The following is a 72,089-nucleotide window of genomic DNA, read 5'->3' as shown; positions in this document are numbered from 1 at the left end:
TTTCCTTTTCCTGGTTTGTCAATAATAGTCAAATCGAACTGTTCTAACAATAAAAACGATCTAATTATCCTAGCATTGACATCAGGCTTATTCATTAAATAATTAATGGTTTCATGATCAATATGAACAAAAGTTTTATACCCAGTGATATAGTGCTTGAATTTTTTAAATAATGTACCACGACTAAGAGTTCTTTTTCAATAACAATTTAATTCAACTCAACTTTAGACAGATTCTCACTAATGAAATAGATAACATAAACTAATTTATCTTCTACTTGTCCTAAGGATGACCCCACATATGTATCTGATGCATCGATGTGGATATGGAAAGGAAATGCCCGGTTGGGACCCCTAAGGATGTGTGCAGTGGTCAATTTTTATTTCAGCACTTCAAGGGCCTCTTCGTAGTTGCTTGTCCAACAAAGATCTGAATCCTTGACTAGTAACCCAAACAAAGGTGAGGTCATTTTACTAAAATATTTGATGAACCTTCTATAATACCCAGCTAATCCAAGGAAACTCCTGACATCTCTTTACTTTTGACGGGTAGGGACCCTTTTGATGATGGAAATATTGTTTGGGTCAACATCTATCCCTTCCTTGGATATGGAATGGCCAAGGACAACCCCTTCATTCATCAAGAATTCACATTTCTTATGGACCAATGAGAGATTCATTTCAATACATTTATTCAAGACTTTGCACAGATTGGCGGGAGCTTCATGGAAGTCACATCCATAAGGAATGAAATCATCCATTTATATTTCAACCTAGTCATGAACAGGCTCAGAAAAATACTCATAACTGCCCTCTGAAAAGTAGCAAGGGCATTGCATAGACTAAATGGAAGAACTCTATAGGCAAAGGTACCCCAAGGACATGTAAATGTGGTCTTATCTTCGTCTTCAAGCCTAATTTGGGTTTGGTTGTATCCAATAAACCCATCGAGGAAGGAGAATAATTTCTTCCTTACAAGGCCATCTTAGACTTGGTCAATGAAGGGCAAAGGAAAGTGGTCCTTCTTTGTAGGCTTGTTAAGTTCCCGATAATCAACATAGATTCTCCACATCCCATTATTCTTTGGAACTAAAACAAGAGTTGACACCCACTCACTATCTAAAATGGGGTATATGAACACCGCATGCAGTAGATTTTGTAATTCTTCTTTAACAATGTCCTTAAGAGTTGGGTTCATACTTCTCTGGGGTTGGCACATAGGATTGCATCCCTCACTGATGTAAATATGGTGAGTACAAATTAAGGGATGCACACCTTTCATTTCCTTATAGTCCCAAACAAAAGCATCCTTTCCTCAGTACATTGCACAATTATTCTTCCTGTTTGGCCGAGAGAGAGGGGTTGATATTTAAAGTTCTATATGGGCCAAACTCTACAATCTTGACAATTTTTGGACTCGATTCAATAGAGCATAAGTTAGTCCAAGGAATACTCCTAGATTATTTCATCAACTCATCAAATGTTGTGGGTGTGGGAGGTTGATTCTAAAGGATATGGTCAATAAGGTCATATTCATCAAGTTGTCCCCCTCCTATAACAATATCTAGAGTGCAGACTAGGTAGGGGGTTGTATGATACAATTCATCCTCTTCCTCATCCTCTAACCATATGGGTAAATCATGTTCAATAGAAGGTTGAGCAGGAGGATACAACACAAGTTGTTTGGATAAATGTCCATTCTTGATAGTCATGTTCCCAACCCTACAACTAATGTAGGCATCAATAGTGGCCAACCAAGGTATTCCTAAGATGAGAGGATAGCCATTAAACTTGGTTTTGGGATGGAGAACCATGAAATTAGTAGGATAATCCAAGGAGTCAATGGAGACCATGACATATTCAAGAATTCCCTCAGGAGCTATTATGGATTTGTCTGCAAGTTGTAACACTGTGGTGGTATTACTCAAAGCCCCTTGGAGATTAGGATTTATCATGGTTTCCCTAGTCTTCACATTGATTGTAGCCTCAAGATCAATCAGGGTATTAGGGACCATAATGCCATCAATGTGCACATCTACTACTGGGTTGTCAGGGTATAGGAATTTTGGGAAGATCACCCTCCCAAGCATGAGATCAGATAGTTTCCCAACAACATTGATGGTTGTAGGTTTTAACCTCGTACAAAAATTACCTGCATACGAATTCTAAAAACAAAAATTAAACAATGGTGAGAGCATAACACACAAAAAAATGTACACAGAGATTTTCTTGTCGATCCCAAAAACGGGATTACTACATTGATTTTTCATTTTGTTCCTTTCAATGTTACAATACATATATATATATATGTCAAAGCATCAATAAACCCCAATCCATTAACCCTGGATTAGAACATAACCATAGTTCCCTTGACCGGATCTGAAAAATTCCATGGACCGAACACCATCGCGCCCAAAACCATGTGCGAAAATCCATGCACAAAACCATAGGTAGGTCTGCCCACCTAATATAGTGTCCAAAAAAAAAAATCCCAGGGCAGTGCCCTGAACCCCATGCAGGGGGGCTACCGCCCCCCTGCATACCCCTGACAATACTCGACACAACGTACATGGGATCCAACCATCCCCCATGCATGGGCTAGTTGTGGAAATAATATAACACAACCCAACATTCTCCCACTTATTGTTTTATTTCCACAAGGGGACCATAGGAGAGCTTAGTCATTGATCGAACCCTGCAATGCCCATTGTTTATCTACACCAAGAGAACTTCTCAGCACTCACAGACTTTGTCAATGCATCTGCAGTATTCTTAATGGATTGGGGTTTATTGATGCTTTGACAGTATTCTTCAAGGTGTCAACCTTTACCGGCTACACCTTTTTGTCTTATACCATATCCCTCACAAAGCAATGCTAAACATCAATGTGTTTTTTCTTTGAATGATAAGCAGGGTTCTTTGCCAATAAAATTGCACTTTGGTTGTCACAATCTATCCTTATAGATTGTTGTACTAACCCCATACTTGAACACAATCTCCGCAACCAAACTGCTTCCTTGCTTGCATGTGTGGTTGTCATGTATTTTTCCTCTGTAGTTGAAAGTGCCACTACAGACTGTCTCTTACTCATCCAACAGACTGAACCTCCAAATAGGTTAAACAAATATCCACTTGTAGATCTTCTCTGATCCATATCTCCAGCCCAGTCTGCATCAACAAAGCCATGGATGTCCAAAACTCTATCCAATACTGTCTTCCTTGGTAACACAAACCATAATCACTAGAGCCACACAAATACCTGAAAACCCACTTCATTGTTGTCCAATGCTCCTTCCCTCATATTGACATAAACCTGCTCAATACTCCCACTACATGTGCAATATCTAGTCTAGTACATACCATCACATACAGTAGGCTACTGACTTCACATGCATATGGAACACAGGACATGTCCTCTTCCTCTTCATGTGCCTTAGAACACTGCTCAGCAGATAACTTTACACCTACAGGAAGAGGAACCTTCACTAGTTTACTATCCTGCATATTAAACCTCTACATTATTGTCTTGACATACTTCCTCTAGTTTAACCATAGCTTCCTCTTTGCTCGATCTCGTTTAATTTCCATTCCCAAAATATATTTTGCAGCACCAAGATATTTCATGTCGAATTTGGAGGACAACTTGGTCTTCAAAGCCTAGATAATTTCTTTGTCATTTCCAACCAACAACATATCATCCACATACAAGACCAGATAAATAACATGGTCACCAATTAATTCAAAGTACAGACAGTGATCTGCTGTACTTCTCGTGAAGCCAAGTCCCCATATAAATGTATCAAATTTCTGATACCACATCCTTGGTGATTGTTTTAACCCATACAGAGACTATTTTAACTTGCATACCAGTTCTTTCTTACCCTTCACTACAAAGCCTTCAGGTTGCTTCATGTAGATCTCTTCTTCTAGATCCCCACAAAGAAATGTTGTCTTCACATCCATCTATTCTACCTCAAAATCAAAATCAGCAACAACAAATAAAAGTAATCTAATAGAAGCTACCTTGGAAACAGGAGAAAAAATATCACAAAAATCAATTCCCAACACCTGGGAATAACCATTTTCTACCAACCGAGCTTTGTACTTCTCCACCCTTCCTTCTGAATTCATCTTCTTCTTGAACACCCATTTGCTACCAATGGGTTTCCTTCCAGCTGACAACTCCACCAAATCCCAAGCCTCATTTTTGTGCAAAGATGCCATTTCATTAACCATGGCCTCTTTCCAGAGTTTTCCATCCTTTGAATCTACTGCTTCCTTCACAGTTTTGAGATCATCATCAATAATAGATAAAGAAAAAATTGAACAGAAAGAAGATGGACTATACCTTTCTGGTTGCCTTCTTTCTTAGACTGACCTTCTCAAACCAAGAGTTTGTGGCTCTTCATCTTCTGATTCCTCTTCTGTTGTAGAGTCTAATTCTTCCGCCTTTAGATCAAACTATATCTTCTCTGGTTCCTTTGGTAGGACTTCATGTTTAATAACATCTTTCACCTTTATAAACACCACATCTCGATTGTACACAACCTTTCTTGTTACTGGATTCCAAAGCTTATAACCTTTTAAACCATCCTTATACCCAATAAAGATACACTTTTAAGATTTACTATCCAATTTCTTTCTTTTCTCCTTTGGAACATGTACATATGCATCACATCCAAATACCCTCAGATGTGAAAGAGAAGGTTTCTTACTAGTCCATACCTCTTGTGGAGTCTTATCCTCCAATGCTAATGAAGGTGATCTATTGACCAAGTAACATGCAGTCTCCACCGCCAATGCCCATAATTCTTGTCCTAACCCAGCACCACTGAGCATGCTTCTTGCCATTTCCATCAACATCTTGTTCATTCTTTCTGCAAATCCATTTTCTCAGGTGTGTGTGGAGTAGTCTTCTTCTGTGCTATACCACACTTCTTACAGAACTCTTCAAATTCCTTCTTATAAAACTCTCCACCACTATCTATCCTTAACACCTTTATCTTCTTCTTTGTCTGGTTTTTCACCAGAGCCTTAAATTCTTTAAACCTGTCAAAGACTTCAAATTTCTTCTTGAGGAAAAATATCCATGTATTCCTTGAAAAGTCATCTATAAATGATACATAGTACACAAACTTACCCAGTGATGGAATTGACACAGGTCCAAACACATCACTGTGCACAAGCTCTAATATATGTTTCTCCCTCTTACCACCAGAGGGGAAACTCACCAGATCGCAGGTCACAGCTTTGCATGGTCGCAAATCGCATATCGCAAGATCGCAAGGTCGCAAGGTTTCTCGCTTTGTCACTTTGTGCTGCTTATGCGACATTGCGACGTGCGACGTCGCATATCGGCCGTCGGCGGTTCTTTAGGTTTTCCCCTTTTGAGCGCTTTTAATGCACGCGGTGCGATGAGTTCTCGCGTCGCTCCTTTCAGTGTATTTATGCGCTTTGGGAGAGCGCCTCTTTTTCCTTTGCGATGCGATATAGCTCTTAGGGAGTTAATACAAAAGTTTTTTCAAACAAAAATATTTTTGGATTTTTTGGTTAAGGGTCCCCCTTTGCTTGATGTTTATTACTAATATCAAACAAAGAGGGGGGTTGTTGGTGACCACAACAATGGCGATTCACTGTGAAGAACCAGTTATCTCTGCATTTCTATTGACCGTTCACTTCCGAAACAGCAAAATTTTTATATGTCTAAATTTTGTTATGGACAGATAGAGTAGATTACCCCTCACCTTGTCGACGATATTTTGTCTCAACCCCTTTTATATCCCAATTTCTTGCTTCCTCAGGTTTTTTCTTGCATTCGCATCAGACATTACTCGGTCTTGATAAAAGATAAAAGAAGGTCTTCTCTGCGTACTGGCTTAAAAGTATGCTCATTTGTCGTAGGTAGAGCCTCTGCTGCCCGCAGGCGTCCATAGCCTCGACAAGGTTACCATGTTATCCAGCAATGATCCTTTTTCCTGTTTGAGGTTACTCACAGCATTCCAAAGAAAAATCCTTTTTGTCACACTTTTTCTTTTTTAATTCTCTAAAGAACAATGTCTTGGTTTGGTGGCCAAATTATGACACAGTCATTCACTTGATTTACACTTTTGCTGAACAAGCCGGCTCGTAATGAGACCTCTTGTCTTTTGATTGCAACAATCTTAAGTCGTTGCCCTGTTTTGATAGACAGTATTGGCAAAGTCAGCAAGTTATAATATATGTGATCATGATAAGCCGACTCGTGATGAGACCTCTTATTCTTTGAGATATAGTGTTTTCCTATAATTTCCTTTTAGCAGGGAGGAAGTCATTGTTTTTCCTTAAGAAAGCTCTGGACGACAATAATAGAGTTTTTGAAAACAACAGTTTTGCAGAGAATGCTTATTTTATTGTTGATGATACCTTTCATGGTGCTGATACAAAACAATTCTTTTACCAGAGGCTGCTTTTGTCAAAGTTTTTTAGAGGTCGAAACGAGTATCGTAATCAAAGTGAAGTTAACTCTATTTGTCAATAATAAAATTCAGATTTTCAAAAATTTTGCTATTTGTACAAGAGAAATCAAAATCTGATAGAGAATTGGCGTGCTCTTTCATGAATCCTTTTTAAATGATCATTTACAATGGGTTTTATTCATAAAAAGAGAAAAACAAAACAAAATAAAAACTAAAAACTAAATCTTTCCTACAAAATTTAGAAGAATTCTCTTCTATGGAAAGTATAATTTAAGAATCAATCCATTGACAGGTAAAGAATCTCTCCTTCCTGCCAGATCCTGCAACACGAATGTAGACGGGCCTACGACTTCTACAATCTGAAAAGGGCCAAGCCACAGCTTTTGAAATTTCGTATGTTTTCCCTTTTCTTCATGAGCCTTATCCCATTTCAAAACTAAATCACCCATCTAAAAGTTTTTTCTGGTTATGATGCTTGAGTCAAAAGAAGATTTTATTAGCGCTTGGTGATGAGCATGGGTTTTCCTAGCTTGTTCTCTTTGTTCTTCTAGTTTGATTATTTCCATGTGTCTTAATTGTAAAGAGGAAGTAGATACTTCGTCGATATACTGCACTAAAGACAAAGAGGGAATAACTAGGTGAGTCGGAAGAACCACTTCTCTCCCATAAACTAAATTAAAGGGAGAAGTGCCGATTGAAGCTTTCTTTGTGATTCTATCAACCCATAAAGCATTTACCAGCGCTTTGTGCCAATTCTTTTGGTTTTGGTCGACTGTTCTTTTGATAATTCTGATTAGGTTCTTGTTTGTTGACTCAGCCAATCCATTACCTTGCGGATAGTAGTTTGCAGAATATTTCAGTTTGAACCCTCTTTTAAGCGCAAACTCAGTCATAGTATTTCCAGAAAAATATGAAGCGTTATCAAACATTAATGTTGTTGGCAATCCAAACCTAGTGATGATAAATTGATCTATGAATTCAATAATATTTTCAAAATGAACTGTCTTGAGAGGAACTGCTTCTACCCATTTGGTAAAATAATCAGTTGTCATAAGGATATACTTATGCTGCTTAGAAGAGTGAGGAACGATCTCACCTATTATGTCCAAGCCCCATTGACTGAATGGTTGGTCGATGATGGCTGGTTGTAGCGGCATGGACGGTTTCCTTTGTTTTCCTGCAGTGGTCTGGCAGACTTGGCATTTCCTTACGTGATTGTATGAGTCTTTGAACAACGTGGGCCAATAATATCCTGCACGCAAGATTTTATGTGCAGTCGTATCTCCGGCATAGTGTCTGCCCGCTGGTCCATCGTGGAGTTCCTGCAAAACCTTTTCAGCTTCAGTTTTCTCAAGACACCTAAGAAGCACAGAATCGTAATTCCTTTTAAACAAGACATCATTTATGAGCTGGTATTGTTTAGCTTTTAATCTCAGAGCTCTTTTCTTGGTATGATCCAGACGTGATAGAGCATACCCGTTCTTAAGAAAATAAATGGTGTTAGCATATGATGATTCTACATCGTTTAGGCTTACCTCATACGCTTGTACCTCTTCAGATGAGTTCTCCGGGATTTGCGATGCTCCGGCTAACATCTTGCAGAAGCCTTGACCTCTTACGATGTTTGCTGGTTTGATCTCAAGATCATATTCTTGTAAAGCGGTAATCCAATTAGCTCTCTTTTCGCCCACGTCTTTCTGCACCAAAAGGTTTCTTACCGCTGGAAACGGTACTACGACTTTAGTGTGGGCTTTAAGCAAGAAAGGTCTGAAATATTTGATCGCTTTGAAAACAGCATATGCTTGTTTCTCCACGTCTGAGTAATTAATTTCAGCACCTTGTAAGTTCGAGCTAAAGAATGCGATTGGAGCTTCCGCTTTCTCTTGATTTGCTTGGGTCAAAATCGCGGCATAGGATTTCTCTGAGGCAAAAGTGTACAAGATAAAAGATTCCGAAAAATTTGGGGTGGCCAAAGATGGAGCATCGATGATAGCTTGTTTGATTAAGTTGAACGCTTCGTGCTCATCTAGACCCCATTTGAAATTTGAATTCTTTTTTATCATATTTTGTAAGGGAGAAATAATATGTGAAAAATCCGGGACAAATCTTTTGACAAAATCGATCTGTCCAAGGAAGGATTGCATGGCTTTCTTGTTATGGGGTATGGATATTTTGGAAATTTCCTTGATTCTGTCGGGTTCTATATGAATACTAGATTTAGACACTATGAATCCGAGCAATTTCCCTTCGCTTAATGCAAAGAAAGATTTCTTTGGGTTGAGCGAAATCCCATACCTCAAGCATCTTTGAAAGATTTGCTTCAAATCCTTGAGATGGTTGTTTCGTTTTTTGGAGTACACTGTTATATCATCCAGGTAAATCACTACTGATTTATTGACTAACCCTTTAAACGCGATGTCCATGGCTCTCTGAAAGGTAGCTCCGGCATTGATCAGACCAAATGGCATCTTCCGATATGCATAAGTGCCCTATTTGGTTCGGAATGTAGTCTTTAACTGATCATCGGGATGCACCAGTACTTGATTGTATCCTGAAAATCCATCCAGGAATGACATTAATTCTGAGCCTGCTACTGCCTGTAATATTTGCTCCATAGGTGGGAGGGGAAAGTTATCTTTCTGACAGGCTTTGTTGAGATTTCGGAAATCGATACAGATTCTAATGTCTCCGTTTTTCTTCCTAACGGGCACAATATTGGATACCCATTTAGAATGCCTTACGGGGAAGATTATTCTGGCTCTCAACAACTTATTAAACTCAGTTTTTATCTGATTTTCTAGGTTAGGGTGTATTTTTCTGAGCTTCTGTTGGACAGGTTTTTCATTGTCAATCATAGGGATAACATGTTGAATGATAGAAGTGTTGTATGTCTTTAGCTCATCGTAATTCCAGGCAAAAACGTTTTTGTATTGTCTGAGAAGACGGATATATGCTGATTTCTCTTCAGGGGCTAGGTCGTGACCTAGGTTAACGTTTTGTGGCTTCTGATCGGTCCCTAGGTTTACTAATTCATAGTTCAGGGTAGAACTACAAAGTTTAGCATTGGCGGACCTTTTAAACCAACTTTTCAAATCATATAAATCTTCTAACTTGACCACCGATTTCGGTATAGCATTGTCAGAGCCATTTTGTTGTATTTGGTGATCATGATGGTCTTCGTCGATTATCTGATTTGAGTAGGATCCTTCAGAAGTAAGGAAATTTATGATGTCAGGATCGTCGTTGAACACTCTCCAATTGGTGATATTGTCAGGGATGGATGGTCTAAATATTAATTCTATTGAAAACCTATCAGGACTAAAATCTTCAGAAGGGATAAGTCTAGAGGCAACGTTAGCTAACAGGTCTGCGCTCGCATTTTGAATTCTTGGAATTGACGAGATGTCGAATGCTACGAAATGTGCAGTGAGATCTTGAACTAATGATTGATAATGCTTTAAATGACTTGACAGGCAATGTATGGTGTTACGTACCTGTTTTACGACGATCTACGAATCTCCAAAGACTTGAAGATACTTAACGTTTAATCTGATTGCTTTGTATTGGCCTTGAACCAAGGCTTCGTACTCCGCTGTGTTGTTCGTGCAATCGAACTCAAGTTTGCATGTGAGCATAATCTTGTTCCCGTCTGGGTTAATCAGAACGCATCCTGCTCTTGCTCCCTCATTGGATTTAGATCCGTCAAAATATAATTTCCAAAATAAAGATGTATTTACAGAATTATCTAAAAAACTAAAACATTTTGAGTCATCAGTTTGGGAGAAATTTTCAACTTGGGATAAAACTGAATTCTCTAAGTATGGTGAAATATGAGCATTGAAATTACCTAGGAAAGAATCTATTGCGTAATTGCCTACAATGCTGCTATTGTATGTTATGGATTCATTTTCTCCTTCCAGTTCTGTCACTATGTATTTTTGGTGCAACTCTCGTTCAACCTTTATCTGATTTGGTTTACCATTGTATGGTAACCACATGTGCGACCAATCGGTTGAAAAATATCCGTGGAGTTTTTCCGACCAATCCCTACTAAGAATTAAACCATAGAACTCAGGGATATCAGCTACTAGAATGTCGATAAACTGACACACTTTTGGGTTAGACGACAGTCTTATGGTCACCTGATTGAGTTCACCAATCACTTCGACTTGGGATCGATCAAGTTGAACTATACGTACCGCGGATTTTTGAGGTTGCACATTCAATTTGGCACATATTGATCTGGGTAAAATATTCGTTGAAGCACCAGAATCGACCAAGCAATTGTGCACGTTTTTATTGAAGATTTCATATGTGAGAAGAAAAGGAGGGGTATGGGATCTCGATCTTCCTCCAATCAAGGCGATGTCATTTGGATCAATTTTATTGATCGTGTTGGTTGGAGGTCTTCCCAAATTATGGGAAGCTACAGCTGTAGGTAAAGATGTAGTAGGCACAGCATGTAATTCTTTCATCATTATTTTCTGCTGGTGTTTCAATTTACTCAATTCATACACAGTGATATTAGCCCTAATCTTCTTCATGTCATCAATGATGTTATATTCCATTTCATCCGACACTATTAGTGTTCTTGATGGAGGCGTTTGATCAGATTGGACTGGGCTAAGCTGGGTCGCTTTAGCAGTTGTCTTTTTTGTTGCGACCTTTTCTTTTGTTGCAGGGTTTGCGCCCTTTTGTTTTGGGGTAGTTAGGGAAGGATCAAGTTGATTTTTGCTTCTCGTGCTAACAGGAAATGCTTCTTGATCCTCTTCTTGTGGGAGGATGAAGTCCCACATTCCTTGTAATTCTACGACCTCTTCCTCGTCGGTATGCCCTTCAGTGGTATTCTCTTCTTCTTCGTCTTCTTCAGATTCAACGTTTGAGACAACACTAAGTTGTCTTACCTCCATGGGAGGATTTATTTTAAAAGTCCTAAAGGGATTTTTCGAAGAGGTCTCTGCTACTTGTTTCTTAATATCAATCATCTCATTGGACATGGCTTTCAACACTTTTTGTAATCCTTCCAAATCGAAAGGGTCTTTCGTTTGATTCTTCTTGGTGTCTTCTTTGAAAGAGATCTTCTTAGATTTTCATTCTTCTATAGCAAATCTCTTTTCTAGGGCCACCACGCGTTTTTCCACTGCTAACGCTTCTGTCAAGTTGTCGACTAAGGTGGTATTGTTTGCCCTATCTACGAAGATAGCCAAGTTTGGAGGTAAAGCCGTGATGTACCATTCACATCTTACTTCCTCGCTGGGTTGTGAGGCAGCGGAGATTTTGTTGAGGATCTTATTGAACCGTAAGTTAAAATCTTTAATGGGTTCTCTAGCCTCAGCCTTAAGATTAGATAGGTCATTGATCAATGTCGCTGTGGATCTGTCATCACCAAACTTGGTGAGGAACTGACTTTGAAAAATGTCCCATCTTGTGATGGATCCGGAAGGTAACGAAAAGTACCATGACCCGGATGTTCCTTGCATTGTATAAGGGAAAAGCCGGACAACAGCGTCTTCATTAGTGACTCCGTTGATATTAACAGAAAGCATGAAATTATTGATATGTTCCTCGGCTAGCATGCCTGCTTCCGGATTGAATTTAGGCAGCCATTTCTCAGGATGGGCCGGTATAGGGCTCAGGGGTGGAGGCATTAAAACTGCCCCAGGATTGTTCCATGGAGACTGGGCCATCGTTGAGCTGCTAGTTAATGGAAGTGCAGAAGATGATCTCTGATGCTGAGAAGATGAAGATATTAAGATCTTTGATTTTTGAAGAGGAAGGTTTGTAGAAGATGGATGAGTGAGTTGGAATGAAAGAGTGGGTGGTTGACTTCACGGTGAGGGAGTTGATATCGACGAAGTGGATGAAGGAGTCTGACTATCAGACTCTGGTGGTGTTTTCCTTGCTCTTTTCTTGGTAGGGAGAGGGAGTTCACTTGGTTGTATGCCAAATTTTTCACTCTTTGATCTGGTAAGGGGATGAGCAGGGTTGTACTACGAAGTCACGCTGCTTTTAGATTTATCAGACTTCTGGTTAAAAATAGAGAATCCCTGGAGTTTACGAATCAAAGTTCGAATTTTAGGGGGTTCAATGATAGATTGGTCTGATATATTCGAATATGTAGCAGTGGTAGATACTCGAGCGACTTCAAATTCCGGGTTTAACCGTGTTGGAGAAGTCGAGGGAGTTGATGAGGGTGTATTACTCTCGGAATGGTATTTAGATGTTGCTTTAGGTGCCATTCATAGTTCGTGCCCTCCTTCTAGCGCCAAATATGTTAAGGGCCCTGAAATCGGGTCAACAATAAGGGGGATACCCACCCGGTCGGGAACTTGGTTGGCGGCTCCATGTCCGTTTGGTGTAGCGGGTCCGACTGGGGATAACGGGACCAGCTTCCCGATCTAAGGGGTGTGTGTGTGTAGAGTTTGGTGATGTGTGTGTGTGTAGAATATGATAATGAAAATCTGGAATTATTTCTAAGCTAATTTAATTCTAAACTCTAAGACTGAATTTTATACTACTTTAATCTATCAAGAACAACGCATCTAATCTACGCTAACCCGGGATAGAACTTTTTCCATTATGCGATCTAGAAAGATTTCACACAATAACTGGTAATGAAGATTATTCAGCTATTATGAGAATATAAATCAATTAAGATGAACCATCCTGCATAAAAAGTTAAGCAAAACGGTTGTGAACAACATATCGCATAATCAGTTATTCATGTATTAAGCACAAATCAATGACTCCACCGTACAAAAGTGCCAAATGGTAGTCCACTCATTCATACATTAACATATAAACAACATCAGCTGTATATTACTCTAAGAATGCAAGCAGAAACTCGTCAAGAGATAAAAGTACCATTTATGACTGATTTTATACTCACAGACCTTAAGCAATAATGATCTATTTCTACTTACTTCTAATGCCTACTAAGAGTACAGAAGTGCAACATCAGTAGCAGGTATTAAAATGCAAACATAAATAAATCTTGATCCGTCCATTCATCAAAAACCCCCTCCGAGGGTGCAAAAGTGCATGTTCTGAGGACAAGTTTTTTGACAAATTTCCGGACCCTTCTCTAATGCAACGCGAAGGGTTAAATACTACTAACCGGCTAATTTTAATTACACAAATTTAGGGAACGGCTTCAAATGACCGCCCTTTTACTAAAACAAATTTATTTCTAAAAACTGAATCTAATTTCTAACCATTTCTGTATCTGCTCCTTAGTGCTGTAAGCGATGCGTTGTTCGCCGTGAAAGAGTCGGCTACTTGTCCTTTCCTTTAGTTCGAGCTTGAAAATTAGAAATAACAAGAGCTGGCACCTCTTTCTGACAAACTAGAAGATATTTTTGAAAGTGTTCTTCTGGAGGAGTGTCTTCACGGCGTGTATACTTAGTACTACTCAGATTTCTTTCAAACTGATTGTGTTGTTGCTATTTCGGTTTCCGGCCGTGCGAATGACTCAATGAGCTGGGGATTTTGTTGCCTGAACGATTTTCTCAATTGAAACTTGTTTCCATTCTTTGTTCCAGGCTTTTTTGAGACGTCTTTCCCCTTAAGCGTTTTTATTTTTGCTTTACCCAATTTGGGACTCGGGATCTTTCATAAACGCTTTGCTTTTGTGCGCCTTTGACTCTGAGTCCTAGATAGCCTATTTCCATCAGCATTTGTTGAGTGATACTCTGGAATCCGTGGTCCTGCTGTATGCGGTATCCATTTGCGAAGTCATCTCCTCTCTGTTCTTCTAGCTCTGGCGCTTTTCCTTAGATGTTTCTTGCATATAGATTTATATCAGTTGCTGACTTATAGTTCACGCAAATGAAAAGAGACAGAAGAAAAGATTGACATGAAAGCAATTAAGTTCTAATGAATGCATAATCATGTCACCCATTATGACTTGACTCTTCAAAAAACGCAACATAATCATCTTAGGATACACAGGCGTACAATCATTAATTTCCCGTAAGGTGCGCGCCTAATTTTCGGCTCACAGATTATGCCGAGGAATGCCTGCGACGAATGGCTTCTGTGATTTGCATCGCAGCATCGACGATTGCGATGTAAATAAGTGGTATCGCAGCAATTGATGGTCTCATTCATCGTAAACCATAGATCGCAGGTCGCAGCTTTGCATGGTCGCAAATCGCATATCGCAAGATCGCAAGGTCGTAAGGTTTTTCGCTTTGTCACTTTGTGTTGCTTATGCAACATTGCGACGTGCGACGTCGCATATCGGCCGTCGGTGGTTCTTTAGGTTTTCCCCTTTTGAGCGCTTTTAATGCACGCGGTGCGATGAGTTCTCGCGTCGCTCCTTTCAGTGTATTTATGCGCTTTGGGAGAGCGCCTCTTTTTCCTTTGCGATGCGATATAGCTCTTAGGGAGTTAATACAAAAGTTTTTTCAAAAAAAAATATTTTTGGATTTTTTGGTTAAGGGTCCCCCTTTGCTTGATGTTTATTACTAATATCAAACAAAGAGGGGGGTTGTTGGTGACCACAACAGAACCATAGAATTGTTTCACCCATCAATAATAGTGTTACCTTGCAAATTGTACAGAGTTTCAATCCAAACTCCCCGCATCAATACCAGTGCTCCCTGAACCATCTTGGAAGTATCTTTCTCGAACACTGTTTTTATACCTACATCATCCAACTTTCTTACAGAAATCAAATTTATGGCTAATGCAGGAATATGCAGAACACCCAAAACTGTTCTAATCCTTCCACCTTGCAACTTCAACTTGATTTTTCCATGGCCAATGATTCTATCCTTCCTATCATTCCCTAAGAAGACATCACCACCATCATATTTCTCATACTCGCAGAACCACTCTCTATGGGGAGTGAAGTGAAAGGATGCACCTAAGTTAATCAACCATGCCTCATGATCTACATGTGTACTTGAAGAAGAAGCCAAGTACACATCCCCACCTTCATCTGAGGTGGTTTTCGCCTCTGCAGAAGGAGCATCATCAAATCCCTTTGCTTTCTTAGGAGCTTTAGATTTACAATCCCTTTTGTAGTGCCCTTCCTTTCCGCATTTCTAGCACACCTTTACAGGTTTTCATGGAGAATTAGATCTCCCACTCGAGGACTTATTTTTGTTTCTGTTCTGGTACCATCCTCGTACAGGCAAGGCATCACCATTCTAACTCTCCATATTTTTCTGTCTCATATCCTACGTCAGCAAGGATGAGACTATTTCATCAAACTGCAAGGTAGTTGCATTGCTATTGATTGCAACAACCAGAGTTTCCCACGAATTTGGTAGAGAACACAACAAACTGATTCACTTATCTTCATCTAAAATTTTAATAACAGATAATAACTGGCTTACCACAATATTAAATGCATTCAGATGCTCTGTCACTGAGTCTCCATCTTTCATCCTCGGGTTATACATCTTTTTCCATAGGAACAGTTTATTCACCAGAGACTTATATTGGTACAAAGTCCCTAACTTGTCCCACAAAGCCTTCATCATAGCTTCCCCTAATACGTTCAATAATATTAAATCTAAGACACACAATCGTATTATGCTTTTTACCTTTCGATCCAACTTCTTCCATTATTCATCGAAAATTGTTGTTGGTTTAGTACCTGGATCTACCGTGATCCACTAATATTTATCCACCAACAGGTCCTCCATCTTGAGTTTCCACAACTCAAAACTCTGACCATTAAATTTCTCGATCTCTATCTTTCTAATGCTCGCCATATTCTTTCACCACAAGAATCGATCCTACAGATCTCCCACTGAGTAGGTCTACCATAGGCCCGAGCAAAACCCCTCAGTAGTAAAGGCATCCCCTTGAAGACAAAATAGCTCTGATACCAAAAGTAGGTTTTAACCCCGTACAAAAACTACCTGCATACGAATTCTGAAAACAGAAAATAAACAATGGCGAGAGCATAACACACAAAACAAATATATATAGAGATTTTCCCCTGGATCCCAAAACCGGGACTACCAGATTGATTTTTCATTTTGTTCCTTTCAATGTTACAATACATATCTATACATACTGAAGCATCCATAAACCAAAATCCATTAAACCTAGATTAGAACATAAACGTAGTCCCCTTGACCGAATCTACAAAATACCATGGAATGAAAACCATCGCGCCCAAAACCATGTGCAAAAATCCATGCACAAAACCATAGGTAGGTCCGCCCACCTAATATAGGGTCCAAAAAAAAAAAATAGGGACGCTGCCCCAGATCCCATGCAGGGGGCTACCGCCCCCCTGCATACCCCCCAGCGCAATGTACAGGGGATGCTACCACCCCCCCACACATGGGCTAGTCATGGAAAGAATATAACACAACCCAACAATGGTGGGGGCGTCTTTTTTTCTTCTCCTAGTATTTTTGAAACATTTTTCCTTGATAATCTTATTATATATTGGAACATATTTAATGGCCTGGAGAAGGGGTATCTTAACACTCAAATTCTTCTATTCTCCTATAATTTCAACCTCTTCTAGGGTGTGCTAGATAAGGTGGATCAACCTTTTAGGGAAGGAAGGTGAATTGACTTGAGGAGCACTCCCTTCCTTCTCTTCTTCAAGCTCTTCAAGTGGAGAAGGTGAATGATTATCTGGGAGAATTTTCCCAGACCGAAGGTTAATCTCCTAGATTTCCATTGCATAAGAAGGATGGGATGTCTCTCCACTGTAGACCTATTGTGTCTTCATGTTGTTCAGGTTCATATTAGGTTGAGAAGGAATTTGAGTTTTCTTAGGTGGAGTAGGATGAGAGATTTGTGTTTAAGGTTGGGGTGGAGGTAGTAAAGTAGGAGATTGGTTGGCTTGAAGCCTCCACCCTTGTCATGGGTTTCCCCATTGAGAAGATTGGAGTGGATGTGGCTGAAAAGGATGGTTGACGGGCTGAGGAGGATATGGAGGAGCATAAGGAAAATAAGTAGGTGTGGACCATGATGGATGAGTGGAAGGGTACCAAGGCTTGAAAAGGTAAATTTTAATTTGGATTGTAATAAGAGTAATGTGCACCTTTCATGCCCTATTGATATGGCCAAGGTCCTTAATGCCTTCTTTGATTAATGAAGCAAAGTTGCTTTGAATCTCCTGCTTCCCCTTTGTATACATCTTTTAGGACTAGAAAAGAGGGGAATTTTTTTGTTGCATGATTTTCTTCACAAACTAGGCAAACTTCTATGACATTCAATGGGCATTCATTCCTAGGATGTCTTCTAGTGCATCTAGGGAAAAAATGGCTATATCCCACTCTTCTTCCTCTTGCTTTATTTTGATTTGCATGGTATCCATTTTCAATGCAAAGGTATGCAACATTTCACTCTTGAAATCCTCCAACATGTTCCCTATCTCATTCTTGATGGATGTTGTGGAGGGAGAGGAACTGACCAAGCCTTGACTAGCCCTACCCTTTTTACTAGTATCCCTAGAGTGATTCTTGAATACATTTTTTATGTTTTCATAGGGTAATTGATAGATATATCCTCTAGACAACATGTTGAGGTTTTCCAAAATATCCTCCCTTAACCCTCAAACAAGAAATATCTTGAGTGACTCGGGATTAAGGGTACAATTGGCCCTCCTATAATTGAGTTAAAATCTCTCCTCATAGTCCTCTAGGGATTCATCAAGTCGAAGAGTCATCCTAAAGATTTTTTACTTGGTTTCTTTGGACCTACAATAGTTCCTATACTTGTTATTGAAGGTCTATTTCATCTTGGCCTAGGTAGTGATGTTCCCCCAGGCATACCCATAAACCAACCCAAGGTTGTATCTTTAAGGGTAGAGGGGAACAACTTCATCTTCTTCTCATCAGAGGCATAGTCATAGGTCCTACAAAAATTAACAAATTCAAACATGAAGGTGCAAGGATCCTCAAAGGTTAAGCAATGGAAGTGTGGAAGGGCAACATGGATTATATTCTTCATTCTAGCCTCTCCATTTGTTTCTCTGATGGGGAAAAACTCATTGTTCTCGTTTTCAGCCATAGTTTGGGTAGGTGAAGTCAGCTCTCCTTCTTCCCCAATAGGTTCTTCAAAATTTTATGGTTTCTAACCTAGAGGGTCTTCTGACTCCCCTACATTCAGAAAGGGAAGTTCACAGTCATCGAAGAAGAGTGAATTTTTATTTCTTTAGGGTGTGGGGGTTTTTAGTAAGAATTTTCCTTGGTTATCCCTACTCCTACAAGGCATGAAATGATTTTTATTTTTTTCACTTTTTCAAAATTGATTGCACAACAGAAAACAATGCTTAATAAGAAACAACATCTACTTAGACACCTCCCTAGAAACAACACCAAAAAGTGGTCAGCCCTAGTATTGCACCAAGAATGTTATAACTCCCAAGGGCTCCTCAACTCAAATTATCAACCCGGTGTTCGTACCAACTTAGAGGTGATAGTGTTATATGCACAGTAGGTTAGATTCTACTCATGCCACCTACATTCATGACATTATATCAAGGTGTTCAGAGACCATTACTCCTACTGGACGATAGTGAAAGCTTGTTGATGAAAGCACAATTGAGAATTGACTCTAGCTATGGAAGTGAAAATTTCATTTGCTCAACTTGTAGATGCTAATTAATCATTTCAGGAAAGGAAAAGGGATAATATAATTGTAGAAGGAAATCTATTTTATATTGCATAATTCATAAAACCAACAACATAATTTCATGTATCACTAATATATTTCACACATGCTTGAAAATCATAAATATAACTTGCATCATGCTTGTGATGGAAAAGCACTAATTATACCTTGTTTTGCAGTGAGGAAAAGGAATGGTTGTGGTGGTCTAGGAACCTCTCTTGATCATCAAATCACAACTTGGGGTCATTATTCATCTTGACTGAGCTAAGTTTGAAGTGGGGAGAAAAGAAGGTGAAGAAAAGTGGTGCTACAAGCCTGCTACAGGTGCTGCTACAGGAGGTCATGTATTGCTACAAGAGGACCTATAATGCTATAGGAGGTCATGTATTGCTACAAGACGACCTGTAATGCTACAGGAGGGGTTCTGAGAACATTTTTAGGGTGGATATTATGTCTTGAGGGCATGAAGAGGTATATTAAGGTTGGAGGGAGTGAAGGAAGGTTAGAAGCCTCCTAGCCAAGCCTAGGACCTATTAGAGGTTTGTCTTGCAACAGGATGAATCCCCATGATGTCCTAAATTTCCTAGGCAAAGTGACTATGGAAACAAAGTTTTGGGGGTAGAATTGAGGGATGGAAATAGAATATGGAGAATCCAAAAATGGAGGTGAAATAGGTTCCCTCCCCTGAAAATCTACACAACCCTGCAACCAACCACATACATACATCCATTTATCATTAACACAATGATATAAACTATGATGGAAAAGATGAGTTGAATTTGAATAGCATTTATTTCATGCCATCACACTACTCTAGTCACTCAACTCACTCCTAAGTTACAAAATGTAAATATGAAGAAGGAAAACTAACATATATCTATTTCCAAGAATTCATAAACACAATGTTTTTGGGTTGAGATTTTGAATCCTTCCAACCATTCTCTCACAAGAGAGGTGATGTAGAAGCTTGAAATCACAGGTTTTATAGCTTAACCTCTATTGTAATGAAATAAAGATATGAAATGCTTGGAACTAAGAAAAAAAAAGTACAAAATAGGGACCAAAGCCTCTGGGTTGGGCCCAAACCCAAGGGTCTCAGCCCTCTAAAACTAACTCATATGCAACTGAATAACCAACTTCTCATTATCATAAAGTAAAAGTCTCATACATCACATGAAAGTAAAAATAACAATGTCAAGCTCTGAGATCAATAGCTACACCTAGATGAATCAAAACTTTGAATCCTAATGAGCTTTTCATATTGTTTATTTATACAAAAGGGTAGTTGATAGCATCTCCCTTGAAAATAGGATTGATTCCCTCCTTGATCTCGGAAATGGTGGATCTGGTCCCTCTTGAGATTCACTTGTATTATGACTTACTCAGTTGTCAATGAATTCAAACTAGTGAGAGAGGATTTTGTTATCCCAAGCCGAGTTAGGGAGTTAAGGAGTTGGACAAACCCCATATATTCTCTCCTTCTTGTCTCCATTAAGCCCCTGCATAGTAAATTCCTAAAAAATGCTTATGTTTCCTGCACTTAAACCACATTAGGCCACATGCTATGAAAAACACCTTATACTCTTCTTACTAAGCATATTATAACCAAAAAAATGAATTTATGTGAGAAAAGTATAGTTTTAAGGTTATAGGATGGCATAATGATCTTCAAGATATACCTATTGATCGGAATCATTAGAGATATAGACAAAAAAATACATAGAGAGGGAGCGAGAACTAGCATTGTAGTCATGTATGTCTCATTAATGCAAATCCCAACCATTTCTAGTGTCATACATTCCTACTTATTAGCTTGTGTGTTGTGTAGTGTACCAACCATTGCTAGGAAGGAAGGGCTCTCCATCTTAGTAGGGATCACCAGTTTGGAAGGTATTGTAGAGATTTGATTTATTTCCTCTCAGTTATGATTCATGTATGATTTTACTACTATTACTATTAGTCTTGTTCATGCTTTAGTGATTGCAGAATTCTAACTTATGTATTATGTAACAACATAGGTCCCAGACCGATCCCTTTGTCAGTGTAACAATTATTTATTTCTCGTTATCGTTTGATGGTGTGTTTATTTCATTTGAATGTGTGCTTCAACATTTTCTTGAGTGAATGGTTTCCAGGAGTGATGTTTCTTTCTGAATAAGAATGACTATGTGACAGAGTGGTTTATTCTGCAATGTGTGTTTATTTCCTGAAAGTGTGAGTGAGATTTGAGAGTGTAACAGCCAGAGTGGTGGATTGTTGAGAATGCTATTAAAATGATTGGATTTGAGATTCATTAGCACTAGTCTCCATTTTTCGTTGCATATACTTTGTGTGATATCCTTGAAGAAAAAGGGAAACCTGAATCGAAAATTAATGTGAGATTTGAATCTGTTGCTTTTAATTAAAAGAACAATTGTTCCACCCAACACAATTATCTTCTTCAACTGATAATACATCAACCGCTACAAAATTTTCATGTGTATTTGTAATATCTCAGTCAAAGTCATCATAACAAGCATGGGACATGCTTGTCTCTTATATACACTTTAATATAAACATTTATTCTGAGCATGGTTTTATTTGGGTTATGAGTAAAGGATTTTCCCTAATCATCTCCACAGCAATTTTCTCTCTCTCAAGAAGTCGACATAACTCATCATCAGGAACAACATAATGTGATGTATTTTGGCTATACATTTTCTCCTAACCTCATACATTAGGGGGCAACTGTTATTATGAAAAAAATGGTACACCCATTTGTATACAATATAATGCACTCATATTTAATAAGAAACATGTACAGATGACACATTTCCTACTGAAAACATTATGAAAGGAAAAAATTTAAAGTTTTTTCATAAAGCTTATTTAAAAAATCGACCCTCACAAGTGCTCCAAACACAGTTTAACACACCCTCGCGACATTTTCGTTTAGAGCTATGAGGGTCACAAAATCACAATTAGCACCTCGGGAGCCAAATTACATGAATTAAAAAAACATCTCCTAAAATGGCAGAGATGATAATTTGATCCTTGAGGATCAAGAAGCCTTAATTGAAGGAGGATTGCAGCTCCCATTGCATTTATGAGTGAAAATTCCTCATTGATGAGCCAAAGGAGGGAGAGAGTGTTTCAAAAATTCTATAAATGCAAGAGGATGGAGAGACAAAATCAAGGAGAAGTTGTGCATTGTTATGCTTGTTGGCATTATGGCATAGGTTTGGCGCTATGGCACAAGTGTTGTCCTTGATGGCAACTCACTATGGTGACAGATCTTAGTTCAGGCTCTCAGAATGAAGGAAAAATATATATACACAGGTTCATCGTGACCAAGCCGCGTATACACGCGGGTTAGACATTCCAAAGACGCGTATGCGTATACACACACTTTCACGCAAGGAAAAGCGCGTACATGTGGGATAACTTATGTTTGGTCCGTGGTATTTATTCCCTGGTATTTGAACCTATGGTTTTGGACAATGGTATCTCGTCTGAAGTGTTGATCCCAAGTATTAGGTCCATGGTATTGATTTGTTATGGTTTTGGACCATGGTTTGTGTAAGCCTAAGACTATAAAAAGGGAAGGAGATCATTTGGCAAGGGAATCGATCCAAGTATTGAATATCTTAAGAGGAGCACGATCTGGAACACTGGTGATTGGTTTATGGTGCATTGCTGAATCTGATCCAAGGAGGAACCTGAGCGCTAAAAGATGGATAAGTTCTATTGATCAAGACCTTAAGGCTTAAATAGTAGTATCACTGTATGATTTTTGATCTGTTGTATTTGGCGCATGAGTAGATCTATAAATCTGATAAATTGGGTATAATTGATGTCTGAATACTTGAAAAGAGAAAATTGTTTGTTATAGATCTGTACGCAGGTTCCGCACATCAGAGGCGCGTATACACGCAAGTTCAGTGAAATAAGATAGCGTATACGCTGGTTGGCATTGATACAACTGCGTATGTACATAGGTTTATGCTTAGTGAAGTAGCATACATTTCATGAAATATGCTTTAGCTGCTTCTGTTTATTGCTGCAGTGTTCTCGGGTTCAAATTTGGTGTCTGGTTACTGTTACTATTTTCTGGTTACAGCATTCTGAGAAGTGTTTTGGTTGATCCTATATTGGGCTATACAAAGCAGATTGATTATTGTAGATATACTTGATGTCTGATTGATGTTATTCATGGATCTAGTCTGAAAATTTATGAAACGTGGTCCCTAGAAGAAAAGAGAAGGTTGTAGCCTTCTGCAGGTAGCAGCCTGCGTACTAGTACCTCAGCTAGTACAAGAGCTAAGGGGGTTGTAGCTCCCTTCCAGGTGAAGCTGGAGAACAAGAGAAGGTTGTAGCCTTCTGCAGGTAGCAGCCTGCATACTGGTATAAGACTGCACCAGTACAGAATCATTGTAAAAAGAAGTTTCTAATTGAAAGAAGATAGAGACATATTGCAGCAGGTGGTTTTCACCCACATTGGGTTTCCACCTTATATCCTGTGTTCTTATGTGTGATTGTCTACTCTATTTTTCTATTCCTGGTTGATGTCTATATGGTTCTGACACATAGATTTATGAAGAAATTTCTAAACTCAAAATTTGTTTAGAAGAAAAGAACATGATTATAGACACTTTGACATTCCAACTTGTTGAAAGAGATAAACACAATGAAGAGTTAGAATGTGAAATTGTGGGACTTAGAAAAGAAATTGAGAAAATAAAAGCTCTTAATCTTACATTTGCTAAAGGATCTGAAACTTTAGATGAGATTATCAAAGTGTAGCGTTCTCCTCTAATCAAGACAGGTCTCGGATATTCTGAATATCTCAAGCACAGAAGCAAGCATAGAAGCCATCCACCTCCAAAAGTTATCTTGATGCAGCAAGGAGAAGTGAACAGGTTGACAATCGACAGCAAAAGCATAATGCAAACTACCAGGTAAATCAGGGACCATTTGCTTCAAGAATGAACAAAGATTACCAAGTAAGTCGGGGGCAATCTACTTCAAGGATGAACAGAAGTTTCAATCAACCTCAGGTAAATCATTCTCAATTTGGCTCAAGAATGGAAGTCAATAGAAACTACAATCAATTGGTTGGTAGGTTTGATAATCGCAAGAATTTCTTCAATGGCCAATGTTTTTCTTGTCATAACTTTGGTCATAAAGCTGCTCAATGTGTTGCCTACAAGACCATCATGACTAGGGAAGCTCAAAAACAAAGGAGTATGACTGGGATCATGAAAAGGACCTACAATAACTTTTCTGCTCTTGAAAATGAAATAGAATGTTCTATTTGTAACAACTTCGGTCATGAAGAGTCTGAATGCAAGAGTAGGTTTCAGCAACCAACTTAGAATGAGCAAGCCTCATTGAACCCCAAAACATGGAGAAAGAAAGAACCACAACCAGAAAGCTTTGGGATAGCCTTATATGCAGAAGGACAGGAAAATCAATGGTACATTGACAGTGGATGCTCGAAACATATGACAGGTGATAAAGAAAAACTTCAGTCATATACTGCCTTAGAAAAGGAAAAGAAGGTTTCTTTTGGAAATGACACCCCTGCATTCATAAAAATTAAAGGTTCTGTTCATTTGAAAGAGAAGGTCAAAGTTGGAAATGTCATGTATGTTGATGGCTTAAAGCATAATCTATTGAGTGTCAGTCAAATGTGCGATCAAGGAACTGAGGTAATATTTCGATCAAATGGATGTTTTTTTCGTGAGCTTGACACAGGAAAAATAGTGATCAAAGGCATAAGAACTCCAAATAATTTATACATATTCAAAGAAGGACAACAACAATGCTATCTAAGAAAGAATGATGAACACTGGCTATGGCACAGAAGATTGGGGCATCTTAGCTTCTCTCAGATAAGGAAAGCATGCAAATATCAGGCGGTTCGTGATCTTCCTGACATTAGAATTCCAGACAATACAATATGCAAGTCATGTCAGTTTGGTAAACAAACCAGAACTAATTTCCCTGAAAAGGAAGGATCAGCTAGCAGGCCACTTGAACTTGTCCATACTGATATATGTGGTCCAACTAGGAAGAGGTCACCTAGAGGTGAAGAGTACTTCATATTGTTCATTGACGAATTTTCAAGGATGTGTTGGATAGGACTCATGAAGTATAAAGATGAAGCTTTCAAAAATTTCAAATCATTCAAAGCCTTGGTTGAAAACGAATCAGATCGCAGAATCAAATGCCTCAGGTCTGATCGAGGAGGAGAATTTACCTCAGATGAATTTTTTGATTTTTGTGAAGAACATGGAATAAGAAGGGAATTTTCTACTGCAAGGACTCCTCAACAAAATGGGGTAGTGGAAAGGATGAACAAAACGGTTCAACAAATGGCTCGCGCTATGCTTGATGAGTCTGGAACTCCCGCAACCTTTTGGGGTGAAGCTGCATTTGCTGCAGTTACTATTCTTAACAAGACAAACGTCCGGGTAAACAGCACTCAGAATCCTCATGAACTTTGGTATGGTAAGACTCCCACTGTAAAATACTTCAAAATTTTTGGAAGCAAATGCTACATTAAAAGGACTGATGAAAATCTTGGCAAGTTTGAACCTAGAGCAGATGAAGGCATTCTCCTTGGATACTCTCCCCACAGCAAAGAATATAAGTGTTACAATGAAAGACTTGGAAAAATTATTGAAAGTATTGATGTAGTGATTGATGAAGAAGGAAATACCCCTAGGCAGGAAAGATCTGAAGTTTTCGAAGATGATGAGGACTATCCTTCAACATCAAATCAGATTCATGATGAAGAAGAAACCCATGAGGCACCAGAAGAACAAATAAGAATAGAAGAAAAGACTCCATCTAGATACGTTCAAAAGAATCATCCAGAATCTCAAATTTTGGGGCAGAAAGAGGTAGGTGTACAAACAAGGAGAACCATTTCAGAAGCTTCAAGCTATCTAGCATTGCTCTCCTCCACCGAACCTCAAAATGTAAAAGAGGCATGCAAAGATGAATGCTGGGTCAAGGCCATGGAGGAAGAGCTTGAACAGATTGAAAGGAATAACACTTGGGAATTGGTTCCTAGACCAAAAGATAAGAATGTCATAGGGACAAAATGGATTTTCAAAAATAAGTTGAATAAAAATGGAGATGTGGTTAGAAGCAAGGCAAGACTTTTTTGTAAAGGGTATGCACAACAAGAAGGCATAGACTTTGAAGAAACCTTTGCACCAGTTGCTAGACTTGAGGCTATAAGAATGTTCCTTGCTCTCTCTAGCTTTCAGAAGTTCAAAGTATTTCAGATGGATGTAAAATCTTCCTTTCTGAATGGAGATTTTAATGAAGAAGTGTACATTGAGAAACCAGATGGGTTTATCCTTGGAAATGATCCAAATCTTGTATCCAGACTAAAAAAGGCTCTCTATGGCCTTAAACAGGCTCCAAGGGCTTGGTATTTTTGGTTGGATGAGTACCTTCATCAACAAGGTTTTGCAAAAGGATCAACAGACAGCAATCTATATATAAAAATGGACAATGATAAATTGCTAATACTTGTTGTATATGTTGATGATATCATCTTTGGTAGCAATGAAGAAGCCATGAGTCAAAACTTTGCTTTGGTGATGCAGAAAGAATTTGAAATGTCCCTGCTTGGTGAGCTCACATATTTTCTTGGTTTACAAGTTCAACAAAACAAAGACGGTATCTTTCTATCACAAACCAAGTATCTCAAGCAGATCTTGAAGAAATATGGGATGGAGGATTCGAAACCAGTATGTACTCCTATGGTAACAGGATGCAGCCTCAGCGCAAATGATGAATCAGCAGTTGTACATCAACCAACCTATAGATCCATGGTTGGTAGTCTACTCTATCTAACAGGTACCCGACCAGACATTATGCATGCAGTAGGGATAGTTGGAAGGTTTCAGGCAAATCCAAAGGAAACTCATCTTCAGGCAGTCAAGAGAATTTTCAAGTATCTTCAAGGGACTCAAAACTATGGTTTATGGTATCCTAGAGATACAGATCTCACACTTCATGCATATACAGATGCAGATTGGGCAGGTAGCATGGATGACAGGAAAAGCACTAGTGGTGGTGCATTCTTCATGGGTCCTAGATTAGTATCATGGTTTAGCAAGAAACAAAGTTCCATTGCATTATCTACAGCTAAAGCAGAGTATGTAGCTGTTGCATCTTGCTACACACAACTCCTTTGGATGATGCAAACATTGCAAGATCTTCAAATCACTTGTACTCCACCTATTTCCATTTTTTGTGATAATACAAGTGCAATCAGTATTTCAAAGAATCCTGTCATGCATTCAAAGACCAAGCACATACCTATCAAATATCATTTTCTTTGGGAACAAGTGCTTGAACAAAAGGTCAAGTTGGAGTATGTTCCCTCTAAGGAACAAGTTGCTGATATACTCACCAAACCACTGCCCAGGGAAACATTTGAATACCTCAGACAGAAGTTGGGAGTAGTTGATGCATCATCTTGCTGGTGAAACCTGTCTGTTTCATAGAAATGTGATTGTATGCAAGTTGCATGAGGAGGATCTGCGTACAAACGCTGATTTATGCAGATACAGTTTCGTATATGGTGGTTTGGAGGAAATCAGTGGGGACATAATCTTGTTGAAGAGAGTCCGATATGGATCTGACAGAGACCATCTGGCATAGGTTCAAAGGGAGAAGATAAACTTCTAATAATGCATTGTTGGCATTACATTAGAAGCTCTTGGTTTGAGTACACAAGTTGTTATGGGTTCAAGTGGATCAGCTGCAGAAGGAGAACAAAATATTTGAATAGTGCTGCTGATATTAGTTATTGGTGACTTTCATAGTCTTGCTCTAGATATTTCATCTCTATGTCATGTATATCTTTTATTATAATCAAGGTCATGTAACGGCCTATTTTGGTTTCCCCACTATGCGTGGGATGAATGATGTAATGTACTTGGTTATCATATGTAAATTTCTGATGTATCCCCACTTGGTTGGGTGGATGATCCCCACTTGGTTGGGTGATAGATGTATGTATAGAGTATTTGATGATAGGAAGGTCAGTTATGATGTATGAGTCATGGTTCTTCTTGAAGAACATCATTTTGCAGATCTTGCCTACAGTCAGAGGGAGCATGGCCAGCACAATAGAGCAGAGATTTCAGCATGTACTCAGGGGGAGCATAACCCTTTGCCCTTGATGACAAAGGGGGAGAATGACTTTGAGGATCTTGGGGTTGCCATCAAGTCCAAAGGGGGAGATTTTTGGCATTATGACACAGGTTTGGCGCTATGGCACAGGTGTTGTCCTTGATGGCAACTCACTCTGGTGACAGATCTCAGTTTAGGCTCTCAGAATGAAGGAAAAATATATATACGCAAGTTCATCGTGACCAAGCCGCGTATACACGCGGGTTAGACATTCCAAAGATGCGTATGCGTATACACGCACTTTCACGCAAGGAAAAGCGCGTACATGTGGGAGAACTTATGTTTGGTCCGTGGTATTTAGTCCTTGGTATTTGAACCTATGGTTTTGGACCATGGTATCTCGTCCGAAGTGTTGATCCCAAGTATTGGGTCCATGGTATTGATTTGTTATGGTTTTGGACCATGGTTTGTGTAAGCCTAAGACTATAAAAAGGGAAGGAGATCATTTGGCAAGGGTATCGATTCAAGTATTGAATATCTTAAGAGGAGCACGATCTGGAATACTGGTGATTGGTTTATGGTGCATTGCTGAATCTGATCCAAGGAGGACCTTGAGCGCTAAAAGATGGATAAGTTCTATTGATCAAGACCTTAAGGCTTGAATAGTAGTATCACTGTATGGTTTTTGATCTGTTGTATTTGGTGCATGAGTAGATCTATAAATCTGATAAACTAGGTATAATTGATGTTTGAATACTTGAAAAGAGAAAATTGTCTGTTATAGATCTGTACACAGGTTCCGCACATCAGAGGCATGTATACACGCAGGTTCAGCGAAATAAGACAGCGTATATGCTGGTTGGCATTGATACAGCTGCGTATGTACACAAGTTTATGCTTAGTGAAGTAGCGTACATTTCATGAAATATGCTTTAGCTGCTTCTGTTTATTGCTGCAGTGTTCTGGGTTCAGAATTGGTGTCTGGTTACTGTTACTGTTTTCTAGTTACAGCATTCTGAGAAGTGTTTTGGTTGATCCTATATTGGGTTGTTCAAAGGAGATTGATTATTGCAGATATACTTGATGTATGATTGATGTTATTCATGGATCCAGTCTGAAAATTTATGAAACGTGGTCCCTAGAAGAAAAGAGAAGGTTGTAGCCTTCTACAGGTAGCAGCCTGCGTACTAGTACCTCAGCTAGTACAAGAGCTAAGGGGGTTGTAGCTCCCTTCTAGGTGAAGCTGGAGAATGAGAGAAGGTTGTAGCCTTCTGTAAGTAGCAGCCTGCGTACTGGTATAAGACTGCACCAGTACAGAATCATTGTAAAAAGAAGTTTCTAATTGAAAGAAGATAGAGACATATTGCAGCAGGTGGTTTTCAGCCACATTGGGTTTCCACCTTATATCTTGTGTTCTTATGTGTGACTATCTACTCTATTTTTCTATTCCTGGTTGATGTCTATATGGTTTTGACACACAGATTTAAGATTAACATCTGAAGAATAATTAAATTACAAGTCGGTGAGTTATACGATGTTTTCCTTAACTAAAGTTGCGTATATACGTTGGTTTCTCTAACTAAAGTAGCGTATACAAATCTGTGGTTGAATTGAAAATTAATTAACTTGATAATACTAATTCACCCCCCCCCCCCAGTATTATTTCCAACAATGCTACCAAAGTTTCTCTAAGAAATTAAGCATTTCAACGCTAAGAGGATTCCACCATTGAGAGAGGTTCTCATTTGCTTCTTTGAGAGAGCAAGGGCTTGCAAAAGAGATTAAGAAGGGAAAATCCTTGTTGAGAGCCATTGAGCTCCATTTCCCAAAAAAATACCTTCAAGTGTCTTTAAATTCTATTTGCAACTCTTCCACTACCAACAATTAATAAAGAGGGCCCTTTTCTTGTTACATTGTTGATTTGTTTTGCCTCAATTGCTTATTTCAAGTTATTTAGTTTAATATTATTTCATTCATCGTTTCCATCTATGTCAATGCTTTGTTTGGTCCATATTTTATCACCAATATCATTCACTATTTTTGTTTCTTATTGTAATATTCAACCAGTTGTAAGATAAGAGGAATTGGGACCCTTGTGCTACCAAATTCAACACACTGTAGCCTTTTAGGATCCTAGAACACTCCCTTATATGCCTATAGAAAACCTTCCATTTCTAATCTCTATTTCTTAGTGCACCCCTATAGGGATTCCTTTGCTCTCACATTAGAGAAAAATTTAGCCTAAAATTTCCCATGAAATTTGTGTGTACATAATATGTAAACCAATCAAAATCATTTAAATTTAAAAATAAGTACATGTAAATATTTTAGAGGGAAATTTAAAAAACTATTTTTTAATTATATTTTTTGGCCTATCTCCTTACAAGTTTACTCAAATTTCAAGTGTAGACACATGTTGGATGCGGAATTAAATTCCACATCCAACGAGTACCCATTATGCATATTTCTGCGAAGACCCACATTGATAGAAATTGAAGATACATTAAAAAGGTGAACACTTGTTTTTAATGTATTTTCAATTTTTTTCAATGTGGGTCTTATCAAAAGTATGCATAATGGGTACTCGTTGGATGTGGAATTTGATTCTGCATCCAATGAGTGTCTACAATTGAAATTTGAGTAAACTTGTAAGGAGATAAGCCAAAAATACAATTAAAAAATAGTTTTCTTCTGTTCCCCTCCTAAATTCATCTCTTATTTTATTATTTTCCTAGAATTTATTATTTTCCCTCAGGAGGCCACTTTTAGGCTAAAATTTCCTCTAATGTTGACTCTTCTACATAGTGAGTTTCTCTTAAAATTTATAAAACATACTTCTTTCTAGAACTAACCAATTTCTTAACTTTGTTGGCACTTACTAGAAAAATTTTAGAATTTCCCTTGTGTGCATTAATGATGAAGGATTGTTTTTCCTTTATGAGGCAATCTTAGTTGGATCTATGCATGAAGATTGCATCCTACATGTACATATAAGGAATCTAAAACACAAATTCACATACATCAAATGGTACTACATCCAATTATACTTCATTAATAAAATCATCATTGAGCAGACATTTTTATTTCACATTGTTTGGTTACCTTTATCTATTCCTCCTTGTTGATCTATCCTAATGAATATGGTTTAAGATAGTCATGAACTTATATTCCAAGTTTTTTGACTAACTCTGCTACAATGGTATTTGGTTATGAACCTGAGTTGAATGAAGCATTGATATTGGCCTTCTTCACTTGTATCTTAATGTGTAAGAGATTGATCATTTGCTTGTCTTCTAGATGATGAAGGCTACCTAGATTAACTTCCTTCTACACTAATATTCAGGCAATTTTATTTTCCATGTCATATATACTTTGCAATTGATTTCTCAAATCCACGATGATGAGATTCATTTTCTTCCTATCCTTCTTCCAAATTTGGATGTAATTTCCAACATTTCTCCTATGTGTCACCATCAACATTCAGGTGGTTGCAATGGTTTCTAGGATATTTGCACCAGTTTCTTGTGGCTATTGTATTCTTCTCCTTCCCCACTTCCCACCTATTCTTCCCCTCCTTGGAAGCTTCTTGTCATTCCTTTGTCTTTGAACCACATGAATACCCCTTTTCTTTTAGACGAAATATCACACTTTAGGGGCGGGGGAGGGGGATGAATCAGTGTAATGGAAAATATATCATTTAAAAACATTTAATCAAAAATTAACCATGTAGCATTGTATCATAATAATGAATGAAACTATGTATCAATAATCCAACATCAACAAAAGAGAACACAAACTTGTACATGGAAACCCTTATGGGAGAAAACCACAAATTCTTTTTGGCTTATTCTTCAATTCATTTACATAGATTTACAGGCATCAACTTGCTAGATGCATCGACCCACAAGATGTATAAGCATAGTCTTACAATAGGATTCAACCTGATTGCGACACCAACCTCAAAAATCTGCAAGCATGTACTTGGAATAGGCTACAACCTAATTGAAGCACCAACCTCAGTGGGGGAACCCATCTCCTTCTTCAACATGGTGTGGATCACTTTTCATAATATTTCATATTGAAACCACATGTTCAAATCATATCCAAACCAGCTTGCTTTTTGTTTGTATATCAAAAACCTATTCACCTACCCATATTACCAATAATCATGAACTCCCTAATCTCAATGATTGTATTCAACTTCACTTTATCAACTTACAAATAAATCCAACCAATAATAATTTTACAAAAACAATTTTCACTCAACTTGACCATAAAAACATTAGAAAACATTAATTGTTCTACAAAACAATTCTTTGCGGTGTGCATTCTACAAAATGGATAAGGTTTGGTGAGTGTTCTACAAAATGACAATTTTTGGCAAGCCTAAGTATTTGACAAAATGGCTCTCCATTTGTCAAATAAAATAATAAAATATTAACCAACATACCGATGAGATCAAACCCTTGACCTTCCATGGATGAACAACATACCAACCAAATGTGCTACAAGCCTCTTTGTGTGGGATTAGTATTCATAACCTTTTAAGGTGGATGTTGATATTCTTCACAAGTTGTATTGTCGATACCAATAAAATGAATCCATGTCAACAATATTTCCATAGGGTCATATAGAAACCAATCATACAACATCATGCTCCACGTCAAAAGGATTTGTACTACCATGGGGTTGGACCAGACCAACCAATCCACATCAATAGTTTTTTCATAAGAACATAACAAAAACAATCAAATGAGCCTCATGCTTCACGTTAAAATATTTGTAGTGGCACAGAGTTGGAAAAAAATAACCAATCCACATCAATAGTGTTTCCATAGGAACAGAACGAAACCATTCAAACGAGCTTTATGCTCCACATCAAAATATTTGTAATGCCATATGGTTAGACCGAAACAACTAATCCACATCAACAATGCTACCATAGGAACAGAATGAAACAAATCATATGAGCCCCATGCTCTATGTTGAAATATTTGTAATTCCATTAGGTCGGGCCAAAACAACGAATCCACATCAATAGTGCCTCCATAGGAATAGAACAAAAGCAATGAGTTGAGCATCATTCTCCACATTCAACCATAGAACTCCATAGGGTTTAGACCCTACAACCACCATGTAGTTATGCCTCAAACTAGTCATGAAGGCCACACCTTCACATGTTCACGCTTCTCCACTTCCTTTTTTAAGACTTGAATCACACCCCTATTTATATGATAGGAGGCCCCATTTTTTATGAGCTAGGACAAACCATGTGACTGAGCCAAATAATCGAGAGTTAAGGAATATTAAACACCCATATTTTGATGTCACTATGACATCATGCCTAGCACTTGGTGCATTGTAAGTAGGACATGTATCAACCATATATGTGCTTATTGGTCATCCGACATAGCCACATTGACATGCCACATCACACCATGATAGGATGTTATGTCATCCTCAATAACCATGTCATCGTCTATGTTGTACTACCGACATTTTCTCACATGTGAATTGTTACTTCCACGTCGATGATGACTATGTAGGGGGGCCACATGGCACTCGACCAAGGGGTCAAACATATCATTGTCACACGTTGTTATAGGATTGAGTTGGCGTGGAAGGATGACCCCTTGTTAAACTTCAAGCATGATGACATATCATACATCATGCATTAGAATTTCAATGGCTAGATTTTGTAGAAGATTCTTGAAGTTTAACTGATTAAATAATATGCATGTTTATGAGACATCCGTCATAGATTTCACCACAAGACCATATATCCACCTAGAGTATGCTCCTTATTTAACAAATTTGGTGGTTTTTGTACTTATTATAGTTGCCAACTTCAAACAAACATAACTTCTCATCTGGGAAGAGTTTTACCAACTGCGACATATTGTTGGAAAGCTATCAAAGAGGACTATCCAACCATACCATCAATAGAATCATTAGAGCATCATAAAATCAACAAAGACCTAGTAAACATCATACCTATTTTACTTCACTTGATGATGGCATGCAAGATATCAAGCTACCATACCACTTCCTTTGATTCATGAATGACAATGTTGTTGATGTTCTGAAATGGGTTGCTCCGGACACGAACACCTTTTAAATTGTCGGCAGCTCATGAGAAGCAATGGGAGCACTTTCCTTGTTGTTTTAAGCTACACAAATGGGACTGAGCTCATCCCAACACTGGCACAACCCAAAACTGTCACCTTCTTTGAGAAAATCATGGCCCTCAAGGAAAATTCCTGGAGCACATGATCCCATCTTATCTAAGGTTGCAACCCTTGAGGAATAATCGTTGGGGTTACAACTTACAAAATGAAATGAAAAGTAAAACTAAAGAGAACAACTACCTAACCTAGCCCTATCAATTTACAAGATTGGATTACAATATTCCTTTAATGCAAGAGAATAGATTTAAAATAAACATCCTCTTTTTGAAAAAATAGATATTTAAATAATTAAGTTTATAAAATTAAAGAAAAAAACATTTATTTATTTAATATCACATAAATAAAATGGTTGTTAATTTTAAATTCTTTATATTTATGAACATAAAATTGAATATCAATCACATAAATAATACAAATTAAGTTTATACATAATAATATATTTAATAACAATTAAATAATAAAAAATTTGTAATCTATTTAAATTTCTAATTAAATAACACAGATTATATACCAAATATAAAATTAAAATAAAAGAAATGAATCTAAAATAAGAGATTGAAGAGAGATAGGCAAACTCTACGATATGGATGGTCATATACAATCTCAAAATAAGGGAATAAAAGGCGCATCAGAAATCATTATATATGCATTCAAGTCTTATCATGTGCACCCTTAATTGTATGATAACTAAATTAAAAAGAAATGCATTTTATATACATTGAACAAAATGTATATATAGACTACCCACGTTGACTTCTTATTATGAATCATTCGTGAAAATAAAATATTAAGGAGCATGATAACTGAAGAAACTACATGACTAATACACAAATAAAAATAAAATAAATTGAACCTATACAGGGATGTAGGGACTATCCCTTGTAGCACTGGAAAGAAATTGACTCTTTCTATTATCCCTTGCAGAATGCTTGATGTCCAACCCTCCATAGAGTAATGGATCAAAAACCATGAAACAATATGTGACACATTACATCCTTCCAAAATTTCACTTTCTCTTCCATTGTAACTCATTATACACAAGAGTGGGGCACAAATATTTTGAAGTGTTGTTGAGTGAATGTACAATGGAGTTGCATTGAGTATCACATTTACATGGTATTTTATTTATTTTTTATAACGATTCAAGGGCCAAAAAAATAGAGTTCGATTGAATATCAGATTTACATGGTATTTTATTTTTATAACGATTCAAGGGTTCAAAAAAAATAGAGTTCTATTGAACATCAGAAAGGTAAAGCCCCAAAAAATAGAGTTACATTGAATATCAAACTTACATGGTATTTATAACGATTCTATTCAATATCATATTTACATGGTATTTATAATGATTCAAGGGCTAAGGCCCCAAAAAAAAAGTTAGAGTTGTATTGAATATCAGACTTACATGGTATTTATAACGATTCAAAGACCGAGGCCCCCAAAAAAATATTGTGTAATATAATGAATAGGCTCTCATTATATATAAACATGCACTACATGTAATAATAGGTCAGGTCATTGAGTATTACATTAAATGTTATAATAGGTTATAATAGGCTATTGAGTGAATGTACATTGGAGCATTGAGTATTACATTAAATGTTATAATAGGCTATTGAGCAAATGCACATTGGGGCATTGAGTATTACATTAAATGTTATAATAGGTTATAATAGGCTATTGAGCAAATGCACATTGGAGCATTGAGTATTACATTAAATTTTATAATAGGTTATAATAGGTTATTGAGTGAATGTGCATTGGAGTATAACGATTCAAGGGCCGAGGCCTCCAATGTAGTAATAAATAGGATTTTATTATATGTAAACATGCATTAAATGTAATAATAGGCCATTGAGTATTACATTAAATGTTATAATAGGCCATTGAGCGAATGTACATTGGAGTATAACGATTCAAGGGCCAAAACCCAAAAAAAAATTGTGTAACATAAGGAATAGGCTCTCATTAGATGTAAACATGGATTAAATGTTATAACAGGGACAAGGAATTTCGAGTATTTGTATTACAACTTGATGTAGTTTCTTTGGAGAGAAGAGACCAAGTTTTCTACCCCATTGTTGATGAACGTACATTGGAGTTGCATTGAATATCAGACTTACATGGTATTTCTATAACGATTCAAGGGTCAAAGCCCCCAAAAAAATTGTGTAACATAAGGAATAGGCTCTCATTAGACGTAAACATGCATTTAATGTTATAGTACATCAAAAAGGCCAAAAGTTAAATAGAAATAATTTGTAACAAAACCATAGTTTTGTGCCCTTTTTTTTTCAGGACAAGGAATTTTGAGTATTCGTATTACAACTTGATGTAGTTTCTTTGAAGAGAAGAGACCAAGTTGTCTTTTCGGGTAGGTTTAGGGAAAAATGGGTTTCTTTTTCTTTCTTTCTTTGGACTCATGAGAAACGTACAAGGATAGGGCATGTGACATTTAAAAGATACAGGTCTAGAAGACAAATTGGTGGAAATGTTACAGGATGTGGCCATGTAGGTTGCAATAATGCTATAAGGAATGCAAGCGTAAGGGAAATGCTAGAGTGCAAAATCTAAATGCGGAGAGGAAAGAGATTATAGCTGAGCCTAAATTAGCAAGTGTTGATGAAAATTGTCGTCAAAATTTTCCAACCAACAAATTATGTCAGTTCCAGGGGTGCACGTGTGAAGATTCCAAGAATCTAAAAAGGCGTGAAATCAGGAAAGTAGAGGGGATGAAGGAAGCAGGACAAAGCATGAATCATCAGGGATGAGTTCAAGAAGTCATTAGTGTGAAAGAAGAAAAAGCTTCAAAGGTTCACACATGGGCATGCCAGTTCACTCAAGACATAAAGAGATAAGGGGGAAGTAAAGAGGTCAACAAGTAACACAAAGGTTTCCTTTGGGCTGGTGCTTCCATGTGAGCCAGCCAAATTAGATCAAGCAGGATATTTGAATATAAGCAAGACAAGTATTTATAGATTTTCTTGCATTCCCTATTCTCATCAAAAAATAGCAAGTCAATAATCAACAATGCAAAATATGTTGACTTATCACCATTGATCCAATCAAATCGAGTAAGATACCCCATCCTTCTTGACAATAAAGAATAGGTGAAATAAGAAGCACCAAATCCTACTCAAAACTAGAGACATGGAGTGAAATTAGGTGCAAAAGTTGCAAATATTGCAGTGATAACCATGACATAAAAAGAAAGTAAAAAGACGAAACAAAAAGCAAGGAAAAGATAAAACAAAGTTGAAAACATAGAAAACAAAATAGCAAAAATTTTATGTTTTTGTAATTTGTAATTTTTTCATTTTTATTAAAAAAATTATTTATGTACAAACTTAAGAATTCAAGACAATTATGATCCCACAAGATGCAACTCGAAGTACAGGAAATGGCGTTGGATCTTACATGCAAGGATTACGGCTTGTTGGATGGAAGGAAGGCAAGGATGATTATCTTTCCAACCAACAAGAATGTATGGCAATGATAATGGCTTAGTGAGAAGCCAAAAATATTGTTGACCATCCTACATGATGTGCCTACCCACAAGTATGTGCCTACAAGTGCATACCACGCTAGATAAACATAAATATTCATGGGCAATATGATGAAGCTTCACATTAGGAAATTTATTACTGTAATCCTAAACAAGACTAACACTACGAAGTACCTTAGGAATTTCAATTTCATATCTTTCAAAGTCAATCGAAACAGTCAACAAGGTATTCCTAGGATAAAAAATGGTGATTTCGCTTTCAAGTTCATCAAAGAAGGTGTCGTCATCTATATCAAGAAAGTGCAAGGAATTTACAAGATTAGGAGGGGAAACTTCTTTTTCAAGTTCATTAAAGAATGGATCGTCATCGTCCATGTCTAGATATGATTTTTCACAATTAAGACTCAACACTTTACAAGTAAGGACTTCCTTTGGGAGTTCATTAAAGAAGGTATCGTCATAGATATCCAGGAAGTGGGATGGTTTTAAAGGTTGAAAGTGGATTTTGTTTTATCAATATGTGAAGAAAAATAATAATAATAATAAACTTGGTTATGCAAATTAGAAAGGGTATCCTCATCACCAAGATTCAACCCTTCTTTATTGCAATCAATATGAATAACATTATTCGAGGGATAAAGGAGGTCGGGGTTGGCTTGAGGTTCATGACTATCATGGTATGCGTAAAACTTGGGATCTTCTTGAAATAACGAGTCATCAAATGGGAAGACATGCCATGGGGTTGGAGAGTGATCCAGGTAGGGATCGGGGGTGGCCTCTTCACATGGAGTAGGAGATGCAAGTTTAATATCTGCAAAATCCCACCCATATGAAGTAATAGGATTCTCCCTTTCAATATTGTATTGCCTCTTATCTTCAGAAAGTATTCGACAAGTCAAAGGGTTATGGGGATTCTCATAGAAGATACACCAAAATTGGGGTCGTAGAGGCATAGGTAAAGGGGGGAAATCATAGAAAAACTTATCAAAGAGGGTTGACCGCACAATATTAGGGTACCAAACTTCTACCTCTTTGAAAAGAGTGAGAGGGAATAGATGGGAGGAAGTAAGAGTCTCATGAACCATTGCAAATTATAAAAAAAATATGAACTTATTGACATGATCCTAGGAAGACTTAGTAGGATGAATAGAAAAGGTGGGGAAAAGATGCCAAGGAAAACTTTCAATCAGAATTTGAAAATAACTATGCATGCTATACGAAATGACAAAATAAGGAGAAAAACTAATCTCAATCCCCAGTATGGTCACCAAAAAAATGTTGATGTTCTAAAATGGATTGCTTTGGACACCAACACCTTTGAGCTTCTCTGTTATGAAACCAACTCACAAAAAGATAGAAAAGATAGATGAACGCCTTAGAAATAAGCCTCTTCGAGGGGGAAACCTCCTTTACATTACACAAATGAACAATTCTTAGATGATACAAATGACAAGACCTCCTTTCTATATATAGGAGTCTAAGGCGTCATAATATAATCAGAGCCGACATAACAATAATAATATAAGGGCACAATAATAACAATAGTGGGCTTCTATGGGGCACAATAATAACAATATGGGGAATACATGGGCACAACGATATAATAAAGGGGTTGTACTAATAACAATAAGGGGTTACACTAGTAGCATAGGGACCTAACATGCCTCTCTCCTTAAAAAAGTGTTGTCCTCAACGCTTGGGTATTTCTTGATGCTTCTGTATAAAATTCTTGTCCTCCCATGTGGAATATCAGTGGGTAAGTTCTTCCACTTGATGAGATACTCTGAAATTGATCGATTTCATAGTTGTCGGGTTCTTGTTTCTGTGACTACTCCAGGCTCCAATATTTTTTTCCCTTCCTCGTCAAGTTTTGGCAATGTTGTTTGAACTGCTATCTTCTGTAGCTTTTGAATGAGTGGCCACACTTCCTCACCCTTCTTCCATTCATACCTTGCTTTGTTTATCCAATTTGGTTTGATAATAGAAATAGCACAAAAAAATGCTTCCACATCCTCATCCTTTCTTGAGAGTGCATCTACAAAAAAAAAAATCTTCCCTTTTTTGTAGATGATTTCAAAATCATAACCCAATATATTTGTGACCCATTGTTTCTTTTCCTCTAAAGATAATCTTTGTTCTAAAAATTATTTCAGACTATCATGATCCAATTTTACCTTGAAGTGTCTTCCCATTAGGTAAGGTCACCCTTTCTTAAGTGTATGTAGTATTGCCAATGTTTCCTTCTCATAAATATCTTGCTTGAGATGTAGCCGTAAAAATACCCAATCACCTACATCAAAATTTATTTCACTATGATGTTGATATGCCTCTTGTTTCATTCAATTCTGCACCAAAGTGGCATTATCCTTTAAAAGTTGGAGAACTTGTTGTTGATGCCTGATCTGATCTTTCACTACTTGAACCTTTTTCTTCTTGATATGTCCTTCTATCTTGAGAGTTTGAGTGGTAATTTCTTAAAATGCATTACAAGATATGGTCAGATTCATTTCTTGATGCTCGATGTGATCTTTCACTTCTTGAACATTTTTCTTCTTGATATGTCCTTCTATCTTGATAGTTTGAGGAGTGGTAATTCCAGCCAATGCATTACAAGATATGATAGGATTCATTTCTTCTTTCTCGATGTGATCTTTCACTTCTTGAACCTTTTTCTTCCTGATATGTCCTTCTATCTTGAGAGTTTGAGGAGTGGTAATTCTTTCCAATTATTTACAATATGTGGGCAGATTCATTTCTTCTTTCTCTGGGGTTGGTTCCTGGTGTATATCCTCTTCTTTTGATGTTTCTTTATCCTTTTCTTCCTCCTCTTCATAATCTATGTAAAATAATTTCTTCTCAGTACACTTATGATCTTTAGTGTCTTTGTTATCACAATTGTAACAAAGCCCTTTTGCTCTTTTTTCTTTCAATTGTTGTGGTGTAAACCTTGTAGGTTGTGGAAGGCTAGGAGAAAAAACACTTCCATAATTAAAGTCATGAGTGGTGGGATTCCTTGTTTCCATAATTTCGCTTTCAATTTTTCTTGCCAACCTAAATGCCTTCTCCAATGGATCAGGTTCCCAAAGACAAACCTCGTGTTGAATGTTATCCTTTAAAGTCCCTATGAAGACATAAACCATTTTATTCTCTAGAATGTCATTTACCCTTATATTCAATTTTTGGAAGTCCTCAATGTGCTCTCCCATTGAACCCTTTTGTTCAGATTTCTCAATTGGCTAAAGAAGGTGTTTCTCTTTGTATCCTCATAATGTGTTATCATTTCTTCCGTGAAAATTGACCAAGTGACAAGTGCTTTACGAGAACACAGCCCTTTATACCATAAAAATTGATCTGGTTCTAAATATGAAGATGCAATACGTACCTTTTGTAACAGTTGCACCTCATGTATATCAAAATATTGCTCCATCTGTAGTATCCAATTTGCCGGATCCTTTCCATCAAAATTCCTCATATTGTCTTTTCTTGATTTTAGGAGCTCGACCTTGAAACGGTTGCAGCTCTGTAATTTCCAATTTTCCAGTTCTAAAATCGTGACCTGCAATAGCCCTCTGCGTCCTCTTTCCAATGCTACCAATCTGATCGAAATTGGATTCTCCTAGAAAGAGTTATTTGCGATCTCCCAAGATGACCTGATTATATACCTTTTCATAAGAGTTACTTGTATGAAGTGCCGCATGTCACTTTTTCAACCTTAGGTTTTGAAAATTATACCCAAAAAAATTACAGTCTGTCCTCTTTTTGTAACTTCTTATGAAATTTCAATCCGATGCTCAAAGAGAACGTTATGACGATTTTCCCAAGGTCACTTGTTTAAGATGTAATTCAGGAGTCTACAAAAACCCTAACTTCCTCAAATCATATATCCTAAAATATAGTGAGAAAAGATCTGAAATTCAGACCCAAGGTTTAGACCGCTTTCTTCTCAAATGGGTTTTTTTTTAGCTTCTAAAACTTCGTAGCGAACAAGTTATTGCGAAACTTCCACGATGACCTGTTTTAGATGAAATTCTGGAGCTTGCAAAAACCCTAACTTCCTCAGATCATATCGCCAAAAATATAGCGAGACAAGATCTGAAATTCGGATCCGAGATTCTACGAGATTTCCTCCCAAATGGGTTTTTTGTTTAGCTTCTAAAACGTTGCCGAAAAAACGTTATAGCGAAAATTCCACGATGACCTGTTTCGAGCAGCGAAACCCTAGAATCCAAAGCTCTGATACCAAATTTTATGAAACCAGCTCACAAAAAGATAGAAAAGATAGATCAACGCCTTACAATTCAGCCTCAAATGAGAAATTCTTAGATTGTACAAATGACATGACCTCCTTTCTATATATAGGAGTCTAAGGGGTCATAATATAATCAGAGTCGACATAACAATAGCAATGTAAGGGCACAATAATAACAATAGTGGGCTTCTATGGGGCACAACAATATAATAAGGGGGTTGTACTAATAACAATAAGGGGTTGCACTAGTAGTATAGGGACCTAACATTCTCAATGTCTAGTCACCAGTGACAAGAGCACTTGCCCTATTGTTTTAAGGCACGCAAATGGAACTAAGTTCACACGAAAACTAGCGCAACACAAAATTATCGCCTAATCGAGAAACTCATGGTCCTCAAGGAAAAGTCCTAAAGCACATGATCTTATATTGTTTAACATTAAAACCCTCGAGGAATGATCATAGGCTTACAACTTGACAAAAAAAAATTAAAAAATAAAACTAAAAAGAACAACTACCTAACCTAACCCTAACAATGTACAAGATTGGATTACAACATTCCTTTAACATAAGAGAACAAAGTTAAAATAAACACCCTTTTTAAAAAAAAAAAGGTATTTAAATGATTAAATTTATAAAATTAAAAAAAGAAAGAGCATTTATTTATTTATTAACTCTCGCATAACTTTAATGGTTGCTAATTTTAAATTGTTACTTTACATTCTTTACATGTATGGATTTAAAATGGAATATTAATCGCATAAAAAAATAAAAAATAAAAAGTTTAATAACTTATTTAACAACAATTAAATAAATAAAATTGTAACATATTTAAAATTCTAATTAAATAAAACAAAAATATAAAATAAAAATAAAAGAAATGAATCTAAAATAAAATATTGAAGAGAGTAGTGAAACGCTATGATTAGGGTGCGCAAATACAATGTCAAAAATAAGGGAATGAAAGGCGCATCGGAAATCATTATGTATGTGTTCAAGTCTTATCATATGCATCATTAATTTTATGATAAACATTAAAAATGAATGCATTTTATATATAGTAAGAAAATGTATATATATACTAGCCACATTGGCTTTCTTTCAAAGAGGTGTCTTCTTAGTTTAAATCATCTGTAAAAAGAAAACATTAAGGAGAGTGCGAGTTGAAGAAATTATGTGACTGATACATTTAAAAAAAATTAAACTTATACAAGGATGTTGTAGGGTGATAGAGTAACATTGCTAATGAGATTTAAAATAAAGTGATATAAATGAAATAAACAAAATAAAACAAGTTATGGTGTTGAGAGAGGGAGTCTAAATCAATGAAATAATCTTTATTTCTTCAACATTTTACAATATAAAGTTCTGGAAACAAATGATATTTGCATGTAAAAAAAGGTGGATCAGAGTCGATTTAAATGAACAGTGGCTTGATGGAAAACCATAACCTTTGTTAGTTTTTGGTTCATAGAGCTTTGGCTCACGTATTCAGGAAAGCTCAAAAGAAAACATGGTCAGGAAGCATTTTAGTATAGGGAAGTGGGTAATCCCCTGAGCTAATTATTGTTGGTATTCTAATTCCAACATTTAATTATCGAATCAACGATAGTAAAGTTTAGAGATGAAAGCACAAGAAATGAAGGATTAGAACCTAAGTTAACGTTAGACTAATTTTCACACCATTTAGAAATAAAAGACATTGTTTAAAAGGAATGGAATCAATCAAAAGAATAAACACTTCAACATCTATTATATTGCTAGAAATGAATTAGTACAAGAACACTGAAATGGTGTCAAGACTTCCCATTTGTCGGCACATGAAATATGAAAGATTGGGGTCTGACTTGTTCCTATATCAAGAAACTTAATGTTGGAAAGATAAATCACACAACAATGAACTGTAAAGGAAATTCAGAATTTGTAAAGTAACCCTAATGCAATCTACTTAAGCAAAACTGGATGAAGCAACTGATAATCAAGGTGCAACACACACATGGACTACTTCATTAAATCCACAATATACATATTACTTAGCCTTACACATATACTAACATCATCCAAGGTATATCGACCTATCTCGGATGTAGATATCATAACGCATTGACTGTAACGGTGTTTTGATTACAAGTACCGAATCAATGATTTCGTTAACAAGTATAGGAAATGTTGTAATAGCATATGGTCCACACTTATATATATAACATATCCAAATCAATTATAAAATCATATGAAAATAATAAATCATATCAACAATATGCATATACCAAGCAAATTGTACAATGAATCCACACGCAATAACTAAGTACCGGAAATCTAGAAACAATACTTACAGTTAATTATCAAATATAAAACTAAAATGATACAGTAAAGCATACCAATGTTGGGGACAGTGGGCCCTTGCTAACACCAACAAGGTAGTTGAAAAACTCACAAACTTAAACACTTCAGAAACTCAATGAATCGTCAATTGTGACTTTTATTAACCTTCAACAAAAATTCAATTTACAAAGAATTCATAGAGAAATGAAACATAATAGAATTAAAATAATATTTCTCCCCCTTACAAATGTTCAATTACAAACTCATGATCTCCTTTCTCAATCCTTTGAGGATCTATTTATACATAAAATTCAATCGATAAGAATAAGATCCAATCCCCTAAACTAAGAAAATGAATTTACAACTTTAGACGAAAATCTCAAAATTTTCATTTTTTTTGTAATTTTATATAGTTGGCATTAAAGAACCATCCTAATCTTCTCGACCGATGTATTTTGGAGAGATATTTATATGGAGCCTAAATTATCATATTATAAACAAAAAATTGTCTTGTAATTTCCTGATTCAATTGCATGGCCTCATAAATCATGCCTGAAGTTGACTATTTAGATACTTTTGTTGACACCTAATCCGAAACGGATGAGGTGAAGCTGGACAGTCATCTAGAAGATGAACCGATCCGTTGTGTATATGTATAAATAATAATTGTCTAATGAATAAAATGACCAGTTCTGTCTTGCGCTCATTAATTGCTGGAGTTACCCTGGCCTGACATGGTATCAGAGCTCAGGTCCCAGTCCCTAAAATAGTAGTAACTCCTGTCTTGAGAGCTACTCTAGATTGATTCCCTGGCTCTGCCTCTGCCTTTGCCTGAATTCGCTGCCCCTCTGACCTGAATTCGCTGCGCTCTCTGACTGCCAGAGACTGCGCCTCTGTCCATAACTGCGCCCTAACGCCTGTCTCATGTCAGGCTCTGCTGCCTCATGAAACCTCTGTCCTGAGCGCCCTGAGCTTCAGTTTCCTTGCATGAGGACTCTGTATTGACGTTGGAGAATTTGCGTTGAGCGAGATTCAGATTGTGCGGAGGTCGACGAAGGCTGTGAGAGATGGAGCTCCATACGAATTTCTGAGATGAGGTAGGCGCTGCCTGTATCAGTCCACCCTCGGCCCATACTCGCTATCCTGGTGGTGAGTAGTGGCGATAGCTTAAGCTACGTCCGGAGTTCGAATGGTCCGACCTGCCGGAAGCCGGTGGGGTCTGGAGTGTTCCAGCTGTTGGTGCCTTAGATTTCGAGAGCATAACTACGACGGTAATATTTTACAACTTTATCAGTGGGTTGCACCTGTATTTAATCTAACTGTTGAAGAGTTGATTTGCTGCATTGAGGATTTTTTTTGCTGCGTCGAATGGCGTGCTATGGATGGTGCATTAAAGCCGAAGGTGCTGGTGTGCAGTAGCTGCCTGGATGGTTACGTATATCCTAATTGTGTTATGTATATTGTAATATGCATTGGTTTAATACACTGCAAGCTCATCACCTCGGCCTCGCACTCTTCACTATGAGTGCCATACTTGGCCTCTTCCCTTCAAACAGTCACACCCTTCAACAGTCCTCCATTTGATCTCCCATACACATATATATTGCGCCTCCATTGATATCACAGTTAATACCTCAACATATCCTGGTAGGACCTCCGTCTCTGCATATATGCTGCCCCTCTCCGCTCCGTGTGTCTATATTTTTTTTGTTCTGTCGGGAGGGATTTAACATTCAGGTGAGCGCTGCAGTGTGACTCTCTTGAATCGACTGCATGTGAAAGAGCTCAGTGATTTGAAGAAAAGGACTGTAAAAGTCGGTTCTGACAATCAAAGACTCGCAGAACGCAAGAGCCTCAACAGTCACCAACAACACTGGGGTGGAGATGCATTTTTTTTATAGTGGGTGAGCAGTTTATATGAGAGCATTGCTTCTATGTTTCCAGAATGTTTTGTAGTATTGTGTAATATATATTGAAGTAATATATCCTTTATGCGTTTTGAAGTGAATGCATTCAAACATAGGAAGAAAATAAAGTGCATAAGGTTGTGGCATAAGGATTTTTTAGCGGAAGTTTTTTTTTAACAGAAGTTTTTTAGCAGAGATATTCTTTTACAGAATGCATTCAATCATTTCTATGGGAGGAATAGTTCTCACTGGCAAGGAGAACTATTCAGAATGGTCTCGGATGGTAAAACACGCCCTCATCTACAATGAGCTGTGGAAAGGAGTGTGTGTCGGAGAAGAAGACAAAGACCCTGTGCAGCCTACATCAGATAAAGAACTTGTTATTTGGGAAAACAAGAACAGCAAAGCCTATGCATTGATCGCAGCATCTGTAAATGAGGAAGTAAGTCGTCATATTTCATCCTATTCCACTGCCTTTGAAGCTTTACAAAAGCTGAAAGAACTCTATGATACACATTATGCACTTGAAGTTGTTCAGCTCATGATTAAACTCTTCACTCTTGAACTGAAAAATAATGATCCTCTTGCTCTTGCATCTGAAATAAAGTCTATAATGCATGATATTAAATCCACTAAGGTTGAGTTGGATATCTCTCTTATTGCCTTTCTCAAAGCACTCTATCCTACCTACTCTAATTATCTTGAGTCTTTACAAGCAAATGGAAATCTTAAAGATATAACCTTTGACACTCTTGTGAAAAAGTTTGCTGAAAGAGAGAAAGCCTTTGGAAAGAAAACAGTCCCTGAATCTTCTGAAGAGACTGTTTGCCTTGCTCATAAAGAAAAGCATCCTGCTCAAGATTCTACAAGAGGAAGAGGTGGACAAAGAGGAAGAGGAAGATACTTCAGAGGCAGGGGGGGCAGACATTCTCAAGTAGAAAAGGCAGATCTGCATTGCATTCGCTGCAAACGAAATGGATCACATGATGCTTCTACATGCAAGCTACCATGGGACAAGGTTGAGCAGAGAAGAAATCAGCAGAAAGGTAAAACTGATGACACAGAAAAAGGTAAAGCACCTGAATCCGCTCACTATATTGAGGCACAATGTAACATTGGAGTAAATGAAGACTTGTTTAATGCTTCACTTGCTTCTTCGAAAAATGACTGGTTGCTTGATTCAGGAGCAACCTGTCATATGACTCATAGGAAAGATTTCTTTGAAGATTTCACTGACAATGTTGATGGAGCAGTATACTTTGCAGATCAGTCAAAAATCAAGCCATCAGGGCTTGGCACAATCAGGCTTAAACTGCCTGGTCTTCCAGACTTTCTTCTGGATCATGTTCTATATCTCCCACAGCTGAAGAGAAACTTGCTGTCCCTGGTCCACATCCGCCAGCAAGGTCACTCCATTCACATGTTTGATGGCAAGCTTGAGGTAAGAAAGGCATCTGACCACTCACTTGTCATGAGGGGTATAGAAGAAGAAAGACTTCTTAAACTGCAAGGAACCTCTGCTCATGCACAACATTTCTCATATATTTCTCATCATGAAGAAGGTGCACTTCCATCAAGTTTATTATGGCATGCTAGATTTGGACATTTAAACTATGATAGTCTCCGCTTGTTGAAGAAAAATGGTGTTGCTGGTTTGCCTACAATTCCTAGAAAACATAAACAATGTGATGCTTGCATTCTAGGAAAGCACAGCAAACAATCTTTTCATGATTCACATTCAAGAGCACATAGGAAGCTTGAACTTATTCATTCAGATTTATGTGGTCCAATGCCTGTTTCTTCTGCAAATGGAAATAAATATATCATGACATTTATTGATGATTACACCAGAATGTGTTGGGTTTATTTTTTGAAGAACAAATCTGATGCTTTTCAAACATTCAAGAATTTTCATAAATGGATTGAAAATGATGCACAATCTCATATTGGGTCTATTCGCACTGATAATGGAAAAGAATATACATCAAATGAATTTGAACACTATCTTCGCCAACATGGGATTAAACATCAAACAACTGTGCCCTATAATCCTCAACAGAATGGTGTAGCTGAAAGAATGAACATAACAATTTTGAATATGGTACGATCCATGCTTTTATTCAAAAATATAAAGACAATGTTTTGGGCTGATGCTGTTCTATGTGCTGCATATATAAAGAATAGATGTCCATCTAGTGCTATAAGAAACAAGACTCCTTATGAATTGTGGTATGGACATGTTCCTTCGGTAAAACATCTCAGGATATTTGGTTCCACCTGTTATGCTTTAATACCAAAGGTACATAGAAACAAACTTGGTGCTAGAAGTCGTAAGTGTATCTTCCTGGGGTATTCAAACACATCTAAAGCATACCGCCTTTATGATGAAGTAAATAAAAAGTTTGTTTTATCTAGAGATGTCATTTTTCTTGAATCATCCAAATCTGACAGTGTTGTTGAGCGGCAACTTGATCGCTTGGATAGATTCACAAAACTGAAATCATTCCAAGAGTTTGATAATCAAATTCCACATCTTGAAGGGGGGATTCCTATACTAGATCAACATGTGGAATCTCCTTCTGAAGAACAATCTCCCCTGCATGACACTCCAACAACGGATGATGCTTTAAGTGATGTAATTGATAGAATTGGGAGACTTAATCTTGATTCAGTCCCAACTCAATCAACAGAACAGCCTAGACCATCTCAGAAAGGTCCCCCAAAGTGGCTGACAAAGACACTTGAAGGTGTTCATCCTGATGAAATTGGAAAAACAGGAACCAGAAATACAAACCGACAAGATGGAGGTGATGTAGATAACTCTAATTCACCTGTTGATATGGATGTTACTTATGATTGTGAATTGAACTTGTCTACAGATTTTGAACCAACTTCCTTCAAAGAAGCTGCTTCTCATGATGAATGGAAAGAAGCGATGCAGAAGGAGTACGATGCCCTCATAAAGAATGGCACTTGGAAGCTGGTTGATCCTCCATTCGGAACCAAACCAATTGGCTGCAAGTGGGTCTACAAGAACAAGTACAAAGCTGATGGCTCACTTGACAAGCACAAAGCTAGGCTTGTGGCAAAAGGTTTTGCACAGAAGGAAGGGGTCGATTATGAGGAAACTTTTGCTCCCACAGCAAAATGGGCCACCATCTGGACACTCTTTGCACTAGCTGCTCAGAACGGTTGGAAAGTCCATCAAATGAATGTAAAAACTGCATTCTTGAATGGAGATCTAAAGGAGAATGTTTTTATGTCCCAGCCTGAAGGATTTGCTGTGAAAGGACATGAACACAAAGTATGCAAACTTGTGAAGTCCTTGTATGGCCTCAAACAAGCACCACGAGCCTGGTATGAAAAACTAACTGAGCATCTTCTGAAACTCAACTTCAATCATTTTGATCTTGATGATGCAACTTTATTTGTCAAGAAAGTTGGCAAAACAGTTGTATATCTTGTGGTATATGTAGATGATATTTTAATGACAGGGAACAATGAAAGCTATATTGCATCCATAAAGAAAGAATTAGGAAAAAATTTTGAAATGACTGATTTGGGCTATGTTCATTACTATCTTGGCATTGAAGTAACCCAACATCCAAAGTCCATATTTCTTTCTCAAAAGAAATACATTGGAGATTTGTTATACAGATTTGGCATGACAGAGTGCAATCCCCTTTCTACTCCAATGGAACAAAACTTGAAGCTCACATCTACTGAAGGAAAGGAATTTGAGGATGCAACAAAGTATAGACAGCTTGTAGGAAGTCTCATCTACCTCACTACTACCAGACCAGACATTTCATTTGCTGTTGGAATCCTCTCCAGGTTTATGCAAAGGCCTTGTGAGGGACATTGGTCTGCTGCAAAAAGAGTTCTAAGGTACTTGAAGGGAACTCAAGACCTTGGAATCAAGTATACACAGGTTGACGACTTCAACTTGATTGGATACTCTAATTCAGACTTCGATGGAGACAAAGAAACTGGGGTATCTACTTCAGGATATGCTATGAGTCTTGGATCGGGAGCTGTCTCCTGGAGATCACGCAAACAATCAGTACCAGCAGATTCCACAACAGAAGCAGAATATGTGGCAGCAGCTGAAGCAACAAAAGAAATTGTGTGGCTCAGGAAAATTCTTGAAGATTTGCAGGTAAAACAAATACAATCAACTCCACTCATGATTGATAACACCTCTGCAATAAAATTGGCCAAGAACCCAAAGTTCCATGATCGTACTAAGCACATCAATACTAAATATCATCTGATTCGACATCATGTTGAGGCCAAAACAATCCATCTCCATCATTGTTCCACAAACGAGCAAATTGCAGACATCTTCACCAAAGCACTTGGAAGAGAAAAGCTTGAAAGATTCAGAACGATGCTTGGACTCACCAACATCCCTTCAGATTAAGGGGGGGAATGTTGACACCTAATCCGAAACGGATGAGGTGAAGCTGGACAATCATCTAGAAGATGAACTGATCCATTGTGTATATGTATAAATAATAATTGTCTAATGAATAAAATGACAAGTTCTGTCTTGCGCTCATTAATTGCTGGAGTTACCCTGGCCTGACAACTTTCACAAATCTGAGTTTTTCATAAATTTTGTATAAATTTGCTTTGAAAAACTAGTTGCAACTTTGAAATGTATTTAATTTTGGGGAACAGTCAGAGATATAATTAAATTGATATATTTTATAAAAACTCATTTTCCTAATTCTTGAGATTCACCACCATATACACAAATTTAATCAAGGCAAAACATGGCAGTTTCAAAATTGTTACTTATTTTTTTCTATAGCTTAAATCATGTGCTAGGATCCCATACATGTGAGATGGGTATATTCCAAGTCATGTATCAGCATATTAGGCCCATGTGGCACCTAATATACCATTCCATGGAAAAGAAAAACGTATTTAATAATTTTGACTTTTTTCTCTATTCGTGCAGCTGTAGAAACTAGTACCGAATTGTCAAATTGAAATTGAACCGGTACATAAACAAAATATTTCATACCCGAACATGATACTTACACACATAATCACATTAGTAAACCACCATTTATAAAATCATGTTAAAAACAGATTTAAAAATATAAGAAATCCATCATAATTAACCATAAGGTAAAAGAGGTACAATTAGCGGAAGTTGGTGGTGTAATTGCTATGGAAAGTGTCATAAATGTGGCAATGTGGCTTATGAATATATACTTTATATAATTAATAATATGACATATTTAGATCCAAACATTCCCCCATGCCTAAGATTTTGCATGCCCTCATGCAAACAAAATCCTTTCTTGTTACATACTTTTATGACATTAGTGCTTGTGCAAGTGTTGGTTCTTGTAGACCAACACTGCAAAGAGTGTTGGCTCTTATCAAGCAATATTATTCTCAATTGATTTACCATAAAGTCTTAATTTGGTTTCTTTTATAATTAGAATAATAAAATTTGAGAACAAGCGAAAGATGGACTAGGAAGGGATGATGGATGATGTAAGGTGATGATGAAAATAATGATTGTGGAATGTGGGCTTGGAAATTTTGTAAGACTATTATTCACTTTGTGGTTCTTTTCTTAGATAAGAAACAATGACTTCATCCTCTTATTGAGAGCATTCATATGATCATTTTGTGAATGCTTTATGTTGTACAAGGAGAATAAACTATAGATGTAGTTTTATATTCATGTACCACAATACATTTCTTATGGTCTTACTAGAATATGTATTGACAGATTTGGAAACTGGGGACTTAATGGTGGTTTAAGAAAAGTAAATATATATGGAATAAGAAGTGGGTAATCGTCAAGATTCCTTAAATTTTAATGAGTTAAAGAGTCTTAAACATGTTTTACCTCAAGTATACCTTTGGAATTCTGATTTGTATAATAGATTCCAATGGAATTTGTGTGGAACTGAAGATGAGACAGAGTAAGGCTGAGAGCCTGGAATGATATGGAAGAGTCGGAGTTGATGACTGTCGATCTGATTTGCTAAAGGAAGCTGAAGAGAATGAATGGAAGATGCTGAAAAGAATCCAAATGTCCCAACAACCACTCCCCATGTTTGAGGTTTTGCATGTCCTCATGCAAACAAGGTGAGGTACTGAAGAAGTGAGGAGGGTTGCCAAGATGACTCTAATACAAAAAGGGGCCTGAAAAATAAAATAATGGAACTAATGAGATGAATATTGATAAAAAATAAGTCATCCTTGATTTATTAAAATGATGCAAAACTAACACCAAGCATAAAAGAAATTTCAAATCCCTCATTACATATGATTTCACAAATCCTTAACAATTTTATGCTCAAGAAAAAGAAACCTTTTATAAATTTAAGGGGCTCTCCTTGTTCATAGACAAAAGTAGGAGGCTTATTACGATAACAACAAATGATGAACCAATGAAAAATTAGTTATTACTAACCAAATCCCAAAGTCTTATAGCTATCCAAGTATTACAAATTAGCTTCACAGTTGATTTTTATTAATTCTCTGTGATCATAGGTCCAACTTCTAAGATAATTAAATATTAGATATAGTATGAAAAAACAATGGTAGAGGACTCAAGGTTACCTTAAGGTAATTCTCTAGCAACAAATTTATGGAGTTCATTTTCCCTTGACTTCAATCCACACATGCTTCCTTTTGATTGTTACACTATAGAGTAACCATCATACATGTAGACAAAAATCCCTAGTTTGGTTGACACTTATTTACATAGAAGACCCATTGTTCTTGAGCGTCCATAGCCCCGATGGGTTTCCCTAGTGGTATCACAGGTTAGTACCCACTTCCAATAGGCATCCATAGCCTCAACGAGTTAACCTCTTAAACCTATTTTACACTAAAGGCTCTAGTCCCATGTTTCCTACCATTTTAGGTTTATATTATAGACATTGCTTTTGCAATTATTATATGGGGTAGAAGCTTCAAAAATCCCCTTAAAGACATTAGATGACACCTTTCAAAGTGACTTTGATTACCTGCATAATGTCTTGAACGCATAAGGTACTTATAGGTACTCAAAGGACATAGTATGAATGAGCCATTTTAATGTGAGATGGATGACGCTAACCAAAGAATAACCAAAAGACACCTAAAGTCCTACCAATCATAGTTTTCATGTATGATTTCACTTTTTAAAGTAGTGTTCCACTATGAGAAGATACCTTATCAACTCTTCTACAAGTATTAATAAAGGTGCTTGGATATCATGCTTTGGAGTTTTGGTTATAGTATTCAAGTTTTTTTCTCAATGGTATCATTGTAAGGACCTTTGTTTTAATCCCATTAATATGCTTTGGTACCTATTTTTTGAGAAATTGTTTCACATTGATAATAAAAAATCTATATGTATAAGAAAAATGAAATTCCAAAACAGAAAAGGTATATCAACTATGAATAGTTTGGAATTATCATTCAATTCAACTTTTAAGAAAATGATTTCTTATTCAATCATCTTTGTTAAATAGCGGTCTTAAAACATATAAGTAATGATAAAGCATGAACGCATCATTTTTAACAACTTAAGGAAAAAGGAAACATATCATCAAATACTCCCCTAACTATTATATTCCTTTGACGAAGATGTCTTCTTCTACTTTTGAAAACATTCTTCCAGTATGTAAGCATCCAAAACAAACAAGATCCTTGAATCTATCTTTGTCTGCAAAATAGCTTCAGCCATGAAGATGAAAAATGTCTAAATATCATGAACGAAGCATATATTGAATGGGTGCAACTACCATCCTAAATATTTGGTCTTATTCATGACAAGATCTGGAATTCTAGAAATTGAAATTTTGGTTACTAGTACCAAACTGAGTACAAAAATTCTAGAAATTGAAATTTTGGGTACTTGTACCGAACTCAGTACTGAAATTATGGAAATTGAAATTATGGGTACTGGTTAATTGAAATATAGTAGCAGAGAGTTGGTATGTAGCACCAGACTATGTTGCAATGCGATCATATTGATTTTAGATGTATAAAATAAATATTAAGGAGATTAACTTCACATAAGATTTCAAACATAATGGTCATAGCTTACTTTATTAAAAAGAAAAAAATTAAAAACAAATCTAACTATTATAAATAAACAATAGGTGGGAAAGCATTGTAGTAGCTGAACCATGTGGCTATTGGAAATAATATTGAGTGGAAATCTTCATTAAAAAAATGTGTTGTTGAAAGAGACCTCAACAAAAATCCGTTATAGGAACATAGATCTCCCATTTTCAATTGTGTTGCATTTTAGCTGTTAACATCCCCACTTATACAAAAAAATGGGAAAGATGTTGCACTATATTTTAGAACTAAACTAACTACTATATGCAACATTTATTTATTTATTTACTATCCTACTCTACCTGAGAAAAAGAAATTCCTCTCCTCAAGTATAAGAGTATTTCCAATGTAACCATGTGCGTAATAAGTATAAAAAAGAATTCATACTCAAGTTTAGAATATAGTGTTTAATATATTCTTGGGTATGAAGAAAAAACTATTTTGATGATGATGTCAAGAGGTAATGAAGATTGAAGCAACATTATGGTCTTATATTTGCTTGAAACTAACTTTCAACAAAATCAAAATGCTCTTGGTTTACCTCATTATTTGGCTCACTTAGCATAACCTCCTTTATCATGCCATGCAAGTATTGTAGCGTTAGATGATTATCTTCTTGTGTGCTTAGAGGATCTATAGATAGGCATGTCAAAAATTCTTCAATCTCAAGTTCTAATGGTTGCTCTCCATTGGATGTGGTCCCTAATTCTTTGGTTTCCTCAACAAGTTTTCAAGGGTGAAGACATTCTTGAAGATGTGGTTCATGGTGTTTTTTTTCTTCTATCGCTTCTGGGGAGGCAAATAAGTTCTTGACTACTGTCAATATTTATTCTTCCTGATAAGTATAAATCTCAGTTGCTACTAAGATTTGAAAGAGTTATTTACAACTCTTGATCATCCTTGAATATTGCTTTGTTGGTTGCTAATCCTTGTCCTGCACAATGGATTAGTATATGGTGTTCTTAAAGTACCAAAAAATTTAAAAATACTAAAGAAATAGAAAGGAAACATAATTAAAACAAATACAAGTAAACCAATCATGTACTCAAAGTGCCACCATGCTACTAAGTGTTTGACAGTTGGCATTGTCTGGATGGATAGTGGCTTAGTAAAGATATCTGAAAGTGTGTTGGGATTGATGTCAATTGTCATGTTGGGAGATGTGCTCGGTAGTTGGAAATTTCTAACTGTTGGCAGGAGTGTTGGCATTGATGTCAGCGAGATTATCACGGATGCTTGTCACAATAGATGTTAGCTTTGATGTTCCCAAGCCTAGATGAGATGGTAATTAATCTAGCATTGGTATGTTTGATGTGTCGAGCTCAAGGGGAGTCCCATGGTTTCTAGAGTGCTCTTTAGAGAATCATCATAGTAGTAGGCTTACTAGAGAAGACATTAAATTATGCCTATGGTGGTTGGGAGTTTAGGATTTGAGGCACAATGAGAAGAGGCAAGGATCATAGAGTGGAAGAGAGTTTGCAGCCATTTTATAGGTGTAAGATGGGATCAAAGTATACATCAGACCCCCTTTGGAAAGTGCTCTAATAGATCTTTCAAGTAGTGTGCAGAAGTCTGAAAATGGCCTCCTGGATTAAAATTTATGGTCTATCGAAGTTCAAAGACTTGAAGTCCTAAGCAGGATGAATATCCGAGGTCGGAGCACATCGAGACACGATATCAAAACCTCGAAGCAGGTCATATTGGAATATTAGATGCCAAATACCATTGAAATATTAGAGTAGTCTATATCAAAGGTCAACGGAGCAGAAGGATGAATATCAGAGGTCGAAGCAGATTGGGACCTGATATCAGAACCTCGGAACAAGCTATATCGGAAGGATGAATATCAGAGGTTAGGGAATATCAGAATATCAAAACTTCTTAACATTTATATTTTGAGAGGTTATGATATTCAATGATGTTGATATTGTTAAATCATTGAGGAATTCTTAGTAGAGTCAGCAAAGGATTTTGTTGCAAAACCAAGGCACATCGAGACTCTTTCTCTCTCCTCCGATAGGACACATGGTGACATGGCATTGGGTCTCAGAAGATGAAGTGGAAATTGACGTCAGTGTGACGTAACAACTACGGTAGACATGTGGCATCTTGTTTTTGCATTTTTAGTGGCCCAATGGGACAAATCAGAGTGACATGTCTCACCTCTCAGGAGTCACCACATGTAGAAGTGATGTCAACATATCGGAGGCTAGTCTATTGGAGGATGAGGACCTCATAACTCCTATGCAGATGTCACTTAGGAAAGTTACAATAAAAGGGGGATCCGATATTTACAAGCACATGGTCATGTGGAGATGCAAAGAACCAAGGGCATAGAGCAGTTAATAAAGGAAGATTGTCCCTCGACAGGAATAGAAGGCCTTAGCATCTAAAAGCTAATTCGTTGGTTGCAGTGCACAGTCCCATGGAGAAAAAATAGGAAAGTTCCAAGAGAAAGGAGCTCAGAACTTCACGACCTCATAACATCATTTGAATAAAAGTTACGAGATATGGTGTCTCCAATATTGTTGCACCGAAGGGCTATACCATTGGTCAAAACTCTCGGTCCCATGGAGGAGAAATGATAAGGGGCTAAGAAGAAGGGAATAAAGACCAATCAAAAGCTCGTGATTTTATAGGCCCTGTTAATAAAAGTTACAATATGCAGGGGCTTTGATATAACACCACAGTGGAGTATGAAGCTTATAGTCACAGGTCTCGATCCTATGAGAAACAAATGCCAAAGGAGCTAAGAAACAAGGGGCTAATGGTATTGAAACTAAGTAATATCATAACATCCCTCTTGTATGAGTTACGATATGTTGTGGCTCCGATATGACAATACAAAGTTGTGCGGAAAATGGATGAGTCAACATCGAGGACCGGGATCATGTAGAGGAGTTGGTCTCAAGAGTAATGGAGATTGTCAAAGATCACTGGGTCAAGGTAGCAAGGACCATTTTTAAGAAAAGAGCGTTGGGTATTCCTTGAGGTGATACAAGCCATCTATATGCTCGGATGTACGCCTCAGTGATTTAAATAGATGAATGGGTCGAAAGTTAAAGAAAAAATACAAATCGATGGAGTTGGTTCATGAAGTTAGATGGTTTTGTAAAAATATCTGGAAAAGGAAACGAGGACAACGATCCAAAAAGTAGCCATGTCGAAGTACAACTAAGTTGTGTGAAACCATGAATAAGCATGGAGAGCCTCAGTGAGAGGAGATTTGTTCACAGAGAGGACTATGCCTGGTTGGAGTGTGCAGGTGAACTTAGAATTAATTCTCAGCATGGAGAAACAGTCAAGTTCCCACTCTCATGTTTAATGCAGTGGTGGAGATCAAGTCAGATGCAACAATAGAATGAAAAATCCATGAAGAGGTACACTTGGGTAGTGTGGATAATGGACAGTAGAGGAAACGTTATGTAGTAGAGGAACAAAATAGCATAGCTCAATTGAGAAATTGGGGGAAAAGAAGCATTGTTGCTACATAGTGAAGTGGAAAATATATGTGTGTGCATGCATTGTTGTGTGAGGTTAAGTGAGCATGTTCTATAGAGAAAGGTTGAGAGTGCCTATGTAGAGGTAAGAGAACCTGAGAGAAGTTGCATTACTGCGTGAGAATGGTTGAAGGTTCCTATGTAGAGAAATACGACTGAGAGATGAGTGTGTGCTATGTGAAGAAGGCTGAGAAAGTCAGTGCTATGGTGTGTAAGGCTGAGAGAGAATGAAGAATAAAAGGCTGAGATCTAAGTGTGTGTCGATGAAGAGCAGAGAACAAAGTGTTTTGAGGGCTGAGATGAGTGATTATTGTTGATAAGAACAACGAGTTGTTGCAGAGTGCATAGACTTTTGTGTGGGCCAAGGGCTATGAATAATAGAGATTATATTAGGCAAAATTGTTGCCAATTATAGATAGCATTGAGTTCCTTATTGAGTGTGGGTTGGAGCCTGCATACAGGAAGTTGGTGCTTCCATCTCTAGTGGGTGCTTGAGAAGGCTTGGGGGTCATTGCCTCCTACAATTTGGTGCTTGCATAAATCCAAGGAACTACAAGTTGGTGCTTGCAAAAAATATTTGAAGTTAGTGCTTCACATGGTGCTTCTGGTAAGTTGGACACGTGTCTAAAAAATGAGGTAGTTAGTGCTTCCTGTGGGTGGTGGCTCACAAAACAGATTGATGTAATAGAGTAAGTCCTATTATTTTACATCAATAACAACAACAAGATTTGGTGGTTTTTTCCCAAAAGGGTTTCCACGTAAATCCTTGTGTCTCATGTGTATGATGCTCATGGTGTGTGTGCTTGTATGTTGATTTCATATTGCTGTTAGATTATATGTTGTTGCTGATTATATGGATGGTTTTCAAGTTTGAATAAGAAAAGTAAATTGGCATAAAGAATTGAAAATTGTCCTTAATACTAATTCAACCCCCCTCTCAATATTAACGTTGTTTCCAACAATTGGTATTAGAGCCAAGTTCCTTAGGAATAACTTAATCGCTAAAAGGTAAACCAAAGGGAAACAATCTCTAGTCGACTTTGGCTAATATCAGAATGAGTTCCATTTTTAAATGGATCGTACTATGAGCTCTAGAAGGTTAGAATGATAGCTTATTTAATGACCTTGGATGTTGATATATGGATCTCCATATTGAATGGAGAAAAGAGAGAGCAGAATGAAGAAGCCCAAAATATCATCATGAAAGGGATATCTAAGCCATATGTTGATAAAGTGAGGCATTGTGAGTCAGTAAAGTGTTGGACAGATTGCAATGTCTGTATGAAGGAGGTATCCATGTGGCTCAAGAGAAGGATGAAGAACCTTGTTGCTATGGAAATGAATCAGAACATGTAGAAGTTGTTTCTCATCACACTCGGGTTGATGATGAATAAGTATTGGGGAGAACATGTCGCTTAGAAGATAATTTATTGTTGTGTGATAAATGCAAAGAGATAGGTACTTCATTATCTAGATGTACATGTGTATCACTTGAAGATAGAGACAACTATCCATCTAGTAATTGTAATGAAGATAGATCCACTTTTGTAGTAATAGAAAATGAGGAATCCTTAGAGGAATAAGAAAGATTCCTGGTATGCTCATCTAAAGGAGAAAATGAGAATACCCCAGGTAGTGATGATGAAGGGATAACCCTTAGACCTGTGGAATACCCATGGACGCAGAGATGCCTATAGATATCTATGGTAACTCAGCTAGCACCTCTGATAGTGAAGAAAAGGATCTAGATGAAAGGATATTTTTTAGAAAGAGGTTGATCTCGTCTCTAAAGAAGATCAAGGACCTATTAGAGGAAAATATCAAGCGAGAGGAGGAACTGAAAATCTATGAGCTTGAGAATGAGAAGTTGAGAAAAATAATGGTTGAACTAAATTCTCAACAAGAAGAGGCTAGAAGACTGAATGAGATGTTAACCAATCAGCTGAGTGAGAAGAAAGCTTACCGTGAAAGACTACAAAATGTAGTCTCACTGAGAAATGACTTAGAAAAGTAAAATAAAGATTTTTCTCAATATTAGAAGCTTGAGGATATCAAGAAAGTCTTGGATGAGATGCTTGGCACTGAGAAATGACTTAGAAAAGTAAAATAAAGATTTTTCTCAATATTAGAAGCTTGAGGATATCAAGAAAGTCTTGGATGAGATGCTTGGCAAGAAAATATCCCCTCTCATCAAGGTTGGTTTTGGTTTCAAAGAAAAACCTAGCTCCAATAAGGCAAAGGCTGAAGGGTCAACTTCCTAGGTAAATGGAGTTTGAGGTTCCAACAACAACAAAGGAAAAGAGGTTGTTGGATAGAAACAACAAGGAAAGTCACAACAAAAAGAGAAGAGAAAGAAACAACAGAAGGTTAAGAAGCAACAACAAGTAGTGCAACAGAAGAAAGCTAGGTAGCTTCAAGAGAGAGTGCAAGGAAGAAATGCAAGTTGTCATGAAAGGCACATGGAGAACCATCAGAGGTCCTTTCCTCCTCAAGGACAAAGCCTTGAAAGAGAAGGTAACCTTTTTCATCAAAATCCTTTTATGGGTATTTCTTTTCATGCAATAGTTTTGGGCATAAATCCATAGAATGTAGATGACATGTAAAGAAAAAAGATTTTTTGGGTAGAAGAAACCCAAGAATGTAAAAAGAGGCTAGGAGAAGGCATGTTGACCATGATAGGAGTTTTGACAAGAATGATGTCAAGAAGAGTAACTACTTTGCCCCATTATTAATCCAAACAAAATGCTACAGTTATAGCAATATTGGGCACAACAAAGAATGTTGCAGATATGGAAAGAAATGGAATGCTTCTCAGTGTATGCATGTGAATGTAGCAGCTTGGGATTTGAAGACAAGGAGAAACAATGGAGTTGAGAGATATGGATTTGTCTTCAATGCTCTATGTCAAAAGAGAAAGATGAAAAGAGGAGGCATAAATCAAAAGAATGATCCTCCTACTCTTGTAATAGACCCAACTGTAAGGTGAAAGGGCATTAGGAGGATTTGGGTGAAGAAAGTGGAGTTGAAAGCAAAGTTTCTTCTAGCCATGTGTAGCCCAGAAAAAGCCCAAACATGGGAAAAGAAGAAGCTAGAGAGTAATGCTTCTGTTAGGACTCGACCATTGAAGGTATGGAAGAAGAAGGAGGATGATCTACTCAGGGGGAGTAGATCCTCTATTTCTCTTCAGTGAAGGAAGAGAAGGGCCTCAAGGGAGGTCAAGTAAGTCAGATGTAGGAATAAAAACAAATGAAAAGAAAGGTGCATCTAATTGTTGAAGGTATTTTTGTGTTGTCTTGTTGATTACAAGAATAAACTGGTTTATTTTGAATGTATCAACATTTCAATTGGAGAGGATAAGTGCAACCAGCATGAGTTCAAAGGGGGTTACACGACAATATCTTATGTTGCGAAAAGTAGAAAAGGTGTTGCAATAGAAGTCTAGAATGATAAGAGACCCACGGTCAATTCAGGTCCACCAGATAAGTTCCCTCGTAGATGTAAGAAATTAGTTGCAGGAGATTAGATATCATTGGCTCAGGGGGAGTTTCTTTGATAAGTAGTGGCAGGAAACAACTGTCAACCTCAGAAAGGAATATTGTTGAGAAAATAAAAGGTTTGCATCTTGGGTGAAATGCCCTTATTTAATTTAAGTTGTGAGTTTGATTATGCTTAGTATTCTTGTGTTCATGAAACACAATTGATGCAAGCTTTGCATGTCCCTTAACCCTCAATTAGTATCACTATGTGAATTGGTTGTGCTCAATTCAGGTGCAGAAACCTTTTGTGCATTTGGGCATTTATTTTTTAGAAATAAGTATTGGATTTTTCCTGGTAGTGTATAAAACTTGTATCATTTCTTTTGGTGTGTTGTAGTGGCTACAACCACCCTCCAAAATTTTGCCTTATCTTCGTTTTGGAGCCTTCCTACCAACCATCCTCAACAGCATGTCTTGCATTGTCAAGTACATGAGTTTCAGTGGTTTTCTATTAGCTTGTCAACTTGTGCATGATAGCTTGCTTCGCGCCCCTAACAAGCTGCCACTCCAGACTTGGTCCAGCTACTGGCTGAGCATCTCCCTCAAGAAATTGTGCAATTATCGAGGGGAACCAACTTTCCCTCCAAAAATTACGCAAATCAGACTGGAAGCCTGCTAGGCACAGAAACTACACAATCATGTCAAATAGTCTTCCCAGTGAAAACTGCACAATTTGGCCCAGCAGTGCTTCTCAACACATAAATTGTGCGATTCTGGGCAACAGTTAGCTGCTTCTCCCAAAATTTGTGCAATCCCTTTGGACAGCCAGCCTAGCTTCCAACTAGAAATTGCGCAAAAATCTTCCTCAGTCAAGCAGGTTGTTGCATGTGCCTTCAGGTTGACCAGTTCCACCCGGGATTGAGGAAACTTGACTTGCATGCACGGGCTACTTTTTCCCTAAATAGAAAAAAGCAACATTCAAAAAGTGTCCCTAGATTTTAGGGAGCTAGTTTTAGTAGCTCAAGGTTACATGCAAAGATCGTTTTAGAAACTTTCCTCCAAGTGTCGCTTTTGCTTAGATTTGTGGCATACGTGTCATGAGCCTCAAACTTATTTATTCAATGCGTTAGAGCTCATTCTTCACATCGATCTTGGAGCTTTGACATCCGACAGCACATCCAGGAGTCTTTGACACATCCAGCTCAATTATTTTTGGGTAACTCCGCTTAACTTGTCTTTTGCAACATTTCTGTCGCTTTTTGTGTTTGGCTTGTGCGAGTGATGTCTACATTATTTCCGTGAACGTTTGTTGTTGTTTGCATGCATGTTAGCCTATACAAGCACTATTTCAGTTTTCATTAGCATATCACACACTTACATGTTGTTCGGTTTTCTGAATCTGCATGCACTATCATTCACTCCTACTTACACTCAGTATCATCATGCATTCACATCTTCATTTGATTTCAGTTGCCCGTCGGCGAGTCTATTCAACCTTGGCTCGGTCTCTGCCTCACCAAGATAGCATTGTGCAATTTTGAGAGGGAAGGCTCTGCCTTCCTCCCATAAAATGATCAATTCTAGCTAGTGACTACCCTCAAGTCTTACCTTGTGCAACTTTGAGAGGCAGTGACTGCTAGCCTAGAAAATTGCACAATTCAGTCCCTGGGCCTGCAGTACTTGCTAGTTGAAATTGCGCATTATGCAATCCCAGCACCCAGTAGGCCAGTCTGTATTGTGCATTGCACAATTCCATTAGTCAACTAGCCTCTTGATAGTCTAGACTACCTTTTGTGCAGTTCCAGCAGTCAGTCTGCCAACCTCCCAGTGAAAATTTTGCAATCCTTGCTAGTCAGTCCCCAGGTGTGTTGCATGTCATCCCTCAAGTTTGCTTTGGTTTTAACTTATAGATTTCTTTCCATGCATGTTTCCATGTCTCTAGATACAACAGGTGTTCCTATGTCTCTCAATAGTTTAGGATCAATGGCCTCCAAGAGAGCAAGGTCAAAGGACACCAACGGAAGCACAACTGGAGCAACAATTGAGAGAGTGTCTATGATTTTGCTGATCTATGAAGACACCAAGCTGATTGCATACAAAGACATCACGATGAAATGGAAAGAGGTCAATAATTCACTCTCAGGCATATATGGGGAAGATCTCGAAGACTGCCAAGTCTATGTGAACATTCACAAGTCCAGCTTGTACCAGATTGCATGCAGGTATCCCGCATTACCATGCACAAACATGATACATTGGATCGTCTCACACAATGATCTTGAGACAGTGACATTGAGCAGTGTCAACGAGACAGATATTGCTACCTTCAGGACACAGGATTATCAGCAGATGTACCATTTGTCAAAGCCAGTGATCAACATGGAGATGCCCTTCAGCATACCCAACAACAATGCCAAATTCAAGGATATCTTGAAGAATTGGATAAAGGAGCCAGCCAAATTCAAGATGACACCCAACCATATTTACAAGAAGACGATACTGTAGAAGGCATATCAATACTTGGTCATCTTTGCATGTCGTTTGTACGACAAGAGAGCACGGAGACCTTCCCATAGAGTTGGGTGATCGTGTTGCACCAACTGGCCAGTGAAGGAAAAGCATGCAACTGGTCCAACATGTTGATCCACAAGCTGAAGGAACAAGTCACAGGAGCTCGGAAGCTGCCCAAAGGTCAACAAGTAGAAATCTACATGTCCGCTTACATCTTGTATGAAATATGTGCCCGTCAGCAATTCCCGAGCATGAAGTGGGCATGGACATCGACAGAAACCTCTGTTAATACTTATTGTAAACTATTTTCCAAGTGCAGCTTTAAATGATTTATCACACAACTGTCAGATCATTTTATCACCCTCATGTACAAGATGATATTTGAGTAGGATCCACCTTGCATGTCGAAGGCAGTAATGGAGGCACTGATCGACATAGAATATTGGTATGCCTCACTGTTCGGCACCTTCATACGGATGTACATCATGGAGAAGTCTCTGCATGTTTTTCTGAAGTTTTCCATGGAAAATATCCTCATGCAAGAAGTATCATACCACATCTCGGCAGGAATGTCATCTAGGCTGCACTGGAAGAAGAAGGCACCTTGGCCCACTCTTCCGTTGCAGATCAGGTTGTACGAGATACAGAACCTCAAACATGCGGATTTCGAAACATAGGATATCAATAAATATACTTTTGATGTCCGAGCTTCAATTTTTATGACCCGCATTGTATTGTGAAAGATCACTGTGCGAGAGTACAGCTTCATTGGATCAATGAGGCATGTAATTAGGTAGAGGAAGACTCATGGATATACTGTTGCAACTTCTCAAGGTCCAATAAACAGATCAGCATTGTTGTGGAATGGTTAGTGTAGTAGCATAAAGCAACATCTAGGAGAGCAATAGAAGCAGCAAAGGTAAACATACCAGTGTGCGAGAAAGGCAACAGAAAGATTGTCAGCAGTGCAAAGGAAGAACAGAGCTACAAGTTTAGAGCAGGCCCACTTGTGCAAAAAGAAACTTTGGCAATAGAGGCGAAGAGGCAACAACGTGACAAGAGGACCATGTAAAGGCAGAGAGAAAAACAGAGGATGGAGGAAACAGTGAAGGAGTTGCATGAGTTGAAGGAGCAACTTCAGAAGGAACAGGAGCTGCATGGATAGGAGAAGGAAGTGCAACAAGAACAGCTATAGCAAGGGGTGTAACATGTACAGACAGATGAAACTATGCCCTTACAGGTAGTAGACTCATGCGAATAGCTGACACCCAGCAAACAAGGTGAGCAGTCGTAGGAGCAGGACTTCGCTCAAGAGATTGAACAAGCACTTGAGCAAATTGTTACGGATATGGAGCAGCAAGCATTAGAGCAAGACATCAACCTCATGCATTACCACCAAGAGGTCAACCCACCAACTTCACCGGATTCGGAAGCAGATCAAGTCCCAAGTGACCAAGGAGATACTCAGATCCTTAGAGACAATTTGTAAGGAGAGGTGCACAACATACCATTCGACGAGTCACAACATGTAGTTGTGAAATCATGCAGAATGTCTACTCCAAATGACAACACATCTCCTGCGCAGTTTGAAGAATGAGTGATCATGTCTGACATGCGCAAGCATCCAACAACATTGACCGACACTACTAGAGCATATGCTGAAGCCACTAGCTCGAGTGTTCACTTCTTGATAGTTGAGAATGAGCGAATGGCTAAGGAGTTATAGATGGCCAAGCAAGGAGGAGAATTGGTTACAGCATCCGCCCGAGCAGAGTTGAAGAAGGTAATATTGGATGAAGTATTGTCCCTTGAGACAATCATGCGAGTGTTGTATTCCAAGTTTGGTACCATGCATAAGGTAGTTGTCAATCTCAACGGTTGGCAGCAACGATGTGCTAGGAGAGCATGTATCTTGTCAAATGTGCATAATTCTCTCAACTACATGCAAACATGGAAAATAAGATACAAGGAAGCCTCGTTACACTTTCCCAAGATGATGAAGCCTAGATCATTCAAGCTGAAGGCACACATCTGGAGTCAGATCCAGAACTATGAAGATCTCCCGCATCTCATCACTAGTTTACAGGCTTCCCATGCATAGGTATTCAGGAATATGGATGTTTTTGTGCTCACACATGCAATCCCATCTATTGTGACACTCAACGAGGCAAAGACGAAGGCACAAGTCCGACTGGATCTTGACGATTTGATGCACATATCCATCGATGCGGACTTGGTGATCAGTACAGACACCATACCTTAGTATGTCATTGGTCCAGCCACACTCAAGACAATGGTGCACATGTCATTAGACAAGTTGGACAGAGGAGCTAGAGTAGTGTACCCAGATTCAACACAGGAAAGAGTTCGTTTCCAAAAAGATGTCACTACGGAGTATATAGACACCATTGCGGACTACCAAGCTTGGCATCAGTTTGCCACTGTCATGAGGATGTCGAAGAGCTGGTCTTCCCATAGTTGTCCAAATCATAGTGATGTCTTGCATGGCTTGCTGAATCCTATTTTGTCTCACATGGGTACATGTGCATATTGTATGTAATGTCTTGTCAAGTGTAAGTTCAAGTGTCGATAGTTGGATGTAACAATCATAGAGTAGCTAAAGAGTCATGAGGATAGATGAACAATCATAAAGGGGAATGTCAAGGGTCACTGCACCCTTTGCTATATATAGTCCCTCATAACTCATTATAGAGGATTTTGGTCAGCCAAGCTTCCAATAGTGGTATCTTAGAGAAAGCTTTGAGAGTATTGAAACAAGCCTCGGATTCTCCACTGTGTAGAGCTAGCATATCTCTTTGGAGGAGCAGGCGATAGTGACTATAACGTTCTATTGTCGGAACTAGTCGTTGGTCATGGTTGTATTGTATGACTGGAACTTTCACTTCTTAATATAACAAAGCCAACACGTTTCATGCATATGTCGTATTGTATTTCAGCTATCTTGTTTACTCTAAATGATATATGTATATATTTTCTTACGCATGTGTGTATAGACTCTTTCTGTATATGTATGTATGAATCTTACTGAAATGTGTTGTTGGTTTAACCATCACTTTGGATTGCTAGCTTACTTTCCTTCTAGTTTGTGATGCATCTTTGCTCGTGTGTTCCCTTCTTAACTCCATGCTTTCACAGGTTTCCAAGGGGTGCACTCACCTCACCCTCCGTGTGTTAGAACCATTCATGCACCTTCCTTGACTTTCTACATATGTCACACCCTTACTACCAACAGGGACATCTTACTTTCCTCTATGTGCAACCGCAATTAGGACGATACGTACGAACCACTGCTAGGACTCTTACACCAAACGGTCTGAGGTCTAGTTGGGACTTCTTTTTGGGGAGATCCCTTGACATGATGGCGAGTATAGCATTGTCAACATTTCTAGTGCTAGAAGGAGGGCCAGATGACAAGTTGTGTCCTCTCATCCTGTTTTGAACCTTTGCACATCTATCATGGATTCAATCAGACTCATCCCTCCATGATGTCTTTCGCATGCCGAACCTCTCAAAATCACTAGGGAGTTTTTATCTCTTTTCCAAATTCACGTATGATGGTGAAGGCGAACTAGCCTTGCCTGAGTACTTAGAATACTTATATGCATTCGTTGATAATGCAAACGAGTTCTATGCAGAAGAGGTCAGTCTGCTACTATCATACACACTTTGTGAATCCCCACAATGGTGGTGCTGCAGTCTACCTCCTGGCAACGTGCACTTACTTGGCCAGTTTTGTGATCTCATTGAATCTAATTTCAAACATTTTGATCTAGAACCTCTTGACAAAAAACTGTTACAACAACGAAAGGCCCCACGTGAATTGCTTATGGAATTTTTGGAATGCTTTCGTGTGTTGCAATTTCAAGCTTCGAAAAGTCAGATGAAATTTCCATATCTTTGGGACAGATTTGATTATTGTCTTAACAAATCAGTCACCCATAAGAAGAATTTCAAGCCCAAGCCCCGCTCAACATACTTCGGTGATGGGGCTACACAATCATAGATGGACACGGTCGTTGTCACAAATGACTATCTGTCGTCCCCTCATCAAACAACTCCACAGCTACAGAGTGATGTGGGAGAACAGGCACACATGTTCGTTCAATTATCACATCCTCCCTACATCAATTCTCTCAATTTTCACGTATATCTGGTTGCGAAACCCATAGGTTGTCACATGATTGTTTTACCTCAACCTCTGTCTTCGTGTTCTATTGTTCCTCCATATTGCACTGTCTTTTCTTCTTCTGTTCCGAAATCTACACTTGTTGTGAACAAGGATCAAGATATCAACGAAGTTGGTGTTCCACAACCAACCTACATTGTCATTCATAGAGAGTATGACTGGGAGCTTGAGCATCAATCCTCGGTAAAGAATGACTCCCTTATGTCCGAGCCTCCTCCATTTTTTCTGACATCTTTGGTGATTCTACCATCCATGATTTCACATGTGTATCTCTGTCTACATATGCACCCATTGTTGATCATTGGCAAAACACACCGGATGTGAGTGCATCATTCGACAACAGAAAGGATAAATTATTCACTAAAAATCCACTTGATTTTTCATCTGCCTTTTCCGAAAACATAGAGGGTGAATTTTTCCACTTCTCATCTGCCCCTCTATTTGATTCATCATATCATGAGGATGTCAATGAAATCATTGATTTTGTTGATCGTAGCTGTCATGATCTATTTACTCCTGTATTTGATCATGATGATGATTCTATCATAGTTGATTTTTTCAAGCCACCTGTTTATGATGATCTATCTATCGACAAAGTTGAAACCCCATAGACTGTCGAGGCACTTCAGCCTAAGTTGATGATTATGTCAGACCCTCACTGTCCTAAGCTTGGTTTCACTTCCAATCAGGAAATTTTTGAAATACTTGAGGCTCATCATCAGTCATATGTATGCATTGAAGTTCAATCTCACACATATATTATGCTTCCTCCACTCGAACTACACGATCCCATCGCTCATGTATTGGAGGAGTCTTACATAGCAAGTATGCGTGCATGACACAAGTTGTGTTTACTTGTTTCTTTTTTGTACATGTCATAGTAAAGACTATGCATATGCTTAATAGTTGCACACAGTGTCGCACAACACTATGATAAGTCCATGGATTGCATGTCATGCACTTGCACTTACTTATGTTTTGTGGACACATTTAAACTTGGAGTGTGCTTGTCTTAATTTTATATCTTTCGTGTTTGTTGGTTCACACAGTTGTGATGTTTGCAAACCATGCCTTTACCAACATGGTTTGGCCAATGTGCCAATGGCTGCATTGGAAGTATCACTTCACGTGATCAGGCCCATGCACCGTTAGCTTAGGAGTAGGAGTAGTCTTTGCTTGCATGTATGTTTGCTTCTTACCTTGGACGTATGTTTACTTATTACCTTGAATGTTTGTTTGCTTGCATGTTGTTTTCTTACTTGATTTTCTTCCACATTTACTTATGCTTTCACTTTTTTTGTGTTTGTTTGCTTGTTTACGTTCATAGGTTCATTTCACATGAAATCATGTGCAACTCTTCAAACAAGTTGGGTAAAGTAGAAGAGGACTTATGCAGTTATCAATATTTGGTTATCTGTCGTCCTACCTCTGTATGAATAACTTGCTATCTTTAGTCCATGATACATCAATGGAAAATACGTACTGTTCGAAGTGAACGTTGGTGAAAACATAATGTTTGCACGGTAACTAGTATCACCTACTCTATTTAGTTGTTTTTGGGTTAATCCTTGTCAGCTCAGTCAAGTAGAGTAAGGTGAGGGGGAAACCCTTAACAAGCACGTCAAGAGGTATATATAAACTACTTCTCTGAAGGAATAACCTCTTCTGCTCTCAATAATTTTGGATCCCTCTTCCACCTCTGAAATGAATGTGTTATGCACAGTTATGAAAATGAAAAATTAAAAAATTAAAAATTAAAAAATTAAAAAAAAAAAAATTAAAAATTAAAAAATTAAAAAAAAAAATGAAAAATAAATAATGTGAAAGAAGACAAAAGGCTTCCTGTGCAGAGAGGTGATGCAAGTAACTCTGCCGGGGTACTTACCGGGCTCGCTAGCAGCAGAGCGATGCTTGTGTTACTGCATGACTTCGTCGGGGTATTGTCTAGGCTTAGTGGTAGTGGAGCAACACCAAAGATGAAACTTAAACTCTGACGACCATACTGCTTGTGCACCAATATACTCCTCACCCCAGTCGAAACAACTATGTTGGATTGGCTTGGAATTTGTGTCAACTGACCAAGGGCTTGGCAGATGCTACATCTCACAATCAAGCAAGTGTGGAAACTAAGACGAGCAGAGAACTAAACTATACTTCTGGAGGTGTTAGACTTGCTTTTCACAAACAAGTTCCATTCAGAGAACTGGAGTTCTACCAGTGTGTCGCCAAGTGTTGTAGTGGCTACAACCACCCTCCAAAATTCTGTCTTAGCTTCATTTTGGAGCCTCCCTACCAACCATGCTCAGTAGCATGTCTTGGACTATCAAGTAAATAAGCTTTAGTGGTTTTATAGCAGCTTTCCAGCATGTGCATGATAGCTTACTTCACTCCCCTCACAGGATGACACTTCGGACTTGGTCCAACTACAAGCTAAGCAGCTCCCTCAAGAAATTGCACAATTCTGGAGGGGAACCAGACTTCCCTCCAGAAATTGTGCAAATATGACTGGCAGCCTGCTGGGCCTAGAAACTACAAAATCCTGTTAAACAGTCTTCCTAGTGAAAACTGCACAATCTGGCCCAACAGTGCTGCTCAGCCCAGAAATTGTGCAATCCCTCTGGATAGCCAACCCAGCTTCCTCCTAGAAATTGCACAAAAATCTCCCTCAGTCAAGTAGGTTGTTGCATGTGCCTTCAGGTTGACCAGTTCCACCTGGAATCGAGGAAGCTTGACTTGCATGCATGGGATGGGTTTTCCCGAAATAGCAAAAAGAAACATGTAAAAACCACCCCTAGATTTTAGGGAGCTATTTTTAATAGCTGGAGGTTACATGCAAATATCGTTTTAAAAACTTTCCTCTAAGTGTCTTTTTTTCCTAGATTTGTGGCATGCTCGTCATGACCCTCAAACTTATTTATTCAATGCTTCAAATCTCATTCCTCACATGGATCTTGGAGCTATGACATCCCATAGCACATCCAAGAGTCTTCAACACATCCAGCTCATCTATTTCTGGGTAAGTTCGCTTAACTTGTCTTTTGCAACATTTCTGTCGCTTTTTGTGTTTTGTCTTATGCGAGTGTTGTATGCTTGATTTCTATGATTGCTTGCTGTCGTTTGAATGCATGTTAGCCTATAAAAGAATCGTTTCAGTTTTCGTTAGCATCTCACCATTGTCGCATGCATGACACTATTTTGCACATACGGTTGTCGATTCGACGACTCGTTTCACACACATGCATTTTTTTCCATTTTTTGAATCTTGCATTGTTGTTTGTATGCATGATCATTCACTCCTTCTTACACTCAGTATCGCCATGCATTCACATCTCCATTTGCTTTCAGTTGCCTATCAGCGGGTCTATGCAACCTTGGCCCGAACTCTACCTCACCAAGACAACATTGTGGAAATCTGAGAGGGAAGGCTCTGCCTTCCTCCCATTAAATGATCAATTCTAGCCAGTGACTGCCCTCGAGTCTTACCTTGTGCAATTCTGAAAGGTAGTGACTGCTGGCCCAGAAAATTGCGCAATTCAATCCCTGGGCCTGCAACACTTACCAATTGAAATTGCGCATTGTGCAATCCCAGCACCCAGTAGGCCAGTCTAGATTGTGAATTGGACAATTCCAGTAGTCAATTAGCCTCTCGATAGTCCAAAATACCTTTTTCGTAGTTCCTGCAGTCAGTCTCCCGACCTCCCAGTGAAAATTGTTCAATCCTTGCTAGTCAGTCCCAAGTGTGTTGCATGTCATCCCTCAAGTTTTCTTTGGTTTTAACTAATAGATTTCTTGCCATGCATCTTTCCATGTCTCTAGATCCAACAGGTGTTCCTTTGTATCTCTGTAGTTCACAATCAATGGCATCCAAGAGAGTAGGGTCAAAGGACACTGATGGAAGCACAACTGGAGCAGTAGTTGAGCGAGTGTCTACGAGTTTGCTGATCTATGA

This window comes from Pinus tabuliformis, chromosome 8, assembly GCF_031772625.1.
Source record: "Pinus tabuliformis cultivar Carrire ecotype Pingquan chromosome 8, CPIR1, whole genome shotgun sequence".
Classification (NCBI taxonomy): domain Eukaryota; kingdom Viridiplantae; phylum Streptophyta; class Pinopsida; order Pinales; family Pinaceae; genus Pinus; species Pinus tabuliformis.
The sequence above is the reverse complement of the archived record's forward strand: the minus strand, read 5'-3'. Positions refer to the sequence as shown.